General features: G+C 44.4%; 2 protein-coding genes across 2 annotated transcripts in view; one reads left to right on the forward strand and one right to left on the reverse strand.

Annotated features, from left to right (window-relative positions):
* Nucleotides 1-9,170: 9,170 nt before the first annotated feature.
* Nucleotides 9,171-38,166, forward strand: qrfprb (pyroglutamylated RFamide peptide receptor b). Its single transcript, XM_060938701.1, has 6 exons — nt 9,171-9,513; nt 17,878-18,036; nt 20,691-20,752; nt 36,818-37,053; nt 37,239-37,336; nt 37,529-38,166. Exons 1-6 carry the CDS (start codon nt 9,174-9,176, stop codon nt 37,786-37,788), a joined length of 1,155 nt encoding a protein of 384 aa, XP_060794684.1. The 5' UTR covers nt 9,171-9,173; the 3' UTR covers nt 37,789-38,166.
* An 11,857-nt stretch (nt 38,167-50,023) lies between these two features.
* The window catches only part of polr3a (polymerase (RNA) III (DNA directed) polypeptide A), a 35,055-nt gene continuing 18,726 nt past the window's right edge, over nt 50,024-66,352 (reverse strand). Inside the window, exons 17-31 of the mRNA XM_060939128.1 lie at nt 64,664-64,775; nt 61,727-61,845; nt 59,253-59,390; nt 58,881-59,051; nt 58,258-58,371; nt 56,707-56,793; nt 56,516-56,598; nt 56,270-56,440; nt 55,274-55,367; nt 55,051-55,143; nt 54,781-54,945; nt 54,519-54,683; nt 52,101-52,232; nt 51,879-52,011; nt 50,024-50,575 (exon numbers count right to left, since the gene is read on the reverse strand). Coding sequence (XP_060795111.1) covers nt 50,430-50,575; nt 51,879-52,011; nt 52,101-52,232; nt 54,519-54,683; nt 54,781-54,945; nt 55,051-55,143; nt 55,274-55,367; nt 56,270-56,440; nt 56,516-56,598; nt 56,707-56,793; nt 58,258-58,371; nt 58,881-59,051; nt 59,253-59,390; nt 61,727-61,845; nt 64,664-64,775 — 1,923 coding nt within the window. The 3' untranslated portion in view covers nt 50,024-50,429. The remainder of the gene's footprint in view (nt 50,576-51,878; nt 52,012-52,100; nt 52,233-54,518; nt 54,684-54,780; nt 54,946-55,050; nt 55,144-55,273; nt 55,368-56,269; nt 56,441-56,515; nt 56,599-56,706; nt 56,794-58,257; nt 58,372-58,880; nt 59,052-59,252; nt 59,391-61,726; nt 61,846-64,663; nt 64,776-66,352) is intronic.

A 66,352-nucleotide genomic window follows, 5' to 3' on the forward strand; every position in this document is an offset into this window, starting at 1 on the left:
AGGTTGAGCTCATTTTAATTACTTTATAGATGTGTTTGCTGAATCCATTGAAAAGCTACAAAAACATCCTTCACATCTACTGTATGATGACACTTATAGCCTTTTGGGTTACAGATGTTGTATATCAGAACAGAGATGATGGCTTTCAATGTTGATGAAGATGTTAAAAATCAGGAGAGCCTGATATGTCTTGGTGGGAATAAGATCAAGAACATGCACAGTTTTAAATATCTTGGTTACACTGCTGTGAACTCTGATGATGGACCTCATTTTCTCGGCACCAGGATTGGTGTCACATTCCAGAAATGGAAGGAACTAAAACATGACCTCACTGATCACCACGTCCATTTATCAAATAGAGTAAAGTTTCTTACAGCATGTGTTCAGTGTACAAACATGGCAGTTATCTGCAAGTGATGTTGATGAGATCGCAGCAGTATGGCATGGGTTCTTATGAAAAATGATAAAGGGTGGTTATAAGCGTAAGAATGTCCCTCACAAGTACAGATGTGACGGTTAAAGTGCTTATGTCGAGGGGGAACTGGATTGTAGTTTCAAGATATCAAACACAGGCCTGCGCGAGATCACTAACACTCCACTGATAAAGCTATTTTGTTGTGAACAACAGCTAGGATACATCACACACATTTGTGGCATGGATAATGGGGAACTGCAGAAAAAACTTCTGTTTGACACAAGGTCACCAAAATGGACTAGGTTTGAGAATTTGCTGGGATTAGATGCCCATCAGATACGGTGTATAATGATGTCAAAATCAGACTTTAAAGCTATAAAGCCTTTCAATGTCATAAATCGGTGAAATTTAATTCCGTCTGAAATGTGGTGATTGTGATATCTGTTTAGTTCTGTAATATCTCACAAAATATCAGGCCATTCTGTGGCTGGGAAGTTATTTAATTTGTACTGGCGTCACTGCCATGCCTCGAGCCAGGTGGCCTTGCAGGAGTGAGTGAAGCTCTCCTCTCTCCCCGGGGAATTTTCTGACAGGGAATGCAGAATAGTCGAGGTGTGAAGGACAGCACTCCTGCTTTATGAGTGGCCTCGGGAGACGGGGAAGGAAGAGTAGGACTATTGAGAGGGACGGGCTTCTCTCTCTCTCTCCACAAAAAATACACTTCTGTGACATTGTGGTTCTAGCTGCGAGCTAACCAGGTCAACGTGTGCACACATGTGCATCAAAAGTTTTCACACATGCAACCCGTGACGTCTCCATGAGGCTCATCATTTCTGTCAATCACATCGCAAGGCTACTAAAGCATTTATTCTTTTTGTTCTAAAGAAACATGAAAGTGAAATTAAAGTCAGGAAAACTTTAGCACAGATTCTTTATTTTCAATAAAAGGTTGGTGCAGTAAAGGGAAGCTGTTGATTATGGGGGCTGTCGGGAGGGGGGGGGGGACACCCCATCCCTACTCCCAACGTCGATGTTCTCCATCCAGATCTGTTTAATTTCACCTGTGGTCATTTCGCTCCTCTGCTCTGGGTTTGTACTATTACAAGCAAAACCGTATTCTGACTTTACTTAAGAAGAAGAAGAAGAAGAAGAAGAAGAAGAGTAGATGATTTCCTCCCACAGGAAAACACACACACGAAATGAGGAGAGAAATGGGGAAAGAGGGGAGAGAGGGGAGAGGGAGAGATGGGGAGAGAGAGATGGGGAGAGAGAGGAGGGGAGAGAGAGATGGGGAGAGAGAGATGGGGAGAGAGAGGAGGGGAGAGAGGGGAGAGATGGGGAGAGAAAGAGATGGGGAGAGAGAGGAGGGGAGAGAGAGAGAGATGAGGAGAGAGAGGAGGGGAGAGAGAGAGATGAGGAGAGGGGAGAGAGAGATGGGGAGAGAGGGGAGAGAGAGATGGGGAGAGAGCAGAGAAAGAGAGAGATGGGGAGAGAGGGGAGAGAGAGATGGGGAGAGAGAGAGATGGGGAGAGAGGGGAGAAAGAGAGATGGGGAGAGAGCAGAGAAAGAGAGAGATGGGGAGAGAGGGGAGATAGAGATGGGGAGAGAGAGATGGGGAGAGAGAGAGATGGGGAGAGAGGGGAGATAGAGATGGGGAGAGAGGGGAGAGAGAGAGGGGAGAGAGATGAGGAGAGGGGAGAGTGAGAGAGATGGGGAGAGAGAGAGGAGGGGAGAGAGAGATGGGGAGAGAGGGGAGAAAGAGAGATGGGGAGAGAGCAGAGAAAGAGAGAGATGGGGAGAGAGGGGAGATAGAGATGGGGAGAGAGAGAGATGGGGAGAGAGGGGAGAAAGAGAGATGGGGAGAGAGCAGAGAAAGAGAGAGATGGGGAGAGAGGGGAGATAGAGATGGGGAGAGAGAGATGGGGAGAGAGAGAGATGGGGAGAGAGGGGAGATAGAGATGGGGAGAGAGGGGAGAGAGAGAGGGGAGAGAGATGAGGAGAGGGGAGAGTGAGAGAGATGGGGAGAGAGAGAGGAGGGGAGAGAGAGATGGGGAGAGAGGGGAGAAAGAGAGATGGGGAGAGAGCAGAGAAAGAGAGAGATGGGGAGAGAGGGGAGATAGAGATGGGGAGAGAGAGAGAGAGATGGGAGAGAGAGATGGGGAGAGAGAGATGGGGAGAGAGAGAGAGGAGGGGAGAGAGAGAGAGAGATGGGGAGAGAGAGAGAGGAGGGGAGAGAAAGATGGGGAGAGAGGGGAGAGAGAGAGAGATGGGGAGAGAGAGAGAGGAGGGGAGAGAGATGGGGAGAGAGGGGAGAGAGAGAGAGATGGGGAGAGAGAGAGAGGAGGGGAGAGAGAGATGGGGAGAGAGGAGGGGAGAGAGAGAGAGATGGGGAGAGAGAGAGGAGGGGAGAGAGAGATGGGAAGAGAGGGGAGAGAGAGAGAGATGGGAGAGAGAGATGGGGAGAGAGAGATGGGGAGAGAGGGGAGAGAGAGATGGGAGAGAGAGATGGGGAGAGATGGGAAGAGATGGGAAGAGAGAGAGATGGGGAGAGAGAGAGATGGGGAGAGAGAGAGATGGGGAGAGAGAGATGGGGAGAGAGGGGAGAGAGAGAGATGGGAGAGAGAGATGGGGAGAGAGAGATGGGGAGAGAGAGAGAGATGGGGAGAGAGAGAGGAGGGGAGAGAGAGATGGGGAGAGAGGGGAGAGAGAGATGGGGAGAGAGAGAGAGGAGGGGAGAGAGAGATGGGGAGAGAGAGAGAGGAGGGGAGAGAGAGATGGGGAGAGAGGAGGGGAGAGAGAGAGAGATGGGGAGAGAGAGAGAGGAGGGGAGAGAGAGATGGGGAGAGAGGGGAGAGAGAGAGATGGGGAGAGAGGGGAGAGAGAGAGATGGGGAGAGAGAGAGGAGGGGAGAGAGAGATGGGGAGAGAGGGGAGAGAGAGAAAGAGATGGGGAGAGAGAGAGAGAGAGAGAGAGAGAGGGGAGAGAGAGATGGGGAGAGAGGAGGGGAGAGAGAGAGAGATGGGGAGAGAGAGAGAGGAGGGGAGAGAGAGATGGGGAGAGAGGGGAGAGAGAGAGATGGGAGAGAGAGATGGGGAGAGAGAGATGGGGAGAGAGAGAGATGGGGAGAGAGAGATGGGGAGAGAGGGGAGAGAGAGAGATGGGAGAGAGAGATGGGGAGAGAGAGATGGGGAGAGAGGGGAGAGAGAGATGGGAGAGAGAGATGGGGAGAGAGAGAGAGGAGGGGAGAGAGAGATGGGGAGAGAGAGATGGGGAGAGAGGGGAGAGAGAGATGGGGAGAGAGAGAGAGATGGGGAGAGAGAGATGGGGAGAGAGAGATGGGGAGAGATGGGGAGAGAGAGAGATGGAGAGAGAGAGAGATGGGGAGAGAGAGAGAGGAGGGGAGAGAGAGATGGGGGGAGAGAGAGAGATGGGGAGAGAGAGATGGGGAGAGAGAGATGGGGAGAGATGGGGAGAGAGAGAGATGGAGAGAGAGAGAGATGGGGAGAGAGAGAGGAGGGGAGAGAGAGATGGGGAGAGAGAGAGAGATGGGGAGAGAGAGATGGGGAGAGAGAGATGGGGAGAGAGAGATGGGGAGAGAGGGGAGAGATGGGGAGAGAGAGATGGGAGAGAGAGATGGGGAGAGAGAGAGAGATGGGGAGAGAGAGAGGAGGGGAGAGAGAGAGATGGGGAGAGAGAGAGATGGGGAGAGAGAGAGGAGGGGAGAGAGAGATGGGGAGAGAGGGGAGAGAGAGAGAGATGGGGAGAGAGAGATGGGGAGAGAGAGAGATGGGGAGAGAGGGGAGAGATGGGGAGAGAGAGAGATGGGGAGAGAGGGGAGAGAGAGAGAGAGATGGGGAGAGAGGGGAGAGAGAGAGGGGGGAGAGAGATGAGGAGAGGGGAGAGTGAGAGAGATGGGGAGAGAGAGAGGAGGGGAGAGAGAGATGGGGAGAGAGGGGAGAGAGAGATGGGAGAGAGAGATGGGGAGAGAGAGGAGAGAGATGGGGAGAGAGAGAGATGGGGAGAGAGGGGAGATAGAGATGGGGAGAGAGAGAGGAGGGGAGAGAGAGAGATGGGGAGAGAGAGATGGAGAGAGATGGGGAGAGAGAGAGATGGGGAGAGAGGGGAGATAGAGATGGGGAGAGAGAGAGAGATGGGGAGAGAGGGGAGAGAGAGAGGGGAGAGAGATGAGGAGAGGGGAGAGTGAGAGAGATGGGGAGAGAGAGAGAGGAGGGGAGAGAGAGATGGGGAGAGAGAGATGGAGAGAGATGGGGAGAGAGAGAGATGGGGAGAGAGGGGAGATAGAGATGGGGAGAGAGAGAGATGGGGAGAGAGGGGAGAGAGAGAGGGGAGAGAGATGAGGAGAGGGGAGAGTGAGAGAGATGGGGAGAGAGAGAGAGGAGGGGAGAGAGAGATGGGGAGAGAGGGGAGAGAGAGATGGGAGAGAGAGATGGGAGAGAGAGGGGAGAGAGAGATGGGGGAGAGATGGGGAGAGAGGGGAGAGAGATGGGGAGAGAGAGATGGGAGAGAGAGATGGGGAGAGAGGGGAGAGAGAGAGATGGGGAGAGAGGGGAGAGAGATGGGGAGAGAGAGATGGGAGAGAGAGATGGGGAGAGAGGGGAGAGAGAGAGATGGGGAGAGAGGGGAGAGAGAGAGAGATGGGGAGAGAGAGATGGGAGAGAGAGATGGGGAGAGAGGGGAGAGAGAGATGGGGAGAGAGAGAGAGATGGGGACAGAGAGAGGAGGAAGAGAGGGGAGAGAGAGATGGGGAAAGAGGGGAGAGAGAGATGGGGAGAGAGAGAGGAGGGGAGAAGAGAGATGGGGAGAGAGATTTGAGGAGAGGGGAGAGAGAGATGGGGAGAGAGAGAGGAGGGGAGAAGAGAGATGGGGAGAGAGGGGAGAGAGATTTGAGGAGAGGGGAGAGAGAGATGGGGAGAGAGGAGGGTGAGAGAGGGGAGAGAGAGATGGGGAGAGAGGGTAGAGAGATTTGAGGAGAGGGGAGAGAGAGATGGGGAGAGAGGAGGGTGAGAGAGGGGAGAGAGAGATGGGGAGAGAGGGTAGAGAGATTTGAGGAGAGGGGAGAGAGAGATGGGGAGAGAGGAGGGTGAGAGAGGGGAGAGAGAGATGGGGAGAGAGGGTAGAGAGATTTGAGGAGAGGGGAGAGAGAGATGGGGAGAGAGAGCAGAGAGAGAGTGATGGGGAGAGAGTTGGGGAGGGAGAGAGAGAGAGAGAGAAGGGGAGAGAGAGAGAGAAGGGGAGAGAGAGAGAGAGAGGAGGGGAGAGAGAGAGAGAGAGAGAGAGAGAGAGAGAGAGAAGGGGAGAGAGAGAGAGAGAGAGAGGTTGCACTCCAGACATTTCAGCTGAAGCGGTGAAAACCCTGAACGAGAGACAGGACGGAGGAGAGAACTGACTTTCTGCACAGAGAGAAATCTCCTCCACACAACTTCACTTTCATCTTCATTTCTTTATCTCTCCATTCGTTTTCTTTCTGAATGATTTCGGAGTGAAAATCAGTGCAGTGACTCTTCAGCTTCTCTGATTAAAGGTAACAAAGCTGCTCTTTTTATGTTTAACTAATTTATTTATTAATTAATCATTTATTTCTGTCTACATCCTGAAATATTCAGTTCAGAGACTGAACCACAGGTTCAGAAGCTTGGTGGATTAAAAAAGAAAAGAAAAAGAAAGCGTTCAGGAATCAAATATTTATTTCTTTATTAAATAATGAGTCTAAGCACTACAAATATTTTAAAAAATCTTTTTTGAAACGTGTTTCACTTAAAAAGCTGAGCAGAGCAGAACCTCAGCTTAGATTTTTTTCATTTTATTATAAAAAAGTCTCATACTTTTATAAAATGTTTATTTAATTCATTTTTTAATTTAAAAAAAGTATTAAATTATTATTACATTTTTAAAATCTTTTTTTTTTTTAATTCACCAATTTTAGACATCTGAGTTGCAAAAAACATTACTCAGTTTCCCCTGAGGCAGCACGGTGGCGTAGTGGTTATCACTGTCGCCTCAGAGCAAGAAGGTCCGGGTTCGAGCCCCGTGGCTGGCGAGGGCCTTTCTGTGTGGAGTTTGCATGTTCTCCCCGTGTCCGCGTGGGTTTCCTCCGGGTGCTCCGGTTTCCCCCACAGTCCAAAGACATGCAGGTTAGGTTAACTGGTGACTCTAAATTGAGCGTAGGTGTGAATGTGAGTGTGAATGGTTGTCTGTGTCTATGTGTCAGCCCCGTGATGACCTGGCGACTTGTCCAGGGTGAACCCCGCCTTTCGCCCGTAGTCAGCTGGGATAGGCTCCAGCTCGCCTGCGACCCTGTAGAAGGATAAAGCGGCTACAGATAATGAGATGAGAGATGAGATGAGTTTCCCCTCAAGATTATTAAAGTATTTCTGATTCTGAGATCAGTCCTGATTTCTGGAATAAAACACAGCTGTTCATCACTTTTTTAAAATAAAATTGATTTTTCTTTTTTTTTATGAAATTCAACAATTTTAAACATCTGAGCTGCAAAAAATGTAAAAAAAAAAAAAAAAAACAGCATTAATTATAATATTATATCAGGTTAATTGGTTTTAACTCATGATATCTAGTTTTGTTTACTTAAAAATGTATTTTATTTATTATATAATTAAAATAAAATGATTTGTGTTTATTCTCTATTCGATTATTTTATACAAAATTTTACATGAATCCTGCCACTAACTCTATCTTTAACTCTTTAACATCAAACCCTAATCTTCATAACTTATGTTTTAATTCTTCATTTTAATTTATCTCAAACTTCAGGAAGTAGCAAATCGAGTTGAGGTTCAGTACTGAATGGAAAGAGGTTTTATTTTAATGTTCCATTACCATCATTAGTTGTTAAACGAATCCCCGCACATGAGCTAGGTCTGTCCAAACATATAAAAATGTAAGTTTCTTCAGAGACATATGAAGCCAGTCGCATCTTTTCACACCACTGTGTAACAGGGCAACGTAACACACACTCAGGGGGAGTGAGCTACAGTGGTGCTTGAAAGTTTGTGAACCCTTTAGAATTTTCTATATTTCTGCATAAATATGACCTAAAACATCATCAGATTTTCACACAAGTCCTAAAAGTAGATAAAGAGAACCCAGTTACACAAATGCGACAAAAATATTATACTTGGTCATTTATTTATTGAGGAAAATGATCCAATATTACATATCTGTGAGTGGCAAAAGTATGTGACCCTTTGCTTTCAGTATCTGGTGTGACCCCCTTGTGCAGCAATAACTGCAACTAAACGTTTCCGGTAACTGTTGATCAGTCCTGCACACTGGCTTGGAGGAATTTTAGCCCGTTCCTCCATACAGAACAGCTTCAACTCTGGGATGTTGGTGGGTTTCCTCACATGAACTGCTCGCTTCAGGTCCTTCCACAACATTTCCATTGGATTAAGGTCAGGACTTTGACTTGGCCATTCCAAAACATTAACTTTATTCTTCTTTAACCATTCTTTGGTAGAACGACTTGTGTGCTTAGGGTCGTTGTCTTGCTGCATGACCCACCTTCTCTTGAGATTCGGTTCATGGACAGATGTTCTGACATTTTAATTTAGAATTCACTGGTATAATTCAGAATTCATTGCTCCATCAATGATGGCAAGCCGTCCTGGCCCAGATGCAGCAAAACAGGACCAAACCATGATACTACCACCACCATGTTTCACAGATGGGATAAGGTTCTTATGCTGGAATGCAATGTTTTCCTTTCTCCAAACATAACGCTTCTCATTTAAACCAAAAAGTTCTATTTTGGTCTCATCCGTCCACAAAACATTTTTCCAACAGCCTTCTGGCTTGTCCACGTGATCTTCAGCAAACTGCAGATGAGCAGCAATGTTCTTTTTGGAGAGCAGTGGCTTTCTCCTTGCAACCCTGGCATGCACACCATTGTTATTCAGTGTTCTCCTGATGGTGGACTCATGAACATTAACATTAGCCAATGTGAGAGAGGCCTTCAGTTGCTTAGAAGTTACCCTGGGGTCCTTTGTGACCTCGACGACTATTAGATGCCTTGCTCTTGGAGTGATCTTTGTTGGTCGACCACTCCTGGGGAGGGTAACAATGGTCTTGAATTTCCTCCATTTGTACACAATCTGTCTGACTGTGGATTGGTGGAGTCCAAACTCTTTAGAGATAGTTTTCTAACCTTCTCCAGCCTGATGAGCATCAACAACGCTTTTTCTGAGGTCCTCAGAAATCTCCTTTGTTCGTGCCATGATACACTTCCACAAACGTGTGAAGATCAGACTTTGATAGATCCCTGTTCTTTAAATAAAACAGGGTGCCCACTCACACCTGATTGTCATCCCATTGATTGAAAACACCTGACTCTAATTTCACCTTCAAATTAACTGCTAATCCTAGACGTTCACATACTTTTGCCACTCACAGATATGTAATATTGGATCATTTTCCTCAATAAATAAATGACCAAGTATAATATTTTTGTCTTATTTGTTTAACTGGGTTCTCTTTATCTACTTTAGGACTTGTGTGAAAATCTGATGATGTTTTAGGTCATATTTATGCAGAAATATAGAAAATTCTAAAGGGTTCACAAACTTTCAAGCGCCACTGTATCTGCCCTCTTCTACGTAGTGAAAGAGTCCAGCACAGTATTGTATTGAGAGGCTGCTCTGAGCTCCTGAGCATGTGTTCACATATTAAACATGACACTAATGATAATTTATAACAAGGTAGTGAGATGACACCATCCACAGACATGGGGACGTTGAAGATCACATCTGAGGTCCTGCAGGAGCTGCTGCATTATTACAACCTGTCCCGTCAGGAGTTCATCCACACCTACAACATCGGGCCCCTGGTGTACATCCCCGAGCTGCCGGCCGGAGCCAAGGCCATGTTCGTGATCGTGTACACGCTGATCTTCATGCTGGCGCTGGTGGGAAACAGTTTGGTGGTGTGTGTGGTGGTGAGAAAGGGCTCGAGTCAAAGCGCCACCAGCATCTTCATCTGCTCTCTGGCCATCAGTGACCTTCTCATCACCTTCTTCTGCATCCCCTTCACTCTCCTGCAGAACATCTCAGCCCAGTGGCTCGGAGGTGAGCAGCTCATCATTTTCACACGCAATGAAAGAACATGAAGAAAATGCAGATTGAAGTAATATGAGATTGTGATACGAGTGCAGGACTGATTAGATTCTTTCATTGCTGTAATTACACTCGACTCACTTCATCAGCATCCTCAGCGTGAGTTCCTCACTGCACTTCAATTCCACTGAAGAGAACCTGCACTGACCTGACCACGACATTACCATTCCAGTCTGTTTTGCAGACGGCGTCCTGCAGCTCTATAAAAACCACTTCAGACTGCGTGGGCTGTCAGTTTAATAAAGGCAGCAGTACAAAAGCACTTTAGACTAAAATAATTCAAATAATTGCACATTTTTATAAAGTTACAGAATAAAAGTAGTGGCAAAAAATAAGAATATAAATGATTTATTAGAATAACAATGAAAGAGCATGACTCTGATTCTGCTACTCTTCGTAGGCGTGTCGGAGCGTGATGCTGTTTCCGCTCCTCTTCGTAGGCGTGTCGGAGCGTGATGCTGTTTCCGCTCCTCTTCGTAGGCGTGTCGGAGCGCGACGCTGTTTCCGCTCCTCTTCGTAGGCGTGTCGGAGCGCGACGCTGTTTCCGCTCCTCTTCGTAGGCGTGTCGGAGCGCGACGCTGTTTCCGCTCCTCTTCGTAGGCGTGTCGGAGCGCGACGCTGTTTCCGCTCCTCTTCGTAGGCGTGTCGGAGCGTGACGCTGTTTCTGCTCCTCTTCGTAGGCATGTAAGCACGTGATGCCATTTCTGCTGGTCTTCATAAGTGTGATGGAGTGTGATGCTAATTCCATTCCTCTCTGTCAGCATGTCAGTGCATGACACCATTTCCGCTCCTCTTCATAGGTGTGTTGGAGCATGACACTGTTTCTACTTCTTTTTTTTTATTTATTGCACAATGAGTACCAATATATATATATATATATATATATATATATATATATATATATATATATATATATATATATATATGTGTGTGCATATACCTGTATATACCTATACACACACACACACACACACACACACATACATATATATATATATATATATATATTAGTGCTGTCAAAAATGTCGCGTTATTAACGCGTTAACTTGACTCAATTTTAACGGCGATAATTTTTTTATTGCGAGATTAACGCTCTGTGACATGATGTAGGTTTTTCATAAGCTTTTGAAACTGCCAGGAACTTGGAACAGAGACTTTGGTTAGAAAAACGATAGCAGCTAGCCCCGCCCCGCACAGCCAGAGTCCTCTGCCCTCCTCCCTCAAAGAACCAGCGCGGGCAGGGCGCGCTAGTAGAGATGGGATTTATGGCTCTTTGATGGGATCCGCATCTTTGTGATCCGTTCTTTGAAAAGAGCCGTTCAAAAGACTGGCTCATTTGGCTCTTTTTAAATATTTATTCAGTTTTAAGAAGACAGCGTCTAAAGAAGCCAGATCCCTCTGAACTGTAAACTCAATGCTATCCCAGAAATCCTTCCTGTAATATGCAAATTTGGCCGCCTCTGATTGGACAGCGCGACACATCAACAGGCAGAAAGTGTAAAAGTACAAAATGTGTTAAGTGAGCTGAAACAGTAAAGATCAGATTCAATGCAATATTTATCAACGAACAACTTAAAGTTAATATAATAGTGTACTTTATATTATAATCAAGCATGTCAAGCCTACCATCACTGTGTAACCTGTCTCTCTGATTAGAGACTAACTCAAGCAGTAGATCACTTCACTCATGGTTCTCTTGTTAGTCTCGGGACGAAGAGCCCCGGTGCTCAGCTTAGGTTTCAGTTTGCAGTGGCTGTGTCAATACGTGTTATGCTTTGCAATAAGAAAAACATTGGTACAAAACAAGCCCATTCACTTTTTTATGCTGGTAAGAGAATTACAGTGGTTTTTCGTGTGACAAGAATGTGCGATTAAATTGCGATTAATCGCGAGTTAACTATGACAGTCGCGACATTAATCGCGATTAAATATTTTAATCGCTTGACAGCACTAATATATATATATATATATATATATATATATATATATATATATAAAATAAATCTCTTCTCATGTCCTTTTGTCTTCCCTTATTTCCTTTTACATGCTTTTAAGAACTATGTTACATGGAACTTGGGATGTAAAGAAAAAAGTACTGTTATCCACACACATAGGAGAAAGAGAAAGAAGAGGGAAAAGGGGAAAAAAGGATAAAATAAATTCAGACCTGGGAATAATACAAAACAAATACAACAAGGAGATGTATATAGTTAGACCATTTTCCTCCAAAATCACTAATCTGCCAGCATGCTAATATCACTCGTGATTATACCTATTATTCCTGGGGTACCCATTCAGCCCACAATTTGGTACATTTCTTCATTTGTAATTTATGTGAGAATGTAATTTTTTTCCATCAAATATAAATCATTGATTATTTCTATCCATTCTTCTATTGTGGGTATGTCTGGTTGCAACCAGTGTCTCGTGAGAGTTTTCCTGCCAGCTGATATCAAGACACCAAACAGATATTTATTGAGATATTCATTCAGATTTGAGTGAAAAGCAGTATCTCCTAATACAAAGATGTTAAATTGGAAAGGTATGGGAGTATTAAATACGTTTTCCATTCTTTTATGTATCTCTGACCAGAACTGTGTGATTACTGGACAGTCCCAAAAAATGTGCCAATGATTGGCCTCCTGATTCCCACACAGTCTCCAGCAACTAGAATCTCCCTCTGAAATATGTACTTTCTGCTTTGGAGTAATAAAAAATCTAATCAAACATTTCCATCCAAACTCTCTCCATGAATGTGAGTTCGTACATTTCCATTGGAATTCACAGCAACTAAACCAATCCTCCTTTGATATTATCAGGTTGCCTTCATTCTCCCATTTATTCTTAACATATTCTGTAGAATGAGCCTTTTTAGTCAAAAATCCTTTGTATAATCTAGATATAAGACCCTTATTCAAAAAGGAGTAAGCACCCAATAAAACCTCTTTAACTACTGGGTCATTGTTATCTATATGTTTTTTGATGTCTTGGTCAAAGTAATGATGTAACTGCAGACACCTGTAGAAATCTTGTTTTTCTAGACCTTGGAGAGTTTGAAAATCTTTCAAATTTCCCTTCTCTGTTATAGAGTGGAATGTTGTAATAGTTGTCCAAGCTCTAAATCTACCATCTAGTTGGTCAGGTTTAAAATTTGGATCATCAGCACACCATTTGAGTATTTTGAATTTATCTTGTAAATGGTATTCTTCTCTCACAGAATTCCATATTCTTAGTTGGAATTTTATCCATGGATTTTGGATAGTACTAATAAATTTTCTCAGGTCTGTATTACCTAGTACTGTTTCTATAGAAGGGTTCCTAATCAATGATAATTCAATGTCTTTCCATCTTGCATAGTAGTGTTGATTACATAGATTCAGGAGAGTTTTAATCTGAGCTGAGTGAAAACAGTCTCTCAAATTTGGTACAGTCATACTTCCTTCCTCCCTTGGTAGTTATAAGGTCTTATACCTAACTCTTGGTCTTTTGCCTTGCCAGATGATTCTGGAAATCATTTTATCCCACTCAGAGAATTGTTTAATAGAAATTTCTACAGGAAGAGATTGAAACAAGAACAACAGTCTTGGGAGAATGTTCATTTTCACAGATTCAACCCTTTGAATAAGACTCAAAAATGGATTAGTGTTCCATCTCTGTATATCTAATTTTATTCTGGACAAGAGGGGATCATAATTAATTTTAGCTACTGATGAAATTTCTTTGGGTATCAACACACCCAAATATTTCAGTGTGGTTTGGTCCCATCTCAGAAGAAAATTATCTTGGATTTGTCTTGGAGATGTATATTTCAGTGTGAGAATTTGTGTTTTGTGGATATTTAGTTTATATCCTGCACATTTCCCAAAGGTATCTAGAAGCTTGAATAGTTCAGGAAGTGAGTTAGTGGGTTCCATTAAGTATAGTAGGACATCATCCACATACAGCGCAACCTTGTGTTGGTCTGCATTTATAGATATGCCCCTAATGTTTTCCACTGAGCAAGGGGTTCTATATAGATTGCAAAAAGAAGTGGAGATTGTCCACATCCTTGCCTTGTACCTCGTTCTAAGTTGATGGTATCTGTTAAGTATCCATTTATTTTGATCCATGCACATGAACTCCTGTATAGATCGCTGATTGCCTTAACAAACTTTTTGTGGAAACCAAATCTCTCAAGGATTTTACACAAGAAAGTTCAGCTTACAGAATCGAAGGCTTTCTCAGCATCTAAACTAACTAATAAAGCTTCTAGCCTGTTTTCTTGAATGTGGTTCAGTATATGCAATGTTCGTCTGATATTGTCGCGCGTCTGTCTCTGCAGTATAAATCCTGTTTGATCAGCTTGTATAATCTGTGGAAGAATCCTTTCGACTCTCTTTGCCAGAATTGAAGTATGTAATTTGTAGTCTGTATTAAGAACTGAAATTGGTCTGAATGACCCGCATTCTAGTCTATCTTTTCCTTCTTTAGGGATAACTGAAACTGTGGCTTCTTTCCAAGATGGTGGGATTTTTCCTTCTTTCAAAGCAACATTAAAAGCCTGAAGGAGGCTTGGTGTCAATTCAGACCGGAAAGTCTTGTACCATTCAGAAGGGAACCCATCTGGGCCAGGTGATTTGCTTGCCTTTAATCTGGAGATCGCATCATTCAGCTCTTCTTCAGTTATTTCAGCTATTAATCTATTATTTTGGCTTGTTGATAACGTAGGCAAGTTGAGAGATTCTAAAAATGTTTGGGTTTGGTTCTCGTTTTCTAAATTCGGCTGTGTGTATACAGTAATTGCTTATAATAATTTTGAAATGCCATTTGTATCTCATTTTGTTTGTATACTATAGCTTTAGATTCAGGGTCTCTGATTGTGTAGATTGTACTATCTGCCTGTTGCTTCTGTAATTTCCTTGCCAAGACCTTTGCGAATCTAGGGCCGCTTTCATAGTATTTTTGTTTCGTATAGACCAAGTTTTTTTGTATCTCTTGTGTATACAGATCGTCTATTTTCTTCCTAACTTCCTTTAGTCTTAGGGTAAGATCTAATTTGGGGTCCTTTTTGTGCTGTACCTCCAGCTCTTTTAGTTCCCTGTTCAGCTCTGATGATCTTAATCGTCTTTCTTTCTCTTTATATGAGCAGTATGAAATAATTTCCCCCCTAAGGACAGTTTTCAGTGTGTCCCATAGTATATCTGGGCCTACCTCTCCATTATCATTCTCTGCCAAAGTCCTTACAATTTCTTGTTTCATAGCCATTTTAAATTGTTCACTATTTAGTATGCCTGTATTTAGTCTCCATAGTGTATTCCTAGGATTGTTGTTTATATGAAGTGCTAAAGCGAGAGGAGCATGATCAGATAAGTCAATATTTCCTATCTCACAGTTGTGTATTCTATGACGGTCTCGTTTGAAAATAAAAAAAATAATCAATTCTGGCATACACTGCATGTGGGTAAGAATAATGAGTGTAATTGCGACTAGTTGGATTAAAATCTCTCCAAAGATCAATCACCCCCACTTCTGACATGATGGCCTTAAGTTTCTTATGTAGTGGGGTTAAACTAGATGGCTTCGAACAGTCCAGCCTAGGATTAAGGCGTATGTTCCAGTCTCCTCCACAGATCATAATACCAGTAGCCCCTATCATGAAATCAAACATCTCATCTCATCTCATTACCTCTAGCCGCTTTATCCTTCTACAGGGTCGCAGGCAAGCTGGAGCCTATCCCAGCTGACTACGGGTGAAAGGCGGGGTACACCCTGGACAAGTCGCCAGGTCATCACAGGGCTAACACATAGACACAGACAACCATTCACACTCACATTCATACCTACGGTCAATTTTAGAGTCACCAGTTAACCTAACCTGCATGTCTTTGGACTGTGGGGGAAACCGGAGCACCCGGAGGAAACCCACGCGGACACGGGGAGAACATGCAAACTCCACACAGAAAGGCCCTCGCCGGCCCCGGGGCTCGAACCCAGGACCTTCTTGCTGTGAGGCGACAGCGCTAACCACTACACCACCGTGCCGACGAAATCAAACATGCTTCTATAAAAAGAAAAATCACTACCCGGGGGAGCATATACATTTAGTAGTGTTATTTCAACTCCTTCTATTTTCCCTGAGACGAATATATATCGTCCTTCCTTGTCTTTTGTTTCCTTAATTTCCTCAAAAGGAACCTTATGGTGGTGTAGTGGTTAGCGCTGTCGCCTCACAGCAAGAAGGTCCGGGTTCGAGCCCCGTGGCCGGCGAGGGCCTTTCTGTGCGGAGTTTGCATGTTCTCCCCGTGTCCGCGTGGGTTTCCTCCGGGTGCTCCGGTTTCCCCCACAGTCCAAAGACATGCAGGTTAGGTTAACTGGTGACTCTAAATTGAGCGTAGGTGTGAATGTGAGTGTGAATGGTTGTCTGTGTCTATGTGTCAGCCCTGTGATGACCTGGCGACTTGTCCAGGGTGAACCCCGCCTTTCGCCCGTAGTCAGCTGGGATAGGATCCAGCTCGCCTGCGACCCTGTAGAACAGGATAAAGCGGCTACAGATAATGAGATGAGATGAGAGGTTCTAAGGCAGAATTTTCCCATTTTGATAACAGGTAAACAAAGAGTAAAAAAAAAAAAGGAGTAAACATCCCAAGAACTCTCCTAAACACAGAGAGATAAACTGAATGGAAGAAGTACATTAACAAAACATCTGAAAGTAAAGCTTTCTTATAGATATTATATTTTGCTTCCAAATATGAGACTCCTTCAAAATGAGCCTTTGAGGGAGTCATGGTGGTGTTAACGCACCCTGAAAGGGATAGACCTCTCCTGCTTTAGGCGAAGAGGGCCCCTTGAGATGGCTGTGTAGCCCTGTCGGCCACAAGCATTACTGCGTCCCGATCATATGAAACTAATCAACACTTTAAACAGGAAACTTAAAAAAAAACAGAATATTGGTCAATACAGCAATCAATCCAATTAATTCAACAATATTCATCTTCCAATTAAGAGTTCAGAATAAAGAGTAGGAAACGAACTCACTTAGCCTGTAACTTATCTTAATATCCATTTTGAGAGCTCTTATGAGTTCCTTATCAGACCTCTTGTTGCTTTGAGCCAGGCGTATTTGATGCTCTGACGTGTCGGCCCTGGACCATTTTCCATGAGGATAGGAGCTGGATTTCTCGACTGTCTGGGCTGGGTTGAGCAGGTATAATAGTAACTGGAAAACCTCATCGAGTCATATCCTCCGTCGCTTCAGCAGCAGTCTGGTATAAGCATGTGTCGTCTTTGTAGAACACACAAAGCTTTGCTGGGTAAGGCGTATGAAATTTGATTTGTTTTCCTTTCAATATTTTCTTTGCTTCAGCATATTCCATACGTCTCTTCAGAATTGCAGCCGGGTAGTCATGGTCCACGTAATAGCGGGTTGTGTTATGGAAAAGTTCTTTCTTCTGCCACGCTTTGCGAATCATCTCCTCTTTAACTTTGTAGCTCACAAACTTGACAATGATAGACCGGGGTTTTGCCTCTGGGTTGGTGGGCTTGGCAGTGAGGGTTCTGTGTGCTCTTTCAATTGTAATGTTCATTTCAGGTGATAAGTCCAACGAAACTCTAAGAAGATTTTGCACGAAGTGCGTCATGTTATCGTCCTCCTTTCCTTCAGCTATGCCGTAAATTCTTATGTTGTCTCGGTGAGCCCAACCTTCCTGGTTGATCAGTTTTGCTTCCATGCTAGCATGACGCTGCGTTAGCCTTTCCAGCAGTGTTGTTGCTGCCAGTAGTGTTGTTTCTATTTCATCAATCTGCCCCTCTGCTTCTTCCAGTCTATTGTTTGTTCTGCGTAATTCCTGTTTGATCTCAGTAAAATGTTGTTTGTTGTCTCGTCTAAAGTCCTTAAGTTTGTTCAGTATGCTTTGCAGGCTAGCATCCTCCGCTCCTTCCTCTTCCTCCGGGATTGGAGAGCTACATCGGCTAGCGGTGCTTCCTTGTGTTCGTTCTTCGTCATCCTCATTAGGTTGTAGTCTCCTGCTTCTTGAGGAGCCCCTGCTCTTATTCTTGTCTGCAAACCTTTACTTTACTATCTCCTTGAATATTTCAGGGGTTTTTAATCAAAACCATCGGGGAGCACTGTGATTAAGCAGCCATCTTAGTTTTCAGCAAACCGCTGTTTCTACTTCTAATTGTAGGCTTGTCGGCACATGACGCCAATTCCACTCCTCTTCTTAGGCGTGTTGGTACATGACGCCAATTCCACTCCTCTTCATAGGCATGTTGGTACATGACACCGTTTCTACTTCTAATCGTAGGTGCGTCGGCATGTGACACTGTTTCTGTTCACAGGTGTGTTGGTGTGTAAGACAGTTCCATTTGTCCAGACCACAGCGATCGTGACAGGGATTCTCACCATGACGTGTATCGCAGTGGAGAGATACCAGGGCATCATCCATCCATTCAAAATGAAGAGGCAGTACACGCCGCAGCGAGCCTACAGGATACTGGGTCAGTCATCGGAAAATCTACTTCCTCACCATTCTTTATTCCAGGTGCAGTTCTGATTAACGGCAGCAGTAATGACACGTAACACGTCGCTCAACTCAGGTTGGGCGGGGGGGCTAGCGGTGCAGAGTCAGAACTGAAATTACACGTTGTGTTTTACGCTGCTATATTTACAGCATGGAATTGCATTTAAAAATTAACTCTGGCTGTTGCCATGGCGATCCTATGACGGCGTATTAGGGCCATTGTAGGTTTTAAAAAAAACAAACAATGGAGCTGGGGGGTAATTATTCTGAGAAAAAAAACAAAAGAATTTTCGAGATTAACATTGTACATTTATGAGAAAAAGCTTGGATATTCTCTGAGATTAAAAAGTCACAAATTTGTGAGACAAAAAAACTTTTAAAAAGTGTTTTGTTTTTTTTATTTGCTTGGGGTTTTTTGTCAAGGAACCAGATCGCTTCTCTATGTAAGGTTGGATCGTCATCATCACACCACAGACTGAGCTGAGAGTTTCAGGAAACACAGTCTTTTCTCCTCAATCACGCAGTATAAAAAAATAAAGCATGAAGAGCTTTTCAACATTTCCCAGAATGCACTGCAGCCAGGAAGCATGAGAGTTTTTTCCCCAGAAATGTATTACTTTTAACTCTCGCAAGTTCTGAGGTTTTTTTCCCTGCAGATTTATGACTTTATAATCTCAGAGAACATCTGATTTTTTTTTCTTGGAAAAGTACAACTTTAATTTAATTTGATTTAAAGGAGGTTTTTCTCAGAATACCCCCCCACACACTTTAACTCCATTTTGCTTATGCTTTCTTTCTTTCTTTCTTTCTTTCTTTCTTTCTTTCTTTCTTTAACCAACCAACAAACCATCCATCCATCCTAATATGCCGTTGTATGATCCTGACATGAACATACATGTGATTTTTTTTTCTTTAAAAACAATTGCAAAAAAGTGCTTTTTTAATTTTTCAGCACTGCAGTGTGTTGTGTGTTTATGATTCATCAGTGTATCACACAGGAGGTCCATCTGTGGAGGATTAGAGGAAACATTAAGCTTTAGAGAATGGTCTACAGAAAAAGTAAAAAAAAAATGTGTGTGGCTTAATGTGGAATTATAAACCTTCTGCAATATTAAATACAGTGGATATAAAAAGTTTACACACCCCTGATAGCACTGCAGGATTTTGTGATGTAAAAAACAATGAGAATAAATCATATTGGATCTTTTTCCACCTTTATTCCTCCAGCTGCAAGAACAGCTGGTGAGTACTGGTCAGTTCTTGCATGTGACAAGAGTCTCTGGTATTCTTCACGTGTCAGGGATATGGGCTATGGTGTCTCGATAGAAGCGCTTTCTCAGGAAAAAAACATCCAAGCTCGACTAAATCACCCTAAACCATGACACAATGTGTTCTGATCTGATAAGACCAAGGCAGAATATTTTGGGAAATAATTCCCAAAGATATGTTTGGAGTAAAAACAAGAGTTTATCACCTAAAGAACATCACAGCCACAGTGAAGCATGGTGGTGGGAGCATTGTGCTATGGAGCTGCTTCTCTTCAGCTGGGTCTGAGGATCTAGTCAAGACAGAGGGAATCACGGACAGCTATACATTCTCATGTTTTTTGGCACAAAGCCTGCATGCATCTGTTAGAAAGATGAAGATGAAGAACTATTTGACTTTCCAGCATGATAACGACCTGAAGCACAAATCCAAATCAACAAAGGAACAGCTTCAGAAGATGATCAATGTTTTGGAAAGGTTCAGTCAGAGTTCAGATCTAAATCCTGTCCAAAACCTGTGAAAGACTTGAAGAGGGCTGCGTACAGGAGATCTGCTCACTGCCTAATAGATCTGGAGCAGATTTGGAAGGAAGAGAGGAATAAAAGAATGACCAAATAACTCATTTGTATAAACAATGAGTGCTGAATTACAAGCCTTTAATAAAGTATTAGTTAAGCGGTGTGTAAACTTATGCAACCAGGTATGTAGGTTATCTAAAACAATTCTATTAATTTCTCACTTGAATGGTCTTGTGTGGCAGCGGGGGCGTGGTCAAGCACCGGTCTGTGACAGGAGGGCGGAGTCAGGGAAGGTAAGTGGCAGAATCACTACACCTGATGGCAATTAACGTGTTTGTGTGTGTCTTCCCAGTGACCGCACCCTATTTAGGTAGGGAGAGCGAGAGCAGAGGGCTCATCCCTGAACTAGACACCGGTTGTGTGTGTGTGTGTGTGTGTGTGTGTGTCTGTTTGGTGTTCAGATTGTTCACTGAAAAGTGTGGCAATAAAGCCTACTTTGAACCTGATCTCTGTCCTGACATCCTCTGTGCTCCACCCACGCATACTGAACTGCCACATCTTGGTTGGTATTTCGCATTAAAGATGGAAAAATAATCAAATTATTTTGGTTTCTTCCTTTTTAAAAAAATTTACACACCCTCTGTAATTTTAAGGGGGTGTGTAAACTTTTATATCCACTGTATGTAACAAAATAAGTTGCTTTTATACTGTATATCTAAAGAGTTTCCTGGTTGCCTTATTATCATTATATAACATGTTGTGAATATAAATGCATACTCATTAATAATAATAATAATAATAAAATAATGAATTAATAATTATTTATGAGTGTGTTTTGTATTTACAGGCTTGGTGTGGCTGATCTCAGTCATGGTGGGATCGCCCATGCTGTTCGTCCAGAAGTTAGAGGTGAATTATTAAAGTTATTAAAGTTTAAAGTGGTCGACTCTCTCAGTGAGGCTCCAGCTTGCCTGTGACCCTGTACAGGATAAGTCATCTCATCTCATTATCTGTAGCCACTTTATCCTGTTCTACAGGGTCGCAGGCAAGCTGGAGCCTATCCCAGCTGACTACGGGTGAAAGGCGGGGTTCACCCTGGACAAGTCGCCAGGTCATCACAGGGCTGACACATAGACACAGACAACCATTCACACTCACATTCACACCTACGCTCAATTTAGAGTCACCAGTTAACCTAACCTGCATGTCTTTGGACTGTGGGGGAAACCGGAGCACCCGGAGGAAACCCACGCGGACACGGGGAGAACATGCAAACTCCACACAGAAAGGCCCTCGCCGGCCCCGGGGCTCGAACCCAGGACCTTCTTGCTGTGAGGCAACAGCGCTAACCACTACACCACTGTGCCGCCTACAGGATAAGTGGCTACAGATAATGGATGGATGGATGGATGGACTCTCTCAGCATTCTCGTTAGTGATTAATGACAGAAATGTCAAGATGCTGAAACGTAACTCAATCGGTGTCCAGTTTCACCCATTTCTTCACACAGACATGATGTCTGCAAACAAGGACCAAACCACCATCAGGGGTTTACACTCGCACTCAGACGTCCTGTACGAGTGCTGATTGAGTTCTATTTAGTTGAACTTTATATGGTTGGTTTGTTTCCTTGGCTGTTTGAGTATTGGGACTTCAACAGAACATTACACTCAGTGTTACTGTATCACTTATTCAGTTGGCACTAGAACTTTATCTAGAAGTTCAGCACTTCTGGTACCTGACTTTTGCACTCATTGTACATCACTCTGGATAAGAGCATCTGCTAAATGCCATGTAATGTCATGGAATGGAATGGAATTATTTAAATGCTTTTTATTTCATCAAAATTGATTAAATGCTTCCAAAGATACAGAGAATGAAAACTACAGGATCAGGATGATTTATTAGATCCAGGTCGAATGTACAGCGCCCTCCACAATTATTGGCACCCCTCATTAAGATATGTTCTTAGGCTTCTAATAAATTCATTTCTTTTAATAATATAGGACAACAATGCAAAAAAAGAGAAAAATCCAACTTTAATTCAAGTGCATTTATTCAGTGGGGAAAAAATCCCACATTTAGAAATAATTATTTTACATGAAATCATATGTGCCATAATTATTGTCACCCCTGATGTTAATACTTTGTACAACCCCCTTTTGCCAATAAGACAGCACTTAATCTTCTCCTATAACATTTCACAAGATGGGAGAATACAAAGAGAGGGATCTTTGACCATTCCTCTTTGCACAATCTCTCTAAATCATCCAGAGTCCTGGGTCCTCTCCTATGCACTCTCCTCTTCAACTCACCCCACAGGTTTTCAATTGGGTTGAGGTCTGGGGACTGAGATGGCCATGGGAGGAGCTTGATTTTGTGTCTGGTGAACCATTTTTGTGTAGATTTGGCCACATGTTTAGGGTCATTATCTTGCTGAAAGACCCAGTGACGACCCATCTTCAGCTTTCGGGCATAGGCCACCAGATTTTGATTTAAAATCTCATCTCATCTCATTATCTGTAGCCGCTTTATCCTGTTCTACAGGGTCACAGGCAAGCTGGAGCCTATCCCAGCTGACTACGGGCGAAAGGCAGGGTTCACCCTGGACAAGTCACCAGGTCATCGCAGGGCTGACATTGATTTAAAATGTCCTGGTATTTCAAAGAGTTCATGATGCCATGCATCCTAACAAGGTTCCCGGGGCCTTTGGAAGAGAAACAGGCCCACAGCATCACCGATCCTCAACCATACTTCACAGTGGGCATGAGGTGCTTTTCCGCATACTCATCTTTTGTGATGTATTAGAGTGTTTGTTGCCAAAAAGCTCTATCTTGGTCTCATCTGACCAAAGCACATGGTCCCAGTTGAAGTCCCAGTACTGCTTAGCGAACTCCAGACGTTTATGTTTATGCTTGTAAGTGAGAAAAGGTATTTTCCGTGCATGCCTCCCAAACAGCTTGTTGGCATGTAGATAGTGCCTGATGGTTGTTATGGAGACTTTGTGACCCCAAGATGCTACTCTTGTTAGGGGTGGTGGAGGTATGGTGAGACAGGATCCAAAAGCAGAACACGACTCAGACAGTAATCCAATAAATGAGGTGGTTTTAATCCAGGAAAAAAGTAGCAAAAATAGTCCATGTAAAAAAGGAGACAAAAACTTGACAAAACAAATGAGGCAGACAAGGACAAGAAAAACACTAGTGCAAAAAAATATGAACAAGAAAAAACTGCTAGTGCAAAAAACCATAAATGAGAAAAAGCTAGTGCAAAAAACCATGAACAAGGGAAAAACACTGGAGAGAAAAAAAGCATTAAGGCACAGAAACGGCTAGGGAAAAACAAACGAGATGTTCTGGCAAAAACAGAGTCTGAGAATGGTTTATTTATACACAGCAGTGAAAACCAGGAAGTGAATAAGGGTGAGAGGGAATTCCTGTCCTGGCTCTGGATCGGCACCGGCGTGAGAGATCCATAATCTCCGGAGTGGATGTCCAGGGCAGAGCATGACAACTCTTTGATGCAATTCTCTAACAGTGAGCTTTGGAGAACTTTTTACTTCTCTTACCATCCTCCTCATTGTGCGTGGTGGCAAGATAAACTTGCATCCTCGGCCAGGCTTGTTTGCCACTGTTCCAGTTGTTTTAAACTTCTTGATGATTCCTCTGACTGTAGATATGGGCAGGTGTAGGCGAGTGGCTATTTTCTTGTAGCCATTGCCTGACTTATGAAGGTCAATACACATCTGCCTTACTTGAATGGTGTGTTCTCTTGTCTTTCCCATGTTGAAGAGTGGATAAGAGAACTAGGCCTCTGTGTCACATCATATTCATACCCCAGGGAAACAGGATGTGATGAATTACTAATTAAAGGTTCCTAGATACTCTGATCAACTTTATAAACTACAGTAGAAATGACAGAAATGCTTCAATTACATTTATTTTCTAGGAATTGTTATGGGTGCCAATAATTGTGGAACAGGTAATTTTATGAAAAAAATTATTTCTTAGTCAGGGATTTTTAAATTTTTTTAATTCACCTGAGTTAAGGGTTACATTTTTCTACCATTTTCAGTGTGAGATTATGCTTCTGCAATAAAAATTGAATTTATTTTAAGACTTTTAACACATCTTAACCAGGGGTGCCAATAATTGTGGAGGGCACTGTAATTATAAACAGAAACAGTACCAAATTATGGACCCCATTTTTTATTTATTTTTACATATTTTGATACTTATTCTGCAATAAATTAAAAAAAAAATTGGGTATTGTCAGCACAGGTAGGTCTACCTGCTGAGCATTTCTGCCTGAAGCACCTCTGATGGTGCCGTTGGGCCAGCTGCTGCAGGGTCATCAGCCAGGAGATACCTTTCCCTGATGTTTTGCTCCTTTAATCCCAGAACATCTCAGGTTGGTGGAGCAGCGGCGGGGACGTCTCCCTGCCACCCCCTTCAGCTGGCCCTAGGATCCCTGTTTACCCCACGCTTTATCCTTTCTGCAGAACCACAGCCAGAAACTTCCTCTTTCCGCCTCTTCTGCCAGGTCTGAGAGTGCCTTCTTCTGTTTGCAGCCTGTGATACCAAGCATCTTCAGGAGCCACTGGGTGGATACCCCAGTGTAGCCTCTGCAGCCAATTTCCACTGGGTAGGTGAGAGCCCTCCACCCAGCTTGTGAGCACACAGCTGCAAGATCTGTGTACCTCTCCTTTTTACACTCAAAGGCAGCCTCTATCCCCTCCTCCCATGGGACAGACAGTTCGACCATGATGACCGTTTTGGTCGGAATAGACCAGAGGACAATATCAGGCCGTAAGGAGGTTGTGGTTATCTCAGTGGGGAACTTCAACTGGCAGTCAAGATCAGCTGCCATGCTCCACTCACCTCCAGGTAACAAGAGAGACCACTCCTTCAGGTTGCTGCTCTGCCCTCCCCCCCTTGCATGACAAACTGGATCCGCCACTGTGATGTTGTTGGGCTGGCCCTATTTACCTCCAGTCTGCGTGTTTCCAGGGTTTCTGCAAGCTTGCGCAGAGCTAGATCATGACGCCATCTGTACCAACCCTGCATTAGTGCTGTCTTGCACCCAGAAAGGATGTGCTGCAGGCTTGGGCTCTGGGAGGAGCATAGGTGGCAGTTCTCCTTTGATCCATACCACAGATGTAAGTTCTGGGGACTTGGAAGGGTGTCGTATATGGCCCTGATGAGGAAGCTAAGCCTTGCTTGGGGCATCCTCCACATGTCAGCCCATGTGATGTTCCTGTTAACAATGGCCTCCCAGGTGGTCCATCTACCTTGTTGGTGTTGACTCTCAGCTCTGATCTTGTAGCACTCCTCCTCCATTTTCAGCACTTTGGAGATCATGAGGTCTCTCCTTTCCCTTTCTGTTGCCTTGGACCACATTTTGGATGTGGCTCCCCATCCTAGGCCTGTCCTTCCTGACTGTGGTAACCCAACAATCTCTTGGAGTTTTAACTGGCTGATAGCCTGGTCAACTGTCTGCATTGCACTCCACTTATATCCTGTATGGACCTGGACTCTGGTATTTTGCACAAGCAGGTCAGGCAAGTCTTTTAGTTCAAATACAAGCCTCATCTTCTCCTGCTTGTAGCCCTGACTAATGGATTTCAGTGGAAGTTGCATGATGTTTCTCCCAAACAGTGCCACATTGGAGAGACCACAAGGAAGGCCAAGCCATTTCCTAATGAAACTATTTGCCTTCCTGCCCATTTTCAGGGCTGTTGCCAAAGTGATATCACACAGTTTCAGGGGCCACATCAGACACTGATACAGGGTAAACTGATAACGCCAGACTTTGAATTTCCCTGGAAGGCAGCTTTGGTCAATTTTGGCCAGACCATCTGTGAGCTGGGATGTTACTGAGGCATCCATATGATGGTCAGACACGTCAGCTGTGTAGAGCCTTTCAAGGCTTCAGACGGGTTGATGCACCAGAAGTGGAATTTTCTCACCATCAATTGAGAAGCAGATGCTATCATTCCTGACTCCCTTCTGGATAGACAGACTGTGGGACCTAGCTGGCTTTATTCTCATCCTGGCCCATGCAAGCAGCTCCTCAAACCTCTTTAGGAGTCTGACAGTGCATGCAGCTGTCTGGAGGACAGTGGTGACATCATCTATGTAGCTTCTTATAGCTGGGAGTCTATGACCTAACTGAGACCTGACTCCTTGAACCATCTGTCTACCACCAATTAGGATGATCTCAAACGCTGCTGTAAATAAGATGGGAGAGATAGAACAGCCCATTGCTATTCCTTTCTCCAGCTGGTGCCAACCAGCTGAAATCGACTTGGATGTAGCAGACATGAAAAGTGATAAAGTACTTCTCCACTAAGGTCTGAATGCATGGTGGAACATGGAAGAAGTTGACCACAAAGGCGATCAGCTGGTGAGGAACAGAGCTGTAAGCATTTGCAAGGTCCAGCTAAACTACATGGAGATCTGATCTGTTTCTCGCTGTCTGGATTTGTTCCCAGATCATCACAGAGTGCTCCACACAGCCAGGGAATCCCAGAACTCCTGCCTTCTGGCAACTGGTATCGATATATTTCCATGAAACTTGCCACCCAACAGGAACATTTTATGCAGAACCCATTTTTGACAATCTCTCTCTCTCTCTCACACACACACACACACATACGCGCACACACACATCCTCGGTAATTATCTGAGTTAAACCACGTGAGCTGAGACCACAGAAACACCAGTATGTCAGAAAATACAGACACTTTTGTAATTTGAAATATTATTGATCAAGAAGGAGCTGAAATTGTCATGCTCTGCTCCGGACGTCCAATCCAGAGATTATGAATCTCTCATGCCAGTGCCAATCCAAATCTGGAATGGGAATTCCTTCATGCCTGCATTCACTTCCTGGTTTTCTCTGCTGTTATAAAAATGCCATTCTCAGACAGGAACTTTGCCAGAACGTCTCGCTTTGCTTCTAGCCATTTCTGTGCCTCTGTTATGTTTCACAGATGTTTGCTCAAGCTCATTTTTTTAATTTCATGGTTTTTGCACTAAGGGTTCATGTTCTAGTTCATGGGGTTTTGCACTAGGGTTTTTTTTTCTTGTTTTTGTTTTTTTTGTCCTAGCATTTTTGTCTTTGCCTGTTTTGTGTTTTTGTCTAGTTTTCTGTCTCTTGTTATCTGGATTATTTTTCCCATTTGTTTTTGTCCTGTTAGTGCCACGCGCTTGTTAGTGCCATGCCCTTGCCACGCCCTTGTGCCACGCCCTTTTCCCTGGATTAAATCTCTCTATTTATTTGATTACTGTCTGTGTTCTGCTTGTGGATCCTTATCCCACCACACCTCCACAACCCCTAACAGTACGTTCTGGCCAACATGGATCAGTGGAACTCACCTGTCTGAGAATGGCCATCCAGCAGCAAGGGACTCTCCTTGGGACCCATCAGCAAGACCTCCAACAGATTACACAGAACCACCACACAAATGCAGCACTATCAAGCCATGCCTACCTCTCCCCAGCAGTCTCCAACTTCAGCTCCTGCCACTGCCTTTTCCCGCGAACCGAGACTCCCAGCGCCTCAGCCCTATGATGGAGAGCCAGGTACTTGTAGATCATTCTTGTCTCAATGCTCATTGATCATGGAGCTGCAACCTCTGACCTTCCCCACAGAACGCTCCCGGGTGGCATATATCATCACACTCCTCCCTGGCAAGGCCAGGGAATGGGAAACAGAGGTCTGGGACGCTGATGCTCCCTTCTGCTCCTGTTTCAAAGATTTCTCCGAAGAGATGAGGTGAACTTTCGACAGCTCTCTGTCCAGCCGGGAGGCCGCTAGGGAACTTTTGGAGCTGTGGCAGGGGTCCCGGTCTGCCTCAGACTATGCCATCGAGTTCCGGACATTGGCGGCATCATGCGGTTGGAACGAGAATGCCCAGGTTGATGCGTTCCTACATAGCTTGTCTGACATCATTAAGGATGAGCTGGTATCACGGGAACTGCCGTCGGACCTCTCCAATCTCATGGACCTTGCCAACTGCATCAACACCCGGATCCAGCAATGGAGGAGAGAGAAGACCTGCCCCAGCTTCACCTCCTCTCCACCTCCTGCCATGTCCATCGAACCTATGCAAGTAGACCGGGTACAGGTGTTAGTGGAGGAACGACAATGCCGGTGGAGCGCAGGGTCCTGTTTCTACTGCGGTCAGCAAGGGCACATCTGCCGAGCCTGCCCGCTAAAAGGACAAGCCCCACCAGTGAATCGAGGGGCCCTGGTGGGCAACACTCGGAACCAGCCCCCTGCTGATCGACTGTTACTCCCTGTCATCATTATCCACAACAACCAGCATCACCATCTCCAGGCCCTTGTCAACTCAGGGGCAGACAGGAACCTAATCTGCTCTGCCACTGCCAAGCGTCTGGGAATTCCGCTACTTGCCCTCGACATCCCTCTCACAGTCCTGACACTCAATGGCACCGGCTTGACCACCATCACCCACCTTACCCCCCTGCTCACCCTGAGGATTTCTGGTAACCATTCAGAAACCATCCAGCTCCATGTCATGAACAACCCCCACATACCCATCATCCTAGGATTACCCTGGTTAACGCTGCACAACCCTCACCTAAACTGGGCCAATAACACCATCCTAGGCTGAAGCCATTCCTGCCTAGCTTTCTGCCTGAACTCCACTCTGCCTCCCGCCAGACCACTGCAGCCTCCAGCCAGCGAGTTTCCCAACCTCTCTCATGTGCCTCTGGAATACCTGGATTTAAGACTTGTTTTCAGCAAGACCCAAGCAGTGTCCCTCCCTCCTCACAGACCGTATGACTGTGGAATCGACCTCCTGCCTGGGACAGCGCCACCCAAAGGGCGACTCTACTCTCTGTCTCCCATCAAAAGGCAAGCTATGGAGAAGTACATCTCTGAGTCTCTGGCAGCTGGGATCATCCGCCCTTCTTCCTCCCCAGCAGGGGCAGGATTCTTCTTCGTGAATAAGAAGGACAAGTCGCTCCGCCCATGCATTGATTATCGAGGTCTCAATGCCATCACAGTCAAGAACTGCTACCCACTACCGCTCATGACTACGGCCTTTGAACTACTCCAGGGAGCCAAGATATTCACCAAGTTGGGCTTACGCAATGCCTACCATCTCGTCAGGATCAGAGAGGGGGACGAGTGGAAGACGGCCTTCAACACCACCACTGGCCACTATGAGTACCCCGTGGTCCCTTTCAGCCTGACCAATGCGCCCGCAGTCTTCCAGGCACTTGTCAACGGCGTCCTGAGGGAATTTCTCAACATCTTCATTTTCATGTACCTGGATGACATCCTGATCTTCTCTTGCTCCCTGGAGGAACATCGGGGCCACGTCCGGCAGGTCCTCCAGCGCCTGCTAGAAAATAAGCTATATGTCAAGGCAGAGAAAAGTGAATTTCACCAAAGCTCTGTCTCGTTTCTGGGGTTCATCATCTCCCTGGCTAGGATCCAGATGGACCCCCTCAAGCTTGAGGCAGTCGGTGACTGGCCCACCCCATCCTTGCGACGAGAGCTCCAGCATTTCTTGGGATTCGCCAATTTCTACAGGTGCTTTATCTGCAACTTCAGCACAGTGGCTGGACCTCTCACAGTTTTAACCTCGACTAAGACCTCATTCAAGTGGGGGGAGGAAGTGGAGAAAGGCTTCTTCATGCTCAAGCACAAGTTCACCACAGCACCCATTCTCACCATACCTGATCCCACAAAACAGTTTATCGTGGAGGTCGACACTTCTGAGTCTGGGGTCAGAGCCATCCTCTCCCAGAGGGCCAATGATAACAAGGTCCACCCCTGCTCCTTCTTCTCTCGCCGGCTGTTCCCTGCTGAACGAAATTACATCAGCGACAGAGAGCTGTTAGCCATCAAGCTAGCCTTAGAGGAGTGGAGGCACTGGCTCGAGGGGTCGGATCTCCCCTTCCTCATCTGGACTGACCACAAGAATCTGGAATACCTCAAATCCGGCAAACGCCTTAACTCACGGCAAGCCCGATGGTCTCTTTTCTTCTCCCGTTTCCAATGCACGCTCTCCTACCGCCCAGGCTCTAAGAACGGCAAACCCGACGCCCTGTCCAGGATATTCTCTGCCCGCCAGAAGGAGTCTAGTATACCTGAAACCATCCTCCCTCCACGCTGTTTGGTGCAGAAGGCCTTGGAGCAGGACCCCAGAGAAGGTAACTCAAGCAACATTCCACCTAACCATCTGCTTGTTCCCTGTTCTGTGTGAATCCAGGTGCTGCAGTGGGGTCATGGCTCCAAGTTGGCTTGTCATCCAGGAGCTGCTCGAACCCTGGCACTCATCCAACAGCGCTTCTGGTGGCCATCCATCAAGGAAGACGTCCAGGAGTTTGTGGCAGCCTGCGACACATGTGCCCGGAACAAGACAGCCAATCAACCCCCTGCTGGCCTGCTAAGACCCCTCCCAATTCCTCATCAACCCTGGTCTCACATCACCCAGGACTTCATCACAGGACTCCCCAACTCAGGTGGCAACACATGCATCCTCACAGTTATTGACCGGTTCTCCAAGACAGTCCATTTTGTCCCTCTGCCCAAGCTTCCCACAGCTAAAGAAACTGCCGAATTACTCATCCTTCATGTTTTCCACCTACACGGATTCCCCACTGACATCGTTTCCGACCGGGGTCCTCAGTTCACTGCACAATTCTGGAGGGCCTTCTGCAAACTCATTAGGGCCTCCTGTAGCCTCTCCTCAGGGTTCCATCCTCAAACCAATGGCCAGGCAGAACAAGCAAATCAAGCTTTGGAGGTGGCACTCAGGTGCATGACGTCCAGGGATGCCGCTTCTTGGAGTAAGTACTTACCTTGGGTCGAGTACGCTCACAACACTCTCCCTTCATCTGCCACAGGCCTCTCGCCCTTCCAGTGCTCCCTAGGTTACCAACCATCACTCTTCCCCAACCAAGAGGAGGAGGTCACCATACCCTCAGCCAAGACCTTCATACGCTGCTGCAGGAGGACGTGGGCATCGGCTCGGAGAAGACTCATTCATTCCACCCTAGCATCCAAGAGGAAGGCCGACAAACACCGCTCTAAGGCACCCACTTACCGGGTGGGGCAGCGAGTCATGCTCTCCATGCGCCATCTGCCACTCAAAACCGTCTCCTGCAAGCTGGCTCCCAGATACCTAGGACCCTTCCTCATCAGCAAGGTAATCAATCCATGTTCTGTCAGACTGGCATTACCACTCACCATGCGATGTATTCACCCCATTTTCCATGTGTCACAGCTTAAACCTCTGATCTCTAGTTCATTGTTTTCAATGCCTTTACTGACAGTACCCTCCCCCCGAGGAGCTCCCACTGGGAGCTACATTCTTCCTGGGGCACCCTCTCCTCCTGGGTGTGGGTTTGTCAGGATGTTGAGCATGGAATTTCCATTTTAACAGAGGTCCAGAATGTCCTTGGCTCCCACCCAGCTTCTTTCTTCTGGCCCATAGCCTTCCCAGTCTACCAGATACTCAATTTGACCTCCTCTGCATCTGGAGTCGAGTAACCTATTTATCTGGTAGATGGGCTCACCTTCTAGGCTTAAAGGTGGATGCTCCTGGAGGAGAGGGTTCTTGGCAAGCAGGCCTGGAACGGCAGGCTTTAGACAGGAGACTTGAAATGTTGGGGACATCCGACTGTGAGGGGAAAGTTCTAACCTGTAAGAGACATTGTTGATTCGCCGGAGTATTTTGAATGGACCGATGTATCGTGCTTGTAGTTTTCAGCATGTGTTGGGTGCTCTGAGATTCTTCGTGGAGACCCACACTCTGTCACCAGGAGTGAAATCTGGGTTGCTACTTCTCTGCTTGTCAGCATATTCCTTGTACTTGGCATTTACTGTCTCGATATGCTGATGTACCTCCTCTCAGACAGCTTGGCTGTGAGAAAACCAGTCTTCAGTGGCTTGAACTTGTGCTGGAGTGTCGTCCCAGGGGAACAGGGGTGGTTGATAGCTGAGTATGCACTGGAAGGGGGTTAGTTGTGTCACAGAGTGCGTCAGTGAATTTTGTACATACTCGGCCCATGGGATGAAACGTGACCAGTCCCCCGGTTCCTCATGCAGAAAATTTGTAGAAAGCATCCGATCTCTTGGTTTGTCCTCTCCACTTGGCTGTTGAATTGAGGATGATAACCAAATGTGAGACTTACTGAGACTCCTAGCCGCTCCATGAAGCAGGTCCACAAACGTTAAATGAACTGGGGGCCTCGGTCGCTGACTGTGTCCTCAGGGATACCAAAGTATCTAAATACTTGTTGAAACAGTAGTTCAACAGTTTGGAGTGCTGTAGGGATGCCTGGTAATGGAAAGAGTTTCAGTGCTTTGGAGAGCCTGTCGACTATCAACATGATGGTGGTGTTGCCCTGGGAGGGTGGTAAGTCTGTGATGTAATCGATGGCTATGTGTGACCAAGGTCTTTGAGGTACCAGGAGGAGACAAAGCTTACCCGCTGGCAGTGTTCATGGAACCTTTGCCTGGGCACACTTGGAGCAAGATTCAGTGAACTGGTTGATCTCCATGAGCATGTTCTCCCATCAGTACTTGTGAGTTCTCCCATCAGTTAATCTGGTGAGTTCGATGGCTGCCAGGCTGTCCCGTGGTGGGAGACGTGTGGGCCCAGGTGATGAGTCGCCTTCAGAGATGCTTTGGGACATAGAGCAGGCCAGGTGGAAGGCTGACTGGAACTGTCCTGGGTTGGGAGTTCCTTATCTGCTGGTCTAGGTCCCAAGTGATGGACTGTATAAAGCAGTTGGATGGAAGAATAGCATGGGTAGCAGGATCCTGGCATGATGAGACAAAGGTGTGAGACAGGTTAGTGTTCTTTGATCCTGGACGGAATGAGATCGAGAAATTAAAACGCATGAAGAAGAGAGCCCATCTGGCTTGGCGTGGGTTTAGTGGCTTGGCTTTCTTGAGATACTCTAGGTTTTTATGGTCGGTGAGTATTGTGAAGGGATGAGTGGCCCCTCCAGCCAGTGTCTCCACTCCTCAAGAGCGAGCTTGATGGCAAGCAGTTCACGGTTCCTGATGTCATAGTTTCTCTCTGCAGACATGAGCTTCCTGGAGAAGAAAGCCACAGGATAAAGTTTTTGTCTTTCATTGAAACGTTGGGATAAGATTCCTCTGACTCCTGTGTCAGATGCATCAACTTCCACTATGAAAGGCTTGGTCAGGTCAGGATGCTGCAGAACCGGTGCTGAAGTGAACATGTTTTTTAGCCGATTAAAGGCTTCCTCAGCAGAAGGGTTCCACTGAAGCCATTTTGGCCCCTCCTTGAGCAAGGCCACTAGGGGAGCTGCAATCATGCTGAAGCCTCTGATGAAACCACGGTAGAAGTTCACAAAGCCCAGGAATCATTGAAACTCCTTTATCGACATGGGTACTGGCCAAGACATGACTGCAGAAACCTTGGAGGAATCCATGCTGACTCCTTCTGAACTTATGATGTACCCCGAAAAGGAGATTTGGTTATGGTGGAATTCGCACTTCTCTGCCTTTATGTAGAGAAGGTTGGTTAGTAAGCGCTGGAGGACAGCTCTGACATGTTCTTGATGACTTTTCTTGTCAGGGGAGTAGATCAAAATGTTGTTGATATATGCAATAACATATCTTCCCAGCATGTCCCTTAGTATGTCATTGATAAGGCACTGAAATACACTGGGAGCCGAAGAAAGGCCATATGGCATTACCTGGTACTCAAAGTGACCAGTGGTTGTACTGAAAGTGGTCTTCCATTCGTCTCCTTTCTTGATCCTTATCAAATTATAAGCACTGTGCAGGTCAAGCTTGGAGAATATCTTGGTGGAGTGAAGTTGTTCTAGGGCAGATGGAACAAGAGGAAGAGGATAGGGATATTTGACGGTAACCTGGTTAAGTCCTCTATAATCTATGCAAGGTCGAAGGCCGCCACCTCATTTTTCAATGAAGAAGAAGCCTGCTGAGGCTGGTGATTGGGAGGGATGACTGTATCCTTGGTTGAGGGCTTCCTGGATGTATTACTCCATGGCAGTGTGTTCCTTCTGGGAAAGGAGATAGATTCGACCACACGGAGGTGACATACCTGGTAGAAGGTTGATAGCACAGTCATATGGTCTGTGAGGTGGTAGCCCACAGGCTTTTCTTTTACTGAAGACTTCCTGTAGGTCTAGATAACACTCAGGGACATTCTCAATAGAGTCTGGTTGCAGGCTCTCCACTGATGTTGAGGAGATACATAGTTGGGGACGTAAGAGACAGTTTTGAAAGCATGTGGGAGACCATTGAAGAATTTTCTTGTTCTGCCAAGAGATCAGTTGATCATGAAGTTGTAACCAGGGTTACCCAAGAATGATGTCATGATGGACTGTGGTGTTCACATAGAGAGAGATGTGTTCTGAATGGAGTGCTTTCACCTGAATGTGAATGGGAGCGGTTCTAGTAGTGACAAGGCCATCACCTATGGGTCCTCCATCGATGGTTTGAATGCTGAGTGGACTCTGCAGAGGGATTGTGGGCAGGTCGTACTTCTGGACGATCATGCTGTTGATGAAATTCCCCTCCATGTGGAGGACACCCGCTTTAACAATACAGGCACTTTAAACAATTGTGCATTAAATTTTTGCTCAGGACTCACCGCATGAGTCGTGGTTTCTGCTGAATTGGAGCGAGATGGGTGGATGGGACACTGGTTGATTTTATGCTCTAAACTCCTGCAGTAAAAGCAGAGACCATCTCTCTTCCTCCTTTCCTGTTCTGATCATTTCAGATGAATGTTGGAAACTTCCATGGGTGCATTTTCTTCAGACACATGAATGGGTGTGGAGTTCTCCGTGAGAGAGGGCCAGCTGGTAAGCAGATGATTTAACCGGATTGCTAAGTCAATAAGGGAGTCTAGTGTTAAGTTTTCATCCCTACATTCCATTTTGCTGAGAACCTCAGGACGAAGACCTTGGTGGAACACTGCCTTCAATGCTGGTTCATTCCATCCACTGGCTGCGGCCAGAGTTTGGAAATCCAAAGCATATTCAGCAACTCTTCTTGAACCTTGTTTCATGGTAAGAAGACTTTCTTTGACTTCAACTCCATCAGGTTCGTGATCAAATACTTGTTTGAAAAGCTTGAGGAAACACTCATATGAAATCATTCATTCTCCTCCTTTTCTCCATATGGTGCTTGCCCATTGCAATGCCTTACCAGTGAGAAATTATAGAAACTTAGCAATTTTGTGTTCATCCGAGAGTTGAGGCACAGTAGAGAAATACAGGGAGCACTGAAGCAGGAATCTCTTGCAGGCATGAGCATCCCCAGCATACTTTTCCGGAACGGGGAGCTGTAATGCGGAACTAGAAGATGCCTCAGGGTGTGAAAGGAGGGCCTGCGACATCACAGCTGCAAGTTGTGCCATCTGTGTGTTGAGGTCCGCAAGCATCTGTTGATGTTCTCCTAGTAAATGCCCCTGAGCATTCAATGCAGTTTGCTTCACCTCCTCAGCTACATCCATTGTAGGCAAAGCATCCTGTCAGGGTGCAGGCACTTACAGATGTATTTGCAGGGGAGAGTGGGGAGCAAACAGTAACAAAGCCAAATCATGAAGCTACGATTGTGGTCAGAAGGCAGGCTAGGGTCAGTCGATCGCTGAACAGAGTAACACAGGCAAGACAGGAAGCGTTGACTAAAAAGGGAACATGATAATCAAAACAACAAGAGACAGGCAGAGATATAAAGGCTCAGTATGGACTGGAAAAGACAGAACGATACTTCGCATTGAGGGTGTGTGAGGGAGAGGTTTAAGTAGCGTGGTTACTGATTGGGAATAAGCCACAGCTGAGTTCAATACTCCGATGACAGGGGGCGCTGTGACTCTTGGACATCGTAGTCTTGAGCAGCCATGTTTGTAGTTCAATTAGCGCTGCTGGTTTCAATGCCTTTACTGACACCCTGAATAGAATAATAATATTACAGCACCACGAATGAACCATTGAATTGTGTCGTGTTGTGTTTTTAACCTCAATAAATCACTGCATTGTCTTGTGACTGTGAGACCAATGATGAGAGACACATCGCAGTTATGATACATATTTATTCCTTTCTTTGACATCGCATGCCATGCGCCAGAAACAACACCAGCACATTTATTATAGTGTGACTCTGCTGGGTGCCTGGGGGACAGCAGTGAACCAGCGCTTTCACTTTACATCACTACTGTAGAGTTACCATCCAATATCACACTCCGTACGTCACACAGCTGTCTGGTTTCATCTCTCAGCACCATTAGGACTAATCCCCATGCACCTGTTCCTGATTAGAGCTCAATCACAGCACAGACATTTATATAAGGACTCTGAGTAACACACAGACTTTGTGAAAACCTTGTATTTTGTGTCACTTTTCTGGTTTTGACCCTGTTTGTGTGTTTGGACTGTGAGTATTGTATCCCTCTGATATCCTATCTGGGCCTCACTCCACCACTGCCTGGTTTTGTCTCCATTTTGGATTGGTTTGCTGTGTGTTTTCAATAAAACTCTTCCTGTGATTACATCTGTCTATCGCCCTTACACAACACAAACCGTCACCTGTCCAACAAGCGAATGGACTCATAAAACTGTTTTAACTCGTTTTATATGAAACTGTCATGAATATTTTCTGTAAAATGTGTTACTAAATAATCCCATGTTATTTTTTAAAAAACAAATTAAAAATAAGTGCTGGATAAAAACCCATCTGTCTTATGGAAATAAAGAGACAAATTTCATTATCTGGTGGTCAAGTGTTTATGAGATTTGTTGCCTTGTGCTGTAATCATGTCTAACCATGGAGTGAAGTTTTATGATCTGAAGGTGAAGTGAAATTTCCTGCAGGATCAATAAAGTTTATCTTATATAGAGGAATGCATAATCTTTAAAAAAAAAATCAGGTATAGGAATATTATTCACTTTAACCCCAACAGTGTGTATGTGTGTGTGTCAGGTGAAATACGACTTCTTGTATGAGAATCATCACGTGTGCTGTCAGGAGCTGTGGAGCTCAGAGCTTCAGAGGAAGATTTACACCACCTTCATCATGGTGGCTCTGTTTGTTCTGCCGCTGGCGACCATGTCGTTCCTCTACACACGCATCAGCATCGAGCTGTGGATCCACAAGAGGGTGGGGGACACCTCGGTCCTCCACACCGTCAACCACACCCAGATTAACAAGATCTGCAGGTACACAGGACACTCGTTTCACAAAGAGTCTTTATTTTTCTGGAAATTTGCTTTGCTCCAGTGTCGATTGTTAAAAGCGTGATACAAATAAACTGACTTGACTAAGTAGTGTGAAGAGAAGAAGGCAATAACCATAACACATCTGGCCACCTGGTGAACATCTGTCTGGTCTGCTTTTGACACAGGAAGAAGAAACGTGCAGTGAAGATGATGGTCACTGTTGTGCTGCTGTTCACCATCTGCTGGGCTCCATTCCACACCGTCCACATGATGTTCGAGTACAGTGAGTAAAAATCTCCTCTCAAACACTTGTACACACAGTATTTATAATATACCTGTGATCTTTATCTTCATCATGCAGCTGTAGCTCGTCGAAAGCCGAGCTCATGCCTTTAAATCCACACTGCTGCTGTATGTCTTTTACTTCTTACAAATAAGCAAAGTCTTTCCATCCATCTTGCTGACTTTTCCTCAGATAATCTGGAGCAAAAATATGATGAGGTGACCTTGAACATGATCCTGGCCGTGGTTCAGGCCATTGGTTTCTCCAACTCCTTCAACAATCCCATCGTTTACGCCTTCATGAACGAGAGCTTTAAGAAGACCTGTGTCTCAGCTGTGTCCTCGTACTTGCACAGGACCAGAGTGCACAACGTCAGAGTTCACTTCTCCAAACCTCGTCACGCGGCCAGCGCCAACACCAACAGCTCGGAACTCCATGACCAGACCACTTGAGTATTATATGCAGTGAGGGTGTGCTGATCATTTGGGATGTGATATACGGCCATGTTTACCATCACAGTTTTTATTGAGTTCCGTTCAGGAGGAGGCTGCCTACATAGCGCACATCTCTGAACTCCTGAGAGAAATGCACCTATTCCCTGGAAGGTGATATTAGGACAGCTGTGGGGTTTTTTTGTTTTTTGTTTTTGTAAGAAATCTTTATTTTTGGTCAAATGTAAGCACCGTCTCATATTTTCTTTTCTCTGAGAAGTCAAGCACAGAATTTTGTTCTCTGGATAAAAAGTATTCCTACTTACAATATTGTGATGTTGATTATGACGGTAAATTATAAAAATGTAATATCAGTTTTAGCGTCGTTTCTGTCTGTGATTGGTGTACAGTAAGAAAATTATGCTAATCTAAATCCTGATTAGTTCCAGTGGTCCTGATGGAGGGTACTGTGTGCTGATTGGTTACTTTGGTACTGGGGGAGGGTACTGTGTGCTGATTGGTTACTTTGGTACTAGGGGAGGGTACTGTGTGCTGATTAGTTACTGTGGTGCTGGGGGAGGGTATTGTGTGTTGATTGGTCACAGTGATGATGGAGAGGGTACTGTGTGTTGATTGGTTACTTTGATACTGGTGGAAGGTATTGTGTGCTGATTGGTTACTTTGATAATGGTGGAGGGTACTGTGTGCTGATTGGTTATTTTGATAATGGTGGAGGGTATTGTGTGCTGATTGGTTACAGTGGTACTGGGGGAGAGTACTGTGTGTTGATTGGTTACAGTGGTACTGGTGGAGGGTACTGTGTGTTGATTGGTTACAGTGGTACTGGTGGAGGGTACTGTGTGTTGATTGGTTACAGTGGTACTGGTGGAGGGTACTGTGTGTTGATTGGTTACAGTGGTACTGGTGGAGGGTACTGTGTGTTGATTGGTTACAGTGGTACTGGTGGAGGGTACTGTGTGTTGATTGGTTACAGTGGTACTGGTGGAGGGTACTGTGTGTTGATTGGTTACAGCGGTACTGGTGGAGGGTACTGTGTGTTGATTGGTTACAGTGGTACTGGTGGAGGGTACTGTGTGTTGATTGGTTACAGTGGTACTGGTGGAGGGTACTGTGTGTTGATTGGTTACAGTGGTACTGGTGGAGGGTACTGTGTGTTGATTGGTTACAGCGGTACTGGTGGAGGGTACTGTGTGTTGATTGGTTACAGTGGTACTGGTGGAGGGTACTGTGTGTTGATTGGTTACAGCGGTACTGGTGGAGGGTACTGTGTGTTGATTGGTTACAGTGGTACTGGGGGAGAGTACTGTGTGTTGATTGGTTACAGTGGTACTGGTGGAGGGTACTGTGTGTTGATTGGTTACAGCGGTACTGGTGGAGGGTACTGTGTGTTGATTGGTTACAGCGGTACTGGTGGAGGGTACTGTGTGTTGATTGGTTACAGTGGTACTGGTGGAGGGTACTGTGTGTTGATTGGTTACAGCGGTACTGGTGGAGGGTACTGTGTGTTGATTGGTTACAGTGGTACTGGGGGAGAGTACTGTGTGTTGATTGGTTACAGTGGTACTGGTGGAGGGTACTGTGTGTTGATTGGTTACAGTGGTACTGGTGGAGGGTACTGTGTGTTGATTGGTTACAGCGGTACTGGTGGAGGGTACTGTGTGTTGATTGGTTACAGTGGTACTGGTGGAGGGTACTGTGTGTTGATTGGTTACAGCGGTACTGGTGGAGGGTACTGTGTGTTGATTGGTTACTGTGGTACTGGTGGAGGGTACTGTGTGTTGATTGGTTACAGTGGTACTGGTGAAGGGTACTGTGTGTTGATTGGTTACAGCGGTACTGGTGGGGGGTACTGTGTGCTGATTGGTTACTGTGGTACTGGTGGAGGGTATTGTGTGTTGATTGGTTACAGCGGTACTGGGGAAGGGTACTGTGTGTTGATTGGTTACAGCGGTACTGGTGGAGGGTACTGTGTGTTGATTGGTTACAGTGGTACTGGGGGAGAGTACTGTGTGTTGATTGGTTACAGCGGTACTGGTGGAGGGTACTGTGTGTTGATTGGTTACAGTGGTACTGGTGGAGGGTACTGTGTGTTGATTGGTTACAGCGGTACTGGTGGAGGGTACTGTGTGTTGATTGGTTACAGTGGTACTGGTGGAGGGTACTGTGTGTTGATTGGTTACAGCGGTACTGGTGGAGGGTACTGTGTGTTGATTGGTTACTGCGGTACTGGTGGAGGGTACTGTGTGTTGATTGGTTACAGCGGTACTGGTGGAGGGTACTGTGTGTTGATTGGTTACAGTGGTACTGGTGGAGGGTACTGTGTGCTGATTGGTTACAATGACACGTAGGGAGGGAGCAATGCCATGATTGGTCACAGTGGTGTTTTGGGAGGAATCCCATTTGTGACTGACAGGTGTTTCTTGTTACCCAGATGTGCCCTGTTAGATTGATTGTTTAAACAGTTAATCCCTCTGAATGTTTACACTCCAATTGAGTTCTGGGTTTCACCTGTGAAGACTGCATTCATTAAGCTTCATAATTAATCTGTAAATATACTTCAGTTTCAGTATCTGTAGTATCCACGCACATGTAGCTGCTATGAGAGCAGCCTTGTTCACATCATCTTCAGATCTGTGTATCTGGAGGATTAAAAGTGATATCCACTAGGAGGCAGGGTAGAGCCAAAACAGCCCACACCAGCACCAACATGTCTTCTTTGTTACTTCTGATTTTGCGTGAACTATAAGAATGACAGCAGTGAAGAAAGCTACTTTAGTGTTTATTTTGCAAAGATGGTGGAAACGATAGCAGCATCACCAACCTGCATGGGATGTTCGGTGGTACCTCGACAGAGACATGACGTTACATCATATTACAGCACCCCACCCCACTGTTTATGTTAATTATGTTTAATACAGGCTTTATGTACTCATTTACATGAAAAGATTATAAACATGACTATGTATTTTCTATTAACATTTTCTTTCTTTTCTGAAATGTGTTAGTAATATTTCAAAGGACACCTTAAAAATACCGAGTGCAATACTGATGTAAAAGATCTTGTTACTTTCTTTATTTGAGACTTTTTTCCAGCCATCTTGTAAAAAGGCCATCAAAATGTCTTAACGGGGCCGGCTCACCCTTCCCACAATCCAATTCATTGTTTTTGTTTACATCTGGGCCACTGTGTATGGAGACCACATGACTGCTACTCTGTTAGCTCTTTGTGCAACAAAACCTCTGCATATTCACTGTTAGTGATCCCTTTGAAACCTCTCTCAAACTTTTTCTTCATCTGGGTGTCATATGTGGAAGTTTTGAACACAACATGCGTGATATTTTCTTTCCCTCGCAGCTGCCTGCGAGACAGACGAGGCTGGTTCTGGTCCATTACAACCATTTGAAAACAGAATGTCAAGTTTGTTTGTGTCACGCTTTTAACAATAGACATTGTCCCAAAGCAGCTTTACAGAATCTGAATGACCCAAGACATGAGCCAATTTTATCCCTAATCTATCCCCAATGAGCAAGCCCGTGGCAACGGTGGCAAGGAAACACTCCCCCAGACAACACGAGGAAGAAACCTCGAGAGGAACCAGACCCAAAAGGGAACCCATCCTCACCAAATGCTAACCAAAATTAGCAAGCCAACTGTAGTCCTCAGCCACAAAAGCATTACTGTAAGTGTAGGAAATGAGCTTCAAAGTGCGAGTTTGAAATCCATCAGATGTTAGTAAATTATTAGCCGTATAGTGTATTGTGGTGTAGGGAATGAGCATGCATGGGGAAGGGGCTCACAAAGAAAGGCTTGTATTTCTGTTATTCCGTTAGGTGACTCAGCAAGTCATTTGATCCTCAAAACCTCTATTTTTTCTAAAACTTTTGTTATGGCCTCTCAAAACCTTTGCATGGGTAAAACACGGTTCACTCCACCCCAGTACTTCAGTCTTATCTCCGAAATTAAAGTAGATTTAAAAGCTTTTCCAAGTTTCTGAAAAGTGCACAACGGGATGTGTTGCAATGAATTTTACGTCGAGGTGAGAATGGATTGGTTGAAAGAATTTAGATCACTACTTTGACAAAATATTTTCAATTTCACATTACAGTTTGTGATCTATGGCCATATTGTTGCAGATTGTTTTTCCAAATGTAACAGTGGCATATCGATAGCACTGAAAATGGCAACTCGCTACTTAATACAAAGGCTTTTGGGAAGGCCGAGTCAGCCCCTTTAACACACCACTGGATGTGCTGTGTTTGAGCTATTAATCCAACATGGCCACCTAGCCTTGGGTTTGCTCACTTGTGAATATACACAGCGAAGTGAAGAACTCAATGATGGTAGACAGACACCAAGTTTGCTTGCTGTAGATTTATAAAACTGATGGAAATTAAAGTGTTGAACACAACATGGGGAGAGAGCCACCACTATCAAGTGATATCATGTCCATGTGTGGGGCAAACCCAACATTTCCCATCACCCTGAGAACACCATTCCTGCAGTGAAGCATGGTGGTGGCAGGATCATGCTGTGGGGATGCTTTTCATCTGCAGGGACAGGAAAGCTGGTCAGGATTGAAGGAAAGATGGATGGCACTAAATACAGGGCAGAGATTTGAGACTGAGATGGAGGTTCACCTTCTAGTAGGACAATGACCTGAAACATACTGCTAAAGCTACACTGGAGTAAATGGAAACATTTAAATGTCTTGGAAAGGCCTAGTTAAAGCCCAGACCTCAATCCAATTGAGAATCTGTGACATGACTTGAAGATTGGTGTAGACCAACGCAACAAATCTAATTTGAGGAACTTGAGCAGTTTTGCCTTGAAAACGGGCAAGATGTGCTAAGCTAATACAGACTTACCTCAAGAGATCTTCAGCTGTAATTGCAGCAAAAGGTGGCTCAACAAAGTATGTACACTCAAGATTTGTTTTGCGTTTTTGTTTGTTTTTTGTCTTTATTGTTTGTGTAACAATAAAAAATCATTTTCAAAGAGATAGGCATGCTGTGCAAAGCAAAATGGTACAAACCTACAAAATCCAGTTAGTTTGTAATGCAACAAAACAGGAAAAACACTGGGGAGGGGAAATACTTTTGCAAGGCATTGTATCTGTCCATCTGTCAGAATTTAATTGCTGTATCTGGCCTTCGCTTCTTAACCTTGATCTTTATTTTCCCATCTCAAAATTGTTCATCTTGACAATGCTTTTAACATGAAATTAAAGTAAGAAAGATCTGAGAACTTTTAAATTCATGGTAGTGTGTTTCACTGAACGGCTCCTAAAGGGCTCACCACAGGTCGTAATAATTACACAGCAGGATTTTGGAGATTATAATTAGGAGGCTTCCAGGAATTGTTCCCTAAATTCAGTGGATCTTGGACTTTAAGAGTCATGATGAGGTAATAAAATAGACACAACAGAAATGTAAAGAAAAACAGCAGGTCTTCTCTCAATCTCTTAATTCTGAACAGAAATATTCTTCTGTCTTGTAAGGAAAGGAACGCAGCCAGCACTTCTGTTCGTCTGTAAATAAAGATGGAACTCACCAGAGAGCTGTTAGAGTTGGTGCTATCCGGGTCACGGCACCAAACTGTTTGAAATCTGGCTGTTAGGATCCAGAAGACTGGTTCTTCATCTTCAGGTTGTTGATGTTTATTTACGTGACTGAAGACTCTTCAGATCGGCTTAACAGAAGCATAACGATTTTTTTTAAGTTTGTCACAGTTACAAAATGTTACAGACCAAAAAGATTATCTATATACACAAACAAAAATCAAAACAACAAAAAAAATTCTATGAAACAAAAATTGTGACTGGAAAAGGAAACAGGACTCTCGTCCCAATTGACAGCCCCTCCCACAAAGGAAAAAAATGGATATATACACTAATTTAAAGGAATTTTAAAAAAGTGTACTTTAAAAGTTGTTCATTTAGGCTAAAAAAAAAAAGTCAGTCTATCTTAATTTGGGTGTCTAACTAAATAATAATGATATATATAAAATATCTAAACAACCTACATTTGTCACGAATGAACAAAGTCTGCACCTGCTCAGGTACGGGGGCAGAAATAAAAAAGAAAATTAAAACTTGGGAGTTTGGTCACTGAGACATTGCCAAAAAAAGGGGGGGGGTATAAAATAATAAAAGACCTTCAGAGACAGCTTAGGCAGGGCCGCTGACAGCTTTGGCTGGGCCCGGGACAAAATGATCTGAATGGGCCCCCCCTAACAACCCCCCCCCCCCCCCCCCCCCCCCCCGGGCCAACCCACACACACACCCACCTCTCTTATCCCAGTCTCTACTCACTCCAACCCTTAAATGACAGGGTTAAAAAAGCCCAAAACCAGCAACATCACACACATTGTGATCCTGTGAAGTAATCCCCAATTTCACTGAATCTTCCCCCCATACTGTAACGGAATAAGCGGTTACTGTTATTTTGTATCCTTTAACCGAACGCCATTAAATGTATTCCGTTACGCCCCAAGCCTGCATGCGACAGCCCCCGCAACGCCTTCCTAAACTCGTGGATAGTCTACTATAATCACACGATTGGGGTGCTCTTGAAGGAGCAGCGATGGACGGGGGATTTCGGGCAGGGCTGGGGGCGAACACAGTATACTGTGCGTGCGTACTGTCCAGTGTGAAAAGCAGAGAAGAGCACAGCGCTCGAGAAACGGCGGGATATGATTGCAGGCTAATGTGAATATTCTTAGCTTCAATCAGATATATGAAACACAATGTTATTAAGCCGTTGTGGTTATGAAATGATTCAATGCCCTGTGCGTTTGATATGGTGTTCAGTGTGACTTGCTCTCCCCTCGTTTGTAACATGAATTGCGTGCGGCGCGTGCCTTGGTTGGGGTTACTTTACGGGGCTGGAAAAAGTTGGCTGTGTCTTACCTGGCTCAGCTGCCCCACTGCCTTTGCTAGTACCTGCTGCATCATCCCAATCTTTTTTAAAATATTTATGCAGTGAGCCCCTGAGTCTCTTGGTTCCTTCCTCTCTTTTTCTCTTTTCTTTTCTTTTCTTTGCTCCTGACTTGTGCATGTTGGCAAATGGCACGCACGCTGATTGTCGAAGTGCTATGATCGAACGATGTCGTTTTTTCCCCTTAATCAAAGAGTCAGACCAAACCATTTTTGCATTAGGGGTGGTAGGGGGTTACTGACGCCTTTTTCAAAGACAATAAAGGCAAAAGATCTAGAAATCATTTATTGAATGCAAATATAGCACATTTCTCCCCCAAATCAACACATTTTGAAATGAAATAAAATAAAATAATTGCAACTTCATGAGAGCCCAGTTCTGGGCCCTCCCCATTCCTGGGCCCGGGACAACATACCCGTTTGTCCCCCCCTGTCGGCGGACCTGAGCTTAGGGATAAACATGTCATTAAGAATATACAAGAATTTATGATAAACATTAATGAACAAACATTAGCTAAACAGTCATCGAATCAGAAGCAAATAATAAAGGAAGTGTTTCTTGAGGTTCAGGTCTGTTAATGTAATGTTTTTAATGCGTGTTGAATTATATTTAAACTCTGTTCCTTCAGTGAATTCAGAGCAATTTGGTTAAAGATAGTTAGGGATTAATCTTTATTTTTCAGAACAATAATAACCAGTTTAGCTCATGCTAATCTCACACTTTGGCCTTCAAATCTATCCGGACTTGGGACTGGCATTAAGTATGCACCGGTCTGTACAACCCCAGTGGGTTTACAGTTATTTAGCACAAAAGCCTTTTAACACAACTCTGTGTTCTTTAGCACAAGATCCAAGAACACAATCTTTATTATGAATGCTTATTGATCATGTTTGATGGATTTTTTTAATGAAAGTTGCTGAGATTCCAATCAAAAATGAGCGATTGTATTTCCGCACTCCGCCATCTTGAAACCACCATGTTTGATATGAAAACAGTAATATGTGATATCAAATGGACTTTTAATAATTTGAGTAAGTTTTTAGGAATAGATTCCGCTCTTAGTCAGCAAAACATGTTGTCAAGCAGGGCAAGACATAATCCCCTGGTTAATTAATTCAGCAAACGCGTAATTATTGACAGTTGAATTTGTGATATGATCAGAAGTGACTGAAGTTATCTATGAAGGTGCCCACAGTTCAAGGTTTGTTACGGCTTAACTACAAATATCCAAAGACACCAAAGAATCGGATTTTCAGTCCACGTTTCAGGGATCAACAACTGATCCTTAATACGCACAGCAGCAGAAATTCCGGCTTCCAGTCCATAAGCGATCATAATAAACCCCTTCCTATATCAAGATGAGTGTTTATTTCGATTATTGTGACCATAATCCAGAGTTGTGCTAAAAGACTTGTGCTAAATACAGTGGGGCAAAAAAGTATTTAGTCAGTCACCAATTGTGCAAGTTCTCCCACTTAAAAAGATGAGAGAGGCCTGTAATTTTCATCATAGGTACACTTCAACTATGAGAGACAAAATGAGAAAAAAATCCAGAAAATCACATTGTCTGATTTTTAAAGAATTTATTTGCAAATTATGGTGGAAAATAAGTATTTGGTCAATAACAAAAGTTCATCTCAATACTTTGTTATATACCCTTTGTTGGCAATGACAGAGGTCAAACGTTTTCTGTAAGTCTTCACAAGGTTTTCACACACTGTTGCTGGTATTTTGGCCCATTCCTCCATGCAGATCTCCTCTAGAGCAGTGATGTTTTGGGGCTGTCGCTGGGCAACACGGACTTTCAACTCCCTCCAAAGATTTTCTATGGGGTTGAGATCTGGAGACTGGCTAGGCCACTCCAGGACCTTGAAATGCTTCTTACGAAGCCACTCCTTCGTTGCCTGGGCGGTGTGTTTGGGATCATTGTCATGCTGAAAGACCCAGCCACGTTTCATCTTCAATGCCCTTGCTGATGGAAGGAGGTTTTCACTCAAAATCTCACGATACATGGCCCCATTCATTCTTTCCTTTACACGGATCAGTCGTCCTGGTCCCTTTGCAGAAAAACAGCCCCAAAGCATGATGTTTCCACCCCCATGCTTCACAGTAGGTATGGTGTTCTTTGGATGCAACTCAGCATTCTTTCTCCTCCAAACACAAGTTGAGTTTTTACCAAAAAGTTCTATTTTGGTTTCATCTGACCATATGACATTCTCCCAATCCTCTTCTGGATCATCCAAATGCTCTCTAGCAAACTTCAGACGGGCCTGGACATGTACTGGCTTAAGCAGGGGGACACGTCTGGCACTGCAGGATTTGAGTCCCTGGCGGCGTAGTGTGTTATTGATGGTAGCCTTTGTTACTTTGGTCCCAGCTCTCTGCAGGTCATTCACTAGGTCCCCCCGTGTGGTTCTGGGATTTTTGCTCACCGTTCTTGTGATCATTTTGACCCCACAGGGTGAGATCTTGCGTGGAGCCCCAGATCGAGGGAGATCATCAGTGGTCTTGTATGTCTTCCATTTTCTAATAATTGCTCCCACAGTTGATTTCTTCACACCAAGCTGCTTACCTATTGCAGATTCAGTCTTCCCAGCCTGGTGCAGGTCTACAATTTTGTTTCTGGTGTCCTTTGACAGCTCTTTGGTCTTGGCCATAGTGGAGTTTGGAGTGTGACTGTTTGAGGTTGTGGACAGGTGTCTTTTATACTGATAACGAGTTCAAACAGGTGCCATTAATACAGGTAACGAGTGGAGAACAGAGGAGCCTCTTAAAGAAGTTGTTACAGGTCTGTGAGAGCCAGAAATCTTGCTTGTTTGTAGGCGACCAAATACTTATTTTACTGAGGAATTTACCAATTAATTCATTAAAAATCCTACAATGTGATTTCCTGGATTCTTTCCCCCCCATTCTGTCTCTCATAGTTGAAGTGTACCTATGATGAAAATTACAGGCTTCTCTCATCTTTTTAAGTGGGAGAACTTGCACAATGGAGCACTTGCATGTGACGTCACAGCCAATCCAGATTGTGACAGACGCCATCTTGTCGGTCAAACGCCATATTCCGCCTTCTACTTCTACCTTTTCTTCTGGAAAACCCTACTATATACAATTCTACTACAATGGCTGCGGCTACAAGCTCTCCCTACCTGTGCATGTTTTTTATGTTTTTTGTGTGTATTTTTGCATGTTGTTCGTCTGTAGGGGCGGCACGGTGGTGTAGTGGTTAGCGCTGTCGCCTCACAGCAAGAAGGTCCTGGGTTCGAGCCCCGGGGCCGGCGAGGGCCTTTCTGTGTGGAGTTTGCATGTTCTCCCCGTGTCCGCGTGGGTTTCCTCCGGGTGCTCCGGTTTCCCCCACAGTCCAAAGACATGCAGGTTAGGTTAACTGGTGACTCTAAATTGAGCGTAGGTGTGAATGTGAGTGTGAATGGTTGTCTGTGTCTATGTGTCAGCCCTGTGATGACCTGGCGACTTGTCCAGGGTGAACCCCGCCTTTCGCCCGTAGTCAGCTGGGATAGGATCCAGCTCGCCTGCGACCCTGTAGAACAGGATAAAGCGGCTACAGATAATGAGATGAGATGTTCGTCTGTACCGGACTTCAATATCCACTACAACCGTATGGACTTACTGGACATTGGTTTCCAGCAGAAAATGACGGTTTGTAGCGATTTCTATCGCATGCACAACATTCCGGACGAGATAGCGAGACCAGCGGGGTCTCCGTGGATTGTTATCGGAAGCAAAGCGAAGGAGGCGGTGTCGGGAACGGAAGCAAAAGCGAGGCTGCAGAGCCGGCCTGTTGACTAAGCTCAGAAAACAGCTACTCAAATCTCCACTGCCAAGCCTCTATCTCTCCAACGCCAGATCCATGTAAACAAGACAGACGATTTGGAATTACAGCTGGAATTACCTTATTCTATTCTATAATCGGCTGGTCAGTGCTATGCTCAATACTTAAGTGACTTACCCATCCAATGAGGATTCTTGTTTACAAGATGCCACATCTGAGTCGCTGACAAATCCTGAATTTCTGTAAAGATAACTGTCCAGAGATTTATAGGCACGCAGTGCATCACCACTGAACAGCGAGGGAAAGTTAATGAGGTAATCATACACGTCCAGGTATTCCGCTGGCAGTTCAAAATCCGGTCGTGAAAACTCCGTCCGGTAAGCCATAAGGGTCACTAATCTGTAGATCGTTTATTTTAGACATATATCTAGTTATCTGTTCATTAGAAAAATGAGCCGTGTAGTCCGTCGGTTGAAATTGATCCATTCTGTACACGAGTGCAGCAGTATTCAGTGGTGTTTTTGACCGACAAGATGGCGGTCGTGTACTTTCCGGTCACATGACTGCAAGATCTCTATTGGTGGCTGACTAAATACTTTTTTGCCCCACTGTAACTGGATACCATGGCTGGGTATTTTACCTAATTCGCATGTCTTTGGACTGCAGGGGAAACCGGAGCACCCAGAGGAACCCCCACCACAGACAGGGAGAACATGCAAACTCCACACAGAAAGGCCCCAGACAGCTGTATGGTTCAAACCTGGAACCTTCTTGCTGTGAGGCGACAGTAAGAACCCCTACACCACTGTGCTGTCCAGACTCACCCCCTGAGGCCTCTAGATGTTCTAATGCATCAAAAAGGTCTTGTCTTGGTTTTTAAATAACCGTTAAACACTCCGTTCCACATTAAGACTTGTTGCTTAGACAGTTTGGTTTTCACTGATCCATACCTACACACCTGGTGGTGTTTAAAGTCTATAATGTGAGCATCACATTCTGGATCAGCGTCCACTGTGTGGTTCTGGAGTCTCTGGAATAAAAGGGAAGTGAATGGTTCTCCAGCTGAACACCAACACTAAAGATTTTACTATGAAAGGAAAATGGATTTGCCAAAATAAACAAAAGCAAAGACCAAATCAACCTTTCTGCTCTTCCATTCCCCTGCTTCAACTCTCCGGCAGGTCTGAGGAGCTGCGCATCAACCCAAACCCCTCGTCACAGCACGGGCAGATGGCGGAGCGTCAGAGCTCGAGGGTTGTAGAATTTGCTCAGAATCCATCAACATTTCAACAGCACATCTCAGGAACATGACTGAACTTCATACCTGATTAAAGAGCTGTTTGAGATGTAAACTGTTTACAATGCAAAGGACATAAAAAAATGGACTAGAGACAGATTTCAGTCAGCATCGCCTCCGCAGCTCAACTGCTCAGGTTTAATACAATCTGAACTACAGCAGGATTCCTCAGGTGTGTAAGGAACAGGAAGGTCCCAAGGTGAGACGGAGACTGGGAGCTTTACTGTACACTTTATTCACGTTCAACACAAGCACAAAGCTGAGCATTCACAAGGGGGAAAACCCACACAATCTGTTTTAGTAAATTAAATAAAAGTAAAACTTCTTCGCAAGCTCATCGAGATCATCCACTGTGGTATGGCGAGAATTAAAAATAATAAATAATAAACAAACAATCTTACAGACTTGTAGATTGTCATGAAATTTACATACACACAATGATTGTGTAACAATGTGCAAATCTATAATCTCTAATATACACCTAATATAATTGCGTGTGTATTATTTTACACACACATACATATAAAATTATGTTGACATCCTGATATACGGATTTGTTTCAAATGTGAGTGTGTGTGTGTGTGTGTGTGTGTGTGTGTGTGTGTGTGTGTGTGTGTGTTAGGCGAGTGAGATATGGAAATCGGCTGTGTCGAACAGCAGGCTTCTCTTTGGAGGATTGGGTTCTTTGTCGGCTCGGTGTAGGAGTTTAAACAGTCCAGTGCCGATGTTCATGGGAATTCCCATTATTATACACTCCGACACACCTGCAGGGAGACAAACGGACAGACAGACAGATTACAGTATATACAGTTATAGCAGATCAGCGATGTGTACATGTGGTGTGTTTATTGTCCGTAGCTGGATCAGAGTTCGGCTGTTTATACGATACACACCCGTCACTAATTTATCAGGTCACTCAGGCTCCGCCCCCTACGTATACAGATACTTTTACAAAATGTAGATATTTGTGTTTTGCAGATGTGCCAACCTTAAAGACCCCGTTCACTCATCCCAGCGAGGGGTCACACAGCACTGCCAATACCGTCCTCTTATAACCACCCGTCTTACCTTACAACCCCTCAGGTAAAGGGTGTGTGTGTGTGTGTGTGTGTTGTACAGGGGGTTTTATAGAAACCTCCAGATGCCCTGGATGAAAAAAAAAAAAAAGTTTCTTCCTGTTGTATAAAACACATGTCCACTTAATCAGAAACTGGGCTTGTGAACTTCTCCAGCGTCTCCCAGCACCCGATACGGAAGCTGTTTGACAATTTAATCTTTTTTTCAGTCAAAATTATCATCCTTTTTCCTTCAGATTGTTACTTTGTGCTCAGTAATTTATTTCTCACTTGTTAAAGTGTTTACAGTTTATTTTCACTCTGCTTTATTATTACTGCATTGACTAAAACTACAGGATGATAAAAACCGTTTTCAGAAAACTTAATCACACTCAAAGTGCTTCTGCAAAAAGAAAACATTCAAAGTAGTGTGTGTGTGTGTGTGTGAGAGAGGTGAAAAAACACTTCACACACAAATTTATCCTTCCACACATCTTTTCATTTTCACTCAAAACCCCCTCCCTCCGTCCATCCGCCCACTAATCCGTCCTCATCTATAAACCCCACTAATCTCCACTTCACTCGTTCATTCATCACTCTTTTCTCCATCTGTTTAGTTTGTGGTTTATTCCTCCTCCTGTATCTGTTCTTCATTCTGCAGGACACCCTTTGAGTTAATAAATCACACATCTGTTTCCATCAGCTCCTCCATCTCAACTTTAATCCCTCCATCCATTCACCCCTACATCCTCTCTCTCTCGTTCATGTGTGCGCACGCACATGAAAATCAAATCATTCTGTCTGCAGTGAGCAGAGCCTCAGTCTTCTGTTCATCTGTCCGTCCCTCTCTCCATCATCCACCCATTTAATGACCTTCACTCCGGGGTCTTGATCCATTCTCCTGAGCTCCAGAAACCAGCACTCAGGGAAACAGATCAGCAGTTTGCCACGTCTCCATCCACAGCTCCCTTCATCTCTCACCCCTCCCTCTTTCCCCTGCTGTGACACTCACCACACACAGAATCTTTCTGCCCGAAGTACGCAGCATCAAACAGATGATCAGCGGTCTTCTCAAACGAGGCCAGCATCAGGACGCTCTCCTTCATCTTGGCCAGACCGAAGCGAGTGATGCCCAGAATCTCCCCCTGACAGACAGACAGACAGACAGACACCACAATAAAGTACAGAAGTGTCCTGAGTGCGCGAGTCCGTGTTCCAGTGCAGCGTCTCTCACCTTGTAGGACATGAGATCCGCGAGCAGCATGACGTGACGCCGGTCGATGCTCATGCCGTGATTCACCATGGTGTACTGGATCTCATTAATGATGGTCGTCCTTGCAGCCTCAATGCCCAACGTCCTCTCCACCTACACACACACACGAAAACTTCCCATTATTCCACCTTTGTAACCGTGTTTCCCAGAGAAAGCCGCTGTGTGTTTTCTGTGCCATCAGCATGCAGTCAGTGTTCAACATTAATCTCGGTCTAATCATTATGACCGCGCCCGGGACAGAGACCACCAGGGGGCGAGGTATTGCTTATTTGTTAATGATGTTACAGGAAAACGGCTGGACCAATCTTCATGAAACTTTCAGGATCGATGGAAATCGGTCTCAAATAGAACCTCCAACACTTTGAGGGTCATCCGGTCAAGGATTTTGTGGCTGCAGCCTCATATAGAGGCGCAGCCCACCACGTCATCGTGCTGTAAGAATGTAACAATCACGGTGTGTTCTCATTGGCTGAGAGCAGTAAGCAGTACAGTGTGTGCTGATTGGCTGAGAGCAACAGAGAATCAGAACCATGTTTACAGACCCCTTCGCAGTAAACGTCATTCATATGCAAGAGGAAATTGTGCGCGCAGCCTGGACTCAAAAAAGACTCAGCGATGGTCAGACTGACTTTTGGCGACGGTAGAGACGAGAAGAAATATTTGGAAGAAATGCCTAGTTGTTGTGTTGTCGGGTGTCAGAATCATAGCAGTGATGGGGTTAAAATGTACAGAATTCCAGCAGGATCTCACCCATTCCAAAAAATAAATAAATTAATTAATTAAAAAAAAAAAAATCGCCGACGTCTATGACTACAAGCCATCAAATGTGTAGACTGGGATGAAAGCACCATCAAAAATGCGCGGGTTTGCAGCGCCCACTTCATCACAGGTAAGATCGGGCTATTTATTAAATCTTTCTTTTTTATTCTTTCTAGTCTTCGTTGATTGATGTAGCAAAATACTTTGGTAACGTTTGTCTGATTAGCTGGGTCATAGTTACACAATGTAATGAATATTGTTAGCATGTTAACTTAGCTTTGCGTGCAGTTTTGTTTGTAGGAGAGGTCTCGCTTGACTCAAGCAGTCCAGATTTTGTGCCGTCATTATTTGCGTATGCCGAAAATCACAATTTTAAAGCAAGGATGGAAAGGTAAAATTGTGTGCCCTCACTCTAAATGCCAACTTGCGTTGACTGCTCTAACCTAGCTCCCGCCCCGTTCAGTTTCATTTCTGCTCTCTGCCTCTCGCTTTTTACGCAGCGCTGATTTCTCTTAGCTGCACTCTTTACACTATCATTCCTTTCATGCCATCACCTCCTGCAAATTGCTGTTTAGTGTTGGTGTTTGCTGTTGTAGCTAAAGCCACATTGCCATCACATCACGGGCATAATTTGATTAAAACAAAATGAATATGAATGTCCCATTGTTAATCAAGTTGTACATGCCCGCACATAACATAATCATATGCGTCTAAAGACTTGTAGGCACAAAGTTTTTCGTGGGTGTACACTGAAGTCTTGTCAGTAAGGTACGAGTATATATCTGGCCATTGTATACCAGGGAACTTACTAACATCGTCCGTCCACTCTTTAATTAAATACGGATCCGGTAGGCGATGTCCACTTGTTAGAGTTAACTTATTTATGTAGCATTCTCGATCTTGTAACGACAATTGTTTTGCATAATCTGACAGCTCATAATGCCGGTCTATGGGCAGCGCCATTGTTTCTGAGTCCAGGCTGCGCGCGCATCCTGGCAACGGTCGGTTTGTTTACAAACATGCGAAGGGGTCTATTGGCCAAGTATGTTCACACACAAGGTCAAAATCAAGGTCACCAAAAAGGTCAAAACTGTTTTCACGATATCTTCCTCCATATTCATTGTAAGTGCGACTGGGCGTGGTTTGTTTTGCCTGGAAACACTTGTTAGAAATGAAATGGGTGAAACTGATCATGCGTCTCTTTTTATAAAGTGAAATATAAAGGCCTTCCTGTTCACTTTCCTGCTCACAGCATGTTTGGGAGGAGAAAATCAGGGACGTCTGGGGAAAAAAAAAAAAAAATCTCAAAATTCCGACTGGGAAAGTGAAAGTGTTTTTCCCACAATAACAGAAACGTCTGTTTAATGAACTCCACCAGCGCAGTCTCTAACTCCATTAACTCACAAGCGCTTCGTGTTTAATTAATTAGTGAGTTTCCCTAATGAGTAACTCTTACAAACACGAGTTGCTAGTTAGCCAGCATGGTGTCGCTACAGAAAGGGTCTGTGATCAGGTTTTAATTTCTGAAGGCTGTAATTTCTGAGATACGAGACTGTGAAACTGGTGTACGTGAGGTCAGAATGTAACCTCAGTTTCATCACTAAACACACACACACACACCTCATACGTGTTGTTGGACGTGGTGCGGTTGCCGTTGACACCGTGTGTTGCCATGACAGCGCGCAGGTTATCCCCCTCCACCAGCAACTTGAACTTCTGACGGCCGCTCTGTTCATCAATGTGGATCACAGCGCGGGAAACCTCAGGAATACCCTGTACAACAACCTACACACACACACACACCAAATCACAAGAGTACAGCACACACAGGTATGATAAATCCCCATGCAGACTGAGTGAGTGTGTGTACACACACACACACCTTGGGTAACTCCTGTTTGAGTGACTGTAGAACGTAGTACATGGAGCTCTTGCTGTTCTCTCGAGGAGACACACACACCACTGCCTCACCATGAACCGCAATATCACCAGGTTTCACCCGCAGCTTACTCATACAGATACAGTACCGCACGGTCTCCGCATTCACCTACACACACACACACACACACACACACACACACACACAGGGGAAAGGGTGGAGGAACAAAATACAATGAGACGGTTTAATTGTGCGTGTGCGTGTGTATGTTACCTCCAGTCGGAGAAGGCGGATCCTCTCGAGTGAGAGTTTCACCAGGATGAAGCAGTCATCAGGCAGGAACACCTCCTCTATGTACTCCGAGATCTAACACACACAGACAGTTCTCATTCAGGAGTGTATTACACTAAATGCTGCAGAGTGTGCAGGTCTGTCGGTGAGAATCCTTCACAGCGGTGTGTAAACGTGCAGCGGGCGTGTCTGTGGGGTTCGTTACCTCCCCAAGGAGCGTCTTCTCGATCCTGCCCTTCACCAGGCGAGCGAAGTCTGCGTCATCCTCAGTGTCCAGGTGTGCAGTGATGATCGGGGTGCTGTAGGGAACAGGAAGTTAAATCACCACCAGCGCAGTGAAGTGGAACTCCATGATGATGGTGTGTGTGTTTTATAGCTGCCGTATTTTATCTGTTCTGCTCAGGGACGCTGGTCACATGCCCCTTTTCCACCAAAGCAGTTCCAGGGCTGGTTCGGGGCCAGTGCTTAGTTTGGAACCGGGTTTTCTGTTTCCACTGACAAAGAACTGGCTCTGGGGCCAGAAAAACCAGTTCCAGGCTAGCACCAACTCTCTGCTGGGCCAGAGGAAAGAACCGCTTATGTCAGCGGGGGGGCGGAGCTGTTAAGACCAACAACAATAACAAGACCGCGAAAGATCGCCATTTTTAAGCGACGAGAGGCAGCAGCTGTACAAACGCGAAGTCATCCATTATTATTATTATTATTGTTGTTGTTGCTGCTGCTGCTTCCGCGTTGTTTTTGCTTTGATATTCGCACCAAGGTTTATGCAAACGCAGCAACGTAACTGACGTATACAGCGACGTAACTGACGTGGCTCCGCTTAGCACTGCGAGCTATGGAAAAGCAAACTGGTTCTCAGCTGGCTCGCAAGTTGAACGAGTTGTGAACCAGCACCGGCCCCGAACCAGCCCTGGAACTGATTTGGTGGGAAAGGGGTATCAGAGGGGTCAGTAAGAGATTTCTTTTATAAAAAGTTACTCCAATGAAATCTAAGGGAAAAAAAAAAAAAAACTGGGGAAAAAAATCGACTCCAAACGGCACCTCCTGGTTATGCCGATCGAGACCTTCTGATCAGCTCCTGGACTCCTGGGTCACACATCCACACCCCCAACTCCACCCCCTCCCTCCTTCACAGCCCCTTACTGCACCATGAATAAAGCTCCGCCCATTTTAATATCATTTCATTCTGTGCAGGTCTGACCTGATGTTCTTCGAGGCGTTGATGATTTCTTTGATGCGTGGTACCCCCAGCGTGATGTTCATCGACGCCACACCCGCAAAGTGAAACGTCTTCAGGGTCATCTGGGTTCCGGGTTCTCCGATACTCTGAGCACACAGAGCGCCCACAGCCGAGCCCGGCTCCATCTGAGCTCTGCAGGCAACAAACAAACAATCAATCAACACACACCCCACACACACATACATACACCCCCACACACACACTCACCTCATGTACTTGTCCCTGCATGTTTCCAGAAACTTCTCTAGCTGTGTGGGTGTGATTCTGTCCAGCTGGTACAAAACTTTGGGCTGAAGGACAAGAAAAAAAAGGGGGGGGGGGGGGGGGGATTCTTTTATTTTCTCTCTCTCTCTCCCTCACACACACACACACACACACACACACACACACACACGTACCTCTGTGGATCCATTATCATTTATGCCGTACTTGTCTCTGGTCTTCTTGATTTTCTCCCCCATGCTGCTGACAAATTTTTTTATTTCCTTAAATGGGACACACACACACACACACACATATTAAATTAAAACTTCACATCAGAAAGTCCAAACTATGCATGAAACTCTCAGACCATGTTCACGATCAGAAAATAGCAATATATAGTGCAGACAGGTTACAGATCTCTCACACACACACACACACACACACACACAAAAGCTCATTCTCAGTAATGCAGTAGAATTCTGTTCAAAGTGCTTCAGGAAGAGGGTTAGTACACAGGATGTAGGGTGTGTGTGTGTGGGGGGGACAGTAAGTCATGTAAAGGTCTCTTTCAGAGAGAGAACTGAATCCGTTCACTCATCCTTCCTTACTATACACTACACATAAAGCAGGCAGTGTGTAGCTGAACAGAACCTGGATGATCCACTACATCTGCAGTATGCAAATTAACCACACTACGCCATCCCATAATTCCTCTGGAGCCTCCGAGTAAATGAGGAATTCCCCCGAGTAGGTGCAGTACTAACAGTAGATACCTGATGCACTAAAGTTGGTGAAGTATTGAGACTCAGCCAGAGAGAACTAAAAAAAAAAAGAATCAATGAATCTCTCGGAATGATTCATGAAGAGTCGCACACCGTTCTGGTTTTACGTTGGCGTTTTTATATTTTATGGCACTTTGAAAAGACAAAAACTGAAATGAATAAAGTGATCATTCTGCATCAGTGACTATTTTTCCGACGCACTTCTAACACGACAAAATGTGGACTAAATGTGTGTTCGGGGAAACTGGAGTTATCGCTATAGCAACATGCGACAAAACTTCTAATTATCCTGAAAGTAATAACGAATATAAAGTACATTAACTAAAACAAACCTCACTGATTAGTCAAGATAGAAAACACAGGCACGATCATTATCAGCTACTTATTTTAATCCAGACACCCCCCCCCCCCCCCCCCACACACACACACACCCCAGTGTGAACTCATTAGTGCACCAAGACTTCAGACTCCAAACTTCGCCGACATGAGAACACATACAATTAGGAAATAATTAAATATTACACTTCAACACTGTGGTAATGAGCTGCACTGAGGCCAGAAGGGGAATGCTGGACATGTGTGCGCACACACACACACTCAGAGCTGATATACAAGTCAAGTTGGATATAAACAGCATTAGTACAACATGCTGTACCCTCACGATCGTTTCAGTGTTTGCATGAACATCACATTAATCATGCTCTCACTCACACACACACACACACACACACACACACACACACACACACACAGAACCTCTACCTCCATAAACCTCTGAGTGCCAGTACCAGTCATTGTCTTTAAACAAGAAACACACACACAGGATTTGTGTACGACTGGGAAAGGAAAATCAATCACACACTTCACGTGACTTACAACAGGGCTGATCTTTGTGTTGCAACCTGTTCATTATATTAATGCATTTACATTATACACAGGGTGTGTGTGTGTGTGTGTGTGTACCTGTAAGAAGGTGTCTCTGCAGCAGGTGAAGTCGTTCCTCTTCATGATGGAGTCCGCAGTCAGCACCAGCTCGTTTTTACTCAGCGCTGGTTCATCAGCACAGTTGTAGACCGCCTACAGGGGGCGGAGCCAAGCACAGACAAACATCAGGGTTTACTATACTGATACTACTAATTTACCCAATTAGCATTTTAATAGTGGAACAGTGTTAGACAGGTGTGGGACAGGTGTCCATCTGTCCATTCACTCATCCTTACTGTCCATCCATCTTCCTGTCTGTCTATTTTACTCTCACTTTCATCATCTACCTGCTACACAGTCTGTCTGTCTGTCTGTCTGTCTTCTGTTCTACCTGTCAGACCAACCAGCTGTCTGTCCATCTATCCACTCATCTAACCACCTGTTCATTATTGTCTCTCCTTCAATCTATGCATCTGTCCTGTTCTACCTGTTCATCAATCCATCCATCCATCCCCAAGATTCCATCCATCTGTCCTCTATACATCTATATAACACACACACACACACACTGCTCCCATGGTTTATAGCAGAGTTCTGGTTGCTGATTGCTGTTAGGTAGGGGGGTGTGTGTGTGTGTGTGTGTGTGTGTGTGTGTTAGTTACCCGGATGTTATCCAGCACCCTCTTGAACTCGAGCGGTTCGTCTTTTCCCTCCATGGCGGCGGGGTCGAGTCCATCTCCTCCATAGATGAACTGGATGATGTCACCGGTGGAGCTACGCACGGTGAGGTCATACTGAGAACACAGATCCTCCAGAGACTTCACCAAACGCCTCTGTACACACACACACACACACACTTTTCTAATCAACATCAGGTGTGTCGACCCTCTTCAAGTCGTCTTACTGCGAAAGTAATAAATGACAAACTGGAAAAATAACGGATCATGAATAGGACTGTTTAGAAGGGACGATGTTGTCCAACAGTTTTCAGTCTTGCTTGTATTTTCCTCTCTCTCTCTCTCTCTCTCTCTCACCTGCATGTATCCAGTCTCTGCTGTTTTCACCGCCGTGTCCACCAGCCCCTCACGGCCAGCCATAGTGTGGAAAAAAAACTCAGTGGGGGTCAAACCAGAGTAGAAACTATCTGCCACAAAGCCTTTAGCTGCAGGAAGCTGGAAACACACACGCAGTACAGCAAATACACACCATCACAAAATTTAACAACTTAGCTGTGTGCGCACAATGTTGTTGCTAAGCAACTGGGAAACGGACAAGGCATAAGCTAGCTAAAGACGGCTAACAGCTGTGTGATAGCAAGTTACACTGTATTAGCCTTTAAGTAAAGACTGCCCAAGAAACATCATCAACATCTACCTCAGACCTGTTAGTTAATTACTTTAAATAAACCCTCAGTAATACTAAAGGACAGTTATCACCCTTTAACCACTGACTATCCTCATCCTGCAGGAGTTTGGTCATACGCAGTAAAATCTCACTTGTAAAAACTAATTTGGATGAAATTTGGAGGAAAGGTAAGCCGTGGGCCGAGGAACAACTGATTAGATTTTGATGTAAATTGGGATGTGTACGTGGATCCAGAAATTGTGTGTCTGACTCAAAAATCAGTGAATGGATTTGGATGAAATTTGGTGCACAGCTTTCACATTATCCCAGGTTCAAGTGATCCAGTTCTGATGTTGATAATATGGGGCTGGGTGGAGGTCTGAACTCTACCAAGGGTCTGCTAACTTATCATGCAGGGCTCGAAATTTGCGGTGCTTTTGTCATTTGGCGGGTAATTCCTGTCACTAGCCAGCCCGGCTGGCTAGCTGAAAAATAAATAAATAAATATATATATATATATATATATATATATATATATATATATATATATATATATATATATATATATATAAAATTGACACACTGTCAATTAAAGCCGCCACATATTAAGCGCGTGCCGTGTCTGTGTTAATCAATGTGTTTATCGGCAGGATGGAAAATAAAGAATTCCAAATCATATCGTGTACGAGTCAGGCTGTCGGTTTTTTCAGTACTGCGCATGCATATAACGCATCTCGCTGAATATCGCGGTAATCACGTGTAGTATTGGACCAGGCGGGTGGAGCACAGAAGCACGGCAGGCCAGAACGGAGTTCTCAATGAACTATTTATTGCTAGCTTTTCAGCCTTTTATCACTTCCCAGCCGGTTGGGGAGAGAGAGCTCCCTTTCTCTGCTCTCCTCTCCTTACAAACACAGGTTAATCCCCGTCAGGTGCAATGATTCCACCACTTACCTTCCCTGACTCCGCCCTCCATTCACAGACCGACGCTTGGCCACGCCCCCGCTGCCACATCACATTATCAAATTCAATAGATGTGGCCACATTATCGCCCATTTAAACACGCATTTTTGTTGTTGTTTACATCTACATCTGCCAAAGCTACATTGCGATGTGGAATTTTCTGAAAGGTGTACAGAAACCGCCAGAGACGGGGACAAAGCGACCTCGGGCTGAAGAGGAGAAACGACAAAGGACTTCTAAGCAAACGTGGGAGCAGGGTCGGCCTCGGCTGCGATACGATTTTTATGGAATAATTAATTTTTTTCAAGTTGATTCCTAGTCAATATGAAGCTCCGAATGCTTTCTCTCTCATAAATGGTTAAATACAGAAAGCATGTTGGACATATTTTGGGTGCTATAGTCATGATAGTAAGGATATTTGTTTTCAATACTCATACACCAAGTTGCCATGTTTTCCAATATATTATTATTTGTTGATATTATATTATGGTGCTCTGTGTTGTTCTCATTTATGTATTTAACAACAGGATCAAAATACTCGGGTTTTTAAATAAATGCACATTAGTCATGAACAATGGGAACTACTCTCTTTTGCGTTATTTTTGACAGAAGTAAAATTCAGACATTTTGGCGAGTTGATTTTCTGTTTGGCGAGTTACTTTAGAAGGGAACTAGTCCGGCTGGCTGGTGAGAAAAAAAAAAATGAATTTCGAGCCCTGTAATGGATCTGACATTTTGGGAGAGAAAAAAAAAAATTATAATAATAATAATAATTGTATTTGTACATTTGACTTATTTCACTTGAATACATTTTGCTGTACTTTTGCTCAAAGTACTATTTATGACCAAAATTTACTTTTAATCTGAATTAGATCCGGTTATCTTGGTGAAGACTCAAATAACTAAACTTAAGCTTTTCCGTAAAAAATTATGTACGTTATGCATTTCTGAGGGGGAAAGAAAAGAATATCAGCTGATAAAATCATTACTGGATTGTGAAATCCTCAAATATCGAAAACTTATCGATCTTAAAAACCCTGTACCTGGCGGATTCTAATTCTCACCACTGAACGTTTCATAAATTAATTAACTGATGGTCATTTCTCTCTCTGCTCCACTGGCCCAGTGACTGCGCTTGCTCTCCATAAAAATCTGTGACATTACCGTTACTGTATGATATGATCACAGAGAGCGCTCTTACTTTTGAGTGTTTCTCAAAGTGCGGCAGCGATCGATTCTCAAAGCCGTCGGGAACTCGAGAGCCACTGATGGCCTGCTGACCCACACACGCTATCATCTGAGAAATATTAATAAAGGAGCCTGCACACGAGAGAGAGAGAGAGAGTGTATTAGTACACACACACAGTGCATGTGTTATAGTTACATGTACAGTACAGTAATATGACGTTACAGTGACGGTGTGTTCTGTAGTACAGTAAAAGCATGATGATAGTACAGTATACACTCCAGCTAAAGTAATAGAGTGATAGTACAGCAAAAATGAAGTGCAACACAGTGAGAGTATAGCAGGAGTACAGAGTACTGTAGTGTTATAGCACCAGTATAGCACATTAGTACCGCAGTGATGGTGATGATATGGTGTACAGGGTGAGAGTACTGTACAGGGAGTGTGTTCTAACAGTTTAACAGTAAAGTAAGAGAATAATTATGGTACAGGAATGATATAGTACTGTGTGAATAAAGTGTAGCACGGTGATGGTACTATGGGATAGTGGAGGACAGTGCATTAGGAGTATACCGAGTGCATTAGGAGTATACCGAGTGCATTAGGAGTATACCGAGTGCATTAGGAGTATACCGAGTGCATACTTGCCAACTTCTCAAAATTGTCATGGGGGAGAAAAGTGCGTGAACGACATGTTCAGTTGGCCGAGGGTCTGATGCGCGGTTGAAACGATAAAAACAGTGGAACCCAATTAACTGCAAACCATTTGAAATTTATACAATTAAAGAGTTTTTGAATTGTCGATATTGTTCTATCAGTTAATAAAGGTTATGGGATTCATGTATCAGGCCTGAGAGAGCTCAGAGTGAAAAATCTGAAATAATACTCTTGTCTTGAATTTTAATATAACAACAGTGAAAGGGAAGTCTGAAATCAGATTTTGAGCTGAAAAATCTCCTGCCTGAATATTGTATCCATACAGAGACCCACAGAAAATAACACAAGTGATGCTCTAGAGCAGACCTGGGCATTTTACGGCCCGCAGGCCGCATCCGGCCCTTTGGTTCATCCTGACCGGCCCGCGTAAGGTTAATTAGAAATTACAAAATAAACGTATTTTCTAATTTTACCTCATGCATGGACTGAATGTGCGTTGCTTTTATCTTGAAGTTGTGTTCAACAAATACGCAATGCACTCGACATGAACATGACATGAAATCCCACGAAGCCTAATCCCGCGATAACTACTTCCGTAATTTGTCCAGACCAACCACAAACTTGTACCTTCAAACGGTCCAGCCAATCACATAGTGTGACGTCACCAGCAGGCGCCGGAGCCCGAGCCGATCTGTAGATCTGATTCCTACACCGAATGGACACGGTATCATTATTATAATATGACGTATCTTGCTTGATATTTGGAGTAGAAAGACAATATTGTGATGTCTTTATTGTGTTTTGGGGTGAATGTGACTGAAAAAAAAAAAAAAAAAAAAAGGTTCAAACGTTCACATTTTGTTAACCATTGTTTTGGGAAATTTGATTGAATAAATGACATTTTTTGTAAGGCAACCTTGTTTTTTCCCCAGACTCTTACCAGTCTTAGCAGCTTGTAAAAACAATGTTATTTACTGCTTTATATAAAGAAATACAATTAATATTATGCAGAATTTAGTTCAGCCTTTTGGTCCGGCCCTCCACAAAACTTTGTTTCTCATGTGGCCCCATGGAAAAAATAATTGCCCACTCCTGGTCTAGAAGAATGTTTATCATTTCTTAAAATAGTCACAGTGAATGAAAGTATTATTGGATTGCATCAAATGTGTTTTCCTTCTGTAAGCTCATGTAAAAATACACAGAACTATAATATCATTTATAAATTAAATGAAATTTTAATAAGATTTAACCAAAATAGTAACAACTCAATTAAATAAATACTGCACTGTCTTAGTGCGACTAAAATGCATCTCTCTCACTAAACACTTTCCAACAGAATGTTTCAAAAGCACTAGAAATCCGATCAAAATCATCTCGGAATGCAGCAGAGGAATTTGCTCATTTGCAAACTCTGAAAATTTTCAAACAAAATGTAAAAATGGCTCTATAAATCCTACCGTACTATCACAATATACTCCACAAAGAAATTCACTCGAACACAACATTTTAGTCCGACCAAAACACACTCGCTAGTAATCTTTCACTGAAAACCTCAAAACTCCATCAAAATCCATCACTTTCCAGATAATTCACTTATAAACTTTCAAACATAAATTCAAAATAGCACTAAGACACTCCCACACTGTTCAAATACACTCACCAAACACATTCTCCGTCCTGCAAAATGTCACTCAACGCTTTAGAAGTTGTACAGTTTGTTTCTGAAATGCTACGGAAGACGAGTTTAATTTCACACTCGAATGTCCATTATATTCTGATTTAAGGAATCTTTACCTTAAAATGTGTAACTGGCTGGTTGAACGTTTGCTGATCCACGGAAATTCATTCTCCCAGGCAACCTGGGATTTGCATTCATGTTTTTGCCGTGTGGTATTGGGTTTAGTGGCCATGATGAATGACTGCTTGTAAAAAATGTCGGACAGCCCGGGTGAATCCTACATTACGGAATTGACTGTCGTTCTGCTCGTTGATTGGTTAAAAATCAGTTGACGTCAGCAGTGTTTCTCATACGATTCTGATTGGACATAATCGGGAGTATTTTTAACTTGGCGGGAGGGATTTCCCAAAACCGGGAGATTATCCAGTTTTTAACAAATACGATCGGGAGGCGGGAGACGAAGGCTAAAATCGGGAGCCTCCCGCCGAAATCGGGAGGGTTGGCAAGTATGCGAGTGTACTGGGAGTGAAGTGCAGTACAGTGATGGTGTACAGAATATAGAGCAGTACAGTGATGTAGATAGAGTATAGAGCAGTATATTGGAGAGGGTTTAGTACCTTTTGAGCCACACAGAGCCATGATGAGGGGACTGTTGCTCTTATCCAGCTCTCTCAGACACGCACTGCCAGCGTGATCTCTAATCACCGACAGCTCTCGAAGGATCAGCGCCTACACACACACACAATGTTTTTATACAACCCCGATTCCAAAAAAGTTGGGACAAAGTACAAATTGTAAATAAAAACAGAATGCAATGATGTGGAAGTTTCAAAATTCCATATTTTATTCAGAATAGAACATAGATGACACATCAAATGTTTAAACTGAGAAAATGTATCATTTAAAGAGAAAAATTAGGTGATTTTAAATTTCATGACAACACATCTCAAAAAAGTTGGGACAAGGCCATGTTTCCCACTGTGAGACATCCCCTTTTCTCTTTACAACAGTCTGTAAACGTCTGGGGACTGAGGAGACAAGTTGCTCAAGTTTAGGGATAGGAATGTTAACCCATTCTTGTCTAATGTAGGATTCTAGTTGCTCAACTGTCTTAGGTCTTTTTTGTCGTATCTTCCGTTTTATGACGCGCCAAATGTTTTCTATGGGTGAAAGATCTGGACTGCAGGCTGGCCAGTTCAGTACCCGGACCCTTCTTCTACGCAGCCATGATGCTGTAATTGATGCAGTATGTGGTTTGGCATTGTCATGTTGGAAAATGCAAGGTCTTCCCTGAAAGAGACGTCGTCTGGATGGGAGCATATGTTGCTCTAGAACCTGGATATACCTTTCAGCATTGATGGTGTCTTTCCAGATGTGTAAGCTGCCCATGCCACACGCACTAATGCAACCCCATACCATCAGAGATGCAGGCTTCTGAACTGAGCGCTGATAACAACTTGGGTCGTCCTTCTCCTCTTTAGTCCGAATGACACGGCGTCCCTGATTTCCATAAAGAACTTCACATTTTGATTCGTCTGACCACAGAACAGTTTTCCACTTTGCCACAGTCCATTTTAAATGAGCCTTGGCCCAGAGAAGACGTCTGCGCTTCTGGATCATGTTTAGATATGGCTTCTTCTTTGAACTATAGAGTTTTAGCTGGCAACGGCAGATGGCACGGTGAATTGTGTTCACAGATAATGTTCTCTGGAAATATTCCATTTTGTGATTTCCAATACAGAAGCATGCCTGTATGTGATGCAGTGCCGTCTAAGGGCCCGAAGATCACGGGCACCCAGTATATGAATTTGGATTTTAGCTGTTCATCACAGAAAGGATTTTCCCTTTTGGTGCAATATGGTGCATAGTGCAAAGATGAATAGTAAATATAAATAAGTATAAATATAATATAAGTAACAGTGAGCACAGAATGACAATATGAGCGTGCAGATATTTTGCAAGTGATATTACTGATTATGAATCTGGATTTTAGCTGTTCATCACAGAGACAGCCTGAGGGAAGAAACTATTCTTGTGTCTGGTTGTTTTAGCATACAGTGATCTATATCGCCTCCCTGAGGGGAGAAGATTAAACAGATTGTGACCAGGGTGTGATGGGTCCGCAGAGATGTTACCTGCCCGTTTCCTGACTCTGGACAGGTACAGGTCTTGGATGGAGGGCAGGTTGACACCAATAATTTTCTCTGCAGACCTTATTGTCCGTTGCAGTCTGTTCTTCTCCTGTTTGGTGACCGATCCAAACCAAACAGTGATGGAAGAGCAGAGAACAGACTGAATGATGGCAG

Source organism: Neoarius graeffei, chromosome 14 (assembly GCF_027579695.1).
Source record: "Neoarius graeffei isolate fNeoGra1 chromosome 14, fNeoGra1.pri, whole genome shotgun sequence".
NCBI lineage: Eukaryota > Metazoa > Chordata > Actinopteri > Siluriformes > Ariidae > Neoarius > Neoarius graeffei.

Excerpts from the sequence above, each read along its gene's own strand:
- qrfprb (XM_060938701.1), top strand. The coding sequence starts at position 9,174 with ATGGGGACGTTGAAGATCACATCTGAGGTCCTGCAGGAGCTGCTGCAT. Across the intron at positions 9,514-17,877 it reads CTCAGCCCAGTGGCTCGGAG|GTGTGTTGGTGTGTAAGACA; the intron begins GTGAGCAGCTCA and ends TTCTGTTCACAG. Across the intron at positions 37,337-37,528 it reads CCACATGATGTTCGAGTACA|ATAATCTGGAGCAAAAATAT; the intron begins GTGAGTAAAAAT and ends ACTTTTCCTCAG.